Genomic DNA, 72,089 nt, shown 5'->3' with positions numbered 1-72,089 from the left:
GGAGAGATTATATGTTGACTCAGTCTGACAGTGAGTCAGAGTTCTGGAGCCTGGAGCAAGGAGTGAAACTTTACAGTTTGATTAATTAGCAGTTTGTTCCAATTGATTAGTAGGAATAAACACTTCAGATGATAATTTATGAGACAAAAAAATGGCAATTTGGAATATCTTTGTCTGGCATTGCCATCGGTAAACACGAGGAGGCATCTGTGGTGGTTCTTAGGATTAAGCTGTTTTCCACAACACAAAGGGCAGAGAGATATCTTAACTTTTGCTGTTTTCCAGGATTCGAAGGCTCAGGTAAAATTCAACATTGTCACTAATAATAGTTTTCCGTATCGAAGGACACAATTAGACTATATAAAACTTTATTTTCTTTTCCAGTGGTCATCACACAGCCAAGCAAATGTATCCACTTGTTAAATTTAATTACCTTTATCTTAGAGAGTTTCCCCAAATTAAATAGGTCGGAAATTTTATAAAGAATCAAATATTGCTTTCCTGTCTGAAAAGTGTGGACTGAGTATCAGAGACTTATCAGATTCCCTTCAAGCTAAAGTCACCTTCATTCACTTGATAAGACTGTAGAGGGCACAATTGGACTGAAACAAAGCTTGAGTGAAAGAGTGTGAGAACTTTATTACACCTAGCTAATACCCAAATGTGTGCTGTCAGTGATTCATATCTGCCTTTCAGAGCAAAGGTTTTTAAAAAAAATCTTTTTAAAAGAGGGTTTTCTTATTTGTCACTTTACTTTTTTTTTACTTAATCCTAACAACATTTCATGTGGGAAAATGTGTTTGAAGAGATGGAATTATAAATGAGTCCAGCATTATTGTTATAGTCCCTGTATTAAAGTGTTACTGTAAGCTAAGGCAAGGAAGTCAAAGATAGTAGATTAAGAGAAAACTGCTGGGGAAATGAGCAAGCATTATTAAAAACAAGTGACAGGTTTGTATTACTCTACTGGAAGCAGCATATAGTAGTGGAAAGACTAAGGAATTAGTTGGGCTATCCGTAAGCTATTTGAAGCACAGCTTTTCCAAAGCTAAGTAAAGTTTTCTCTAATCCTCAGCTAATTTGTGGTTTCAAAATCCCGTAGTGTTCTTGATGCAGTTACCACCAAAATGAAACATGACCTTCTTCCTAATGGTCTACTCCTCCCCTTCCTTGTATTATATGTGCAAAACAAATGACATATACAAACTCTTTATGTTCTCTTTTCACCCTGCTTTCATTCCACATTGCACCAAGATTTTATTTTCCACATCAGTAATGCTTTATAATTTGCAAATTCAAAGGTTCTTCTTCTGTCTCATTTACCTTAAAATCTCAATTGCTTTTGATTTTTTTGCTCCTCACAGATGACTCATCTTTTTGCTGTAATTGTGTTGACTATGTACTACCTGTTACACTTTTCACATATTTAGCAAATCAGTTTGTTACTTTGAGTGCTTCTTTTTGATTTTTCCCATTCCATTATTTTGGGAATTCACCATACTTCTGTATTTTGTGTGCTGGTTCTCCTCTATCAGACTATTGATTCAATTTTATGTTTCCAGCTAAAACTTGTCATTGGATTGGCTATTACCTCAGTGGGAAATGGCTATGGTATCCATGTAATGTACTCTCACTAAAGCCCCAAATTTGTATTGCTAATTGCCTTCTAAATATTCATAAATGGATGTCTTGCTATTCCTTGAAAGATAGCTATTCAAAATCATTTTTCTCTCCAAACCTAGTCCCGCTTTCTGATTTTCTCATTCTTCTATCTTGCCATAGCCTTTAGATAGAAAAAAAATTGAATGTTTTTTCAACTAACACTCTGTAGGCTCCTTGCTATCCTCCTAGGCCAGGTCTTTGGGCCAAGGTAACTAGTCTCTGGATCCATTAGAAAGTCTAAGGGGGCAGAATTTTCTTTATGCTTTATTCATTAATGTAGCCTAATCACAAAAGATGATAACTAGCTCAATTAATATTCATTAATAAATGAATGAGCCCAAATACCCAAAGTTGTTAGGTTCTCCTATTATTTATTTTACTTTAATTACCAGATGAATATTTTTAATACCACTTTTGTATTACTGCTTTTCTGATCAGAAACTTCATTTAGTCTATTTTGTCTCTTTTTTTCTGACTTTTAAGATTGTCCATTTTTCTACTCTAAGGAGGTCCTAAGAAAGTGAATTAGTGTTGTGGGTAAGAGTGAACGTACTGGAGTTAAACAGCCTGAGTTTGATTATTGTTCTTTCATTTACTAACTGGGACAGATATTTAATTTTTCTGTGCCTTGATTTCTACATCTGTAAAATTGAGATAATGATCATTGGATTGATGTTAGGATGAAATAACAGTGTCTCTTAAGCACTCAAACAGTGCCTGGTATTTAATGAATGCTCAATATGCATTACTACTATTATTATTAACATCTACATTTGAAAAGCGTCTGTACAGTCAGTGACATCCAAATGTTTAATACAACATATCCCATCTTTCAAACAAAATTTTACATGTAATCCCAATAACTTTATGAAATACACAATAAGTGTGGCTTTGATTATTTGTATCCTCCGCTCTTTCATAAACTCATAAGTGTCCTTGACAAAATCCCCAAACTCCAAGAACTACAATTTAAAAACCACTGGTCTCAGTAACTTTTTTTTAAATATTTATTTATTTGGCTGCACTGGGTCTTAGTTGTGTCATGCAAACTACTTAGTTGTGGCATGCGGAATCTTAGTTGCAGCATGTGGACTCTTAGTTGCAGCATGCATGCGGGATCTAGTTCCCTGACCAGGTATTGAACCCGGGCCCCCTGCATTGGGAGCACAGAGTCTTACCCACTGGACCACCAGGGAAGTTCCAGGTCTCAGTAACTTTTGATATAAGTATTTATTGATTGACTAAGTCATTTTGAAAACCATTAGATTGTAGAAAGAGCAGGCATTTTAATAATGCATCTATTATATTCCTGTCTCAAATGAGGTTATTGTAAGACAAGGAAGTTATATTTGAAAATATTATCTAGCACAGACAATTTATATCTATTTTAGTAAATTAATTTAGATCAAAAGAATGAACTTTTTTATAATAAATGAGGGGTAAGTTTGAATTAGAAATCATATTTAAGGAAGCAAAGTATTGTGTTTTTATGGTTGTCATATATAGAATAGATTATTTGCCCTTTGAGCATTTGGGGATGACTTAAAACATTATTTGTTTCTGAACTAAGCCTATAAGATGTAAAAACCATTTTCTAAATGATAATATTGATATTAACAATACTTATCCTTTTACTTTCAACTCTGTAAGCTTAGTAAAACTTCAGACTTTATTGATATCCCCATATCTAAAAGATATTTATCTCTACTGCTTAACTGGAAATTTTTGAGAAAAAATTAATTGATGTTATTAAAAGAAAGGTGTCATCTAAAATTACACTGTCTTATTCTTAGAAAGAATTTCCGGAGTAATCCAATGAACATGTGACTAAGAGTCATGTACCCTTAAAGGGGTTGAGAACACGTTGTTCATGAGATATTTTAGTCCCTTCATTTTACAAATGAGAAAACTATGAGCCTGCTTAGCTAAGCAATTTACCAAAGATAGATGATTGCATATTAAATATTAAGAAGTATTAAAATCTCTGTTCTCAATCCAATACTCTTTCCACCATTTGGAAAATTAATCATACAGTCTCAAACATCAAAATATTTTTTCCTGTATCCAAAAGAGAACAGAATGTCATGTTTTAGAATCCAGATGTCATATCAACTTAAAAAGCAACATAAAAAACAATTTTAAAATAAAACTTTGGATTAAGCAGATGATGACTGCTTGATTGTTAGTGGCTTATAGTGGAATATAAAGTAAATCAATAAGCAGAAATACTGCAGTCATCTGTTTTTCTGAATGTCAATAAACAGAGCTGTTCTAAGAAGGATTGAGAAATAGCAAAAGGCTGGTCTTTCTCCAATCTGTGGTTGTCTTTATTGAACTCATTTTCTTTTCTCTTTGCCCTTTTAGGTGCCTCTTATCTCTGTTCTATCCTTTTCCTACCAAAACTTCTTCTAGGAAACTTATATCAAACTTGTACTGAAATGTAAATGGCTTACAAGATTTAAGGTGCTGCCTCTCCCAGGGAAGTGTGGGGAGTGAGATTTAAGAGGTTCAAAGAAAGGTAAAGTTATAGAATGTATATCTAAATATGAAATTTTAAGCATCAGTGAGGAAGAGAGTAGCAGTTTTAAATTGTAGGAGGACACACTTCCCAGTGATTTTAAAACCATTGTTAATCTCCACAAAGAAACAAAAACCAAACAAACAAATATGCAACAAATATAACAGCCAAACACAAAAACAAAAATAAAAAAAACCCAAATTAATGGGACTTGACTATATTGAAACTGAGATTAATATGTGAAGTATTGATTTCTCTAATAAGTTGATTCCCTCAGTCCATGAACATGCTATATCCCTTTATTTAGGTATCCTTTAATTTTTCTCAGTAGTGTTTCATAATTTTGCATATAGAAATCTCCATATCTCTCATTAGATTTATTTTTATGTGTTTCACTTTTTAGATATTACCATCAAGAGCATCGTTTTCTGAATATCCTATTTGTTGTTGGTCTGTACAAATAAAATTGATTTTTAAAAATACTGACCTTGGATTCAGCAACCTTGTTAAATTATCTTATTCAAATGGCTTACCTGTAGAATTTGTTTCAAATACCATAATGAATAAAAGATCAATTCTCTAAAACAATGTAATAAATCTAAGATTTCAAACAAACAATAATGTTTTTAAAAATTCATACAGCAAAACTTGACAGGAAAAGAAGAATAAATATGTAAATCCACAATCATCGTGGGAGATTTTTTTTTTTTTTTTTTTTTTTTTTTTTTGCGGTACGCGGGCCTCTCACTGTTGTGGCCTCTCCCATTGTGGAGCACAGGCTCCGGACGCGCAGGCTCAGCGGCCATGGCTCACGGGCCCAGCCGCTCCGTGGCATGTGGGATCTACCCGGAACAGGGCACGAACCCACGTCCCCTGCATCGGCAGGCGGACTCTCAACCACTGCGCCACCAGGGAAGCCCTTTGTGAGAGATTTTAACACAACTCTCTCAGTAGCAGGTAGAACAACCAGCCAAAAGTCCATGGAAGATTTTTAACACAAATACCAAACTTGATCAATTTGAAATATATAAAACGCTCTATGCAACAATGATGGAAATCACACTTTTAACAAGCATATATAGACTGTATTACAAAATTAATTATATGGTTGTAGATAAAGCAAGTCTCAACATATTTCAAAGACTGAAATACAATAAAATATGCTTTCTGACCATTGAGATGTTGAATTAGAAATCAGTAACCAAAATTATTTAAAAATAGATCCAAATGTTCAGGAATTAAGCATTTTACACAAATATTCCACAAAGTAGAAATCACAATTAGCATAAGAAAAGCAAAATTTTAGGTATACTCCCATGGTTTACTATATATGTGTGTACTCTAACACCATCACAGTTTCCCCCACAAGCATATGCACTAACAGAGTTTGTACCCTATTTGTCTAGTTTCCTTTAGGGTCTGATAAGGCCAGTTGAAGATGCTTACTAAATGCTAATTGGTGTATCAGCAGAACTCTTGGTTTTAAGCAACATGATATAACTTAGATAACTTTAAGAAAATGAATTTATTATAATGATATAGAGTAGCTCACAGAATGGTTTGGAGAGTCAGAGAACCGTGGGTGTAAACTATCAGCCAGGAGAAATGTCTAAACTTATTTCATGGTCTGATGTGGTGAAGATGAGATTGCCACTACTGCTGGATTACTGGATTACTCTGCAGATTGTAATGCTGAGCTCACAAACACAGAACGTTAGATGCTGCTGGAAAGAGGATATTGCTTCCACTAGGGTTCTTTTGTGTGACCAGAATAGATTCTACAATTGCTGTTTTCCACTCTCTCACTGGCAGCTTTTAATTGCAAATCTGGGGCATATGCATCCAACTGATAGAATTCCGTTTCTGTGCTAATGCCCTAGTTTCAGAGGAGGCTGAGAAAACAAGTACTTGAGATCTTTAGCTTCTATGGTGAAAGGTGGATTTGCCTCATAAAGAGGGAGATTCCTAAAACATAGGGAATGGACAAGGTTCATGCAATGTATCTATGACTTTCAGGCAGACATGGGTCTTGCCAAGACACTTTGGATAGTCTATTTACTGATCTGTAGGTTCTCTGAGCATGATGTCATTAAAATAGAGGATAAATGTGATGCCAGAAGGTCAAGGTCCCTATGAACTAAGCTGTGATATAGAATGAAAAAGTTGAGACAATACAGTGAAATTAATACTGCTGCCTGGTGATTTGCAAGCAAATTGTTCTGATGTTCTCAGCTTTTTAGAGTAAAGGAATAAAATCATTTGCCTAATCAATAGCTGTCGATTACTTAGAAAGCAAAGCAGGTTCCTTAGAACCTTATTGATTTGTTCTAGTGAAGAGACCACATATAGAACAACGGTCTCAATTTGCTGTCTCTAGCTGATCAAATTTATAACAATCTTCTGTTTTACTCCTGAATACTCTGACTTCTACACTAGACATATTGAAATTTTAAAAGGGAATATGATAGAAATCACCAATCCTGCATTTGTAAAATCTTCAGTAGTGAAACTAATCACTGTGATTCTCTTAGGGATTTAATCATGCTTTTGACATATTATTATAATAAATAGAGGAAGCTCTTGGGGCTTTTATTGGGCTCTTCCTAATAAAAATATTATTCCCTGAGACATGCAGCCAAGATGGTGATTCTGCTTGTGGCTGAGTGTACTACTTTAATGATATACTAAGAAACTAATGAAATATTTATGGACATTTGGGGCATCCTACTAGTCCTACTGGGAGGCAGACTTAAGTCAAACTGCCATTTATCATTTCATCTTCATGTCTCCACCCTGACTAGTGGAGAATAGTGGTATTGCAAGTACCAAGAATCAATACAGTGAAGGCTAAAGAGGTTGGGATGGGAAAAATTGACTTCCATTTTCTAGGTAACTCTTCTTGGCTAAGTCATTACATGTCTCCCATCATGGCGAAAAAAATGTTACTATATATTGTAAACTTGACTTCTCCTTAGAAAGATGGCAAGTGAGGGTTGGAGAGTCCTTTCTTTATTGGAATCTACCATTATATCCTCATCCCACTACAAAGAAGTCCAGTTGTTTTTCAGTCAATGCCCCACTCCAAAATGCCAATTAAACTCTCATAATAAAGCAGTCATCAGAATTAAATGTTTAGAGTTATTCTATCTCAACCTGTGGATGCAAGAAGTAAGACTTTTACCACATTCACAGAAAGTTAATGATATTTGGCATTACCTTGAGCTGGGAATTTAAGACTGGAATATTACATTCTTATTACATTGGTGTATCCTGTTGTCTTTATTTTTAATTTATTTTATTAGTTTATGAAAAGAAATTTTATTGTGGTAAGAAAACAATATGCGATCTACTCTCAAATTTTTAAGTGTATAATACAGCCTCTGGCAACTATCATTCTATTCTTTGTTTCTACGAGTTTGACTATTTTAGATATCTCATGTAAGTGGAATCATGCAGTATTTGTTCTTCTGTGACTGGCACATTTCACTTAGCATAACGTCTTCAGGTATATCTATGTTACTGCACATGGCAGATTTTCCTTCTTTTTTAAGGCTGGACAATATTCTATTGTATGTATATATTACATTTTAAACATGTATTCATCCATCAATGGAAATTTAGGTTTTGTCCATATCTTGGCTATCATAAATAATGCTGCAGTGAGCATGGTAGGGCAGAAATATCTTCTAGATCTTGGTTTCAAATCTTTAGACTATCTACACAGAAGTGGCATTGCTGGGTCATGTGATAATTCTATTTTTAAGGTTTTGAAGACCCTCCATATTATTTTCCGTAGCAACTGTACCATTTTACATTCTTACCAACAGTACACTGTAGTTCCAATTTCTCCACATCCTTACCAATACTTTATTTTTTTATTTTTATAATATCCATCCTAACAGGGTCGGGATGATATCTCCTTGTGTGGTTTTTGTTTGTTTGTTTTTTGGTGGATTTTTTGGTCTGCACTGTGTGGCATGTGGGATCTTAGTTCCCTGTCCAGGGATTGAACCTGAATCCTCAGCAGTGAAAGCACAGAGTCTTAACCACTGGACCACCAGGGAATTCCCTCATTGTGGTTTTGATTTACATTTTTCTGATGATTAGTGATGTCGAGCACCTTTTCATATATCTGTTGACCCTTTATATTTCTTCTTTGGAAAAGTGTCTGTTCAAGCCCACTGACCATTTTTAAATTGGGTTATTTGGTTTTTTTGTTTTTTTTTTGCTATTAAGTCATAGGAGTTTCTTATAAATTTTGAATATTAACCCCTTATCTGATACAGGGTTTGCAAATATTTTCTTCTATTCCATAGGCTGCCTTTTCATATTGTTGATTGTTTACTTTGCTGTTCAGAAGGTTTTTAGTTTGATGTAGTTCTACTTGCCTATTTTTGCTTTGTTGCCTGTGCTTTTGGTGTCATATAGATAGGACATCATTGCCAAAATTAGTGTCAAGGATATTTTCTGCTACGTTTTCTTCTAGGAGTTTTACAGTTTCAGATCTTATGTTTAAGTCTTTAATCCATTTAGAGTTGATTTTTGTGTATGATACAAGAGTCCAGTTTCATTCTTTTGCATGTGGATATCCAATTTCACCAACACCATTTGTCAGTTCTGAGAAAGAGCAAAGTTGGAGGCATAAGAGTTTCTGATTTCAAAAAATATATTACAAACCTACAGTACTCAAAACAGCATGGTACTGGCAAAAAGACAGACTAATGGAACAGAATAAAGAGACTAGAAATAAACATATGCATATACAGCCAACTGATCATTGACAAGGGAGCTAAGCATACAATTGGGAAAGGATGCTCTCCCAGTGCCCTTAGAAGTAACCATGACACCCTACAGATTTGGAATACCCAGGGCCTTCGTACTTTTTTAAAAGATAAATTTATTTATTTATTTTTGGCTCCATTGGGTCTTCATTGCTGTGCACGGGCTTTCTCTAGTTGTGGTGAGTGAGGGCTACTCTTCATTGCAGTGTGTGGGCTTCTCATTGCCGTGGCTTCTCTTGTTGTGGAGCACAGGCTCTAGGCTCATAGGCTTCAGTAGTTGTGGCACACAGGCTCAGAAGTTGTGGCTCGTGGGCTTAGTTGCTTCCCAGACCAGGGCTCGAACCCATGTCCCTTGCACTGTCAGGTGGATTCCTAACCACTGCACCACCAGGGAAGTCCCAGGACCTTCATACTTTTGCATGTAAGTTACTACTTGAGTTTCCCTAGTCAGGTCACTAGTAGGCTTTAAGTTCCAGGACATTCTAAGGATAATTTTTTCTCAATTTGTTTCTTATTGCCAATTAGAGATTTACTGTCTCCAGTGCCAACCAAGCTAGATAACTGATGGCAATTTCCCCTATATCCTCAATGAGCTGTTGTCTCTGATCTCTCCTGGTATCAATTTTTATGTTAGAGCAATCGGTGACTTACTCTGGTTTAGTTAAGTAGAAAATAAACTATTAAAAAGATATTGGACAGTTTATGGAATCTCTAAATAAAAGATTCAACAAACAGGATTGGTGTTTGGAAGCTTAAACTTATGTCTAGGAATCATGCTGTAGAATTGGTCCAGGGAACAACCTAGTGCAAGAGTCACTGGGCAGAGACACTTCAGCTAGAACTACAAATATCAATGATAGGGGATGCTAAATACAGTAATATGAATCACTGATACATTTGTTCTGGATACTGAAAACAGTGTGTGCTTTCCACTTCTAGAATATATTCGAAGCAGTCTTTTCTTCTTGTCAGTAGCTTCTAGTCCAGTCTCCAGAATGGACATAACTGATTGTCAGAGCTAAGGTCATATGCTAGCCTATGGCTTTAAAGGATACTCAGAGATTAAGTAGGTGGCATTTTCAGTCTGTATAACGAGAGACAGATTCTTCCTCATAAGATGGGGATTTCCATAACTTATATATGGGTTCACACACTGGACAAAAACGAGGAGTAGAACTCTCCATTAGAGTTTATTCATGAATAAATACCACAGAAGTCATAATTTTCTTTACAATAATATTTTGGAAACAAGAATAAGGAAGTTTTATATATATACACACACACACACACACATCCATATATGTATATATGGGTGTGTGTGTCTTTATAAATTCTGACTTTATATAAAGTAGGCCTTTGTTTTTTACTGTTACTGTTCTGAATGCAGAATGGGGATCCTTTTAGTTACAAAGAGGAAAATGAAAACTTTTTTCTGAACTAAACTACATGAAATGTGAACATGAAGATTAACACCATCTCTGAGGCAGGAACCTCAAAATTATACTCCTTCTCAATCAATGCTATTGTCAGTTCTTAGTTTTATTAATTATTAAAGGAAAATATATATCCAAGACATTCCTGCAAATAAATATTTTAGAATATGTCTGGCTTTTCCTGTACAGTGAAAACATTTTTATAATATGAAATGTAAGAACAGATATTTTTCCAACATAAGTTCTCGTTGCATGTTCTCACATATTATAACCATATATAATTACTGTTAAGTGAAAAGCCTGAATTAGATGAGTTAATTGTTACAGCCAGTGGTAAGAAAATTATTATATTGTTTTTTTAGCACAGTATTTAAATTTGATATTTAAGAAACTTTTGAGGGACTTTTCATCCTGGTAATAAGTGAGTTAACTTAAAACAGAGGAACGTTGTGAAGAGTGGCACCATGGTGTTTTTAGAATCAGAGGGATATGAATTCAAATTATTCAATGATAATTTTTGAGATCCTACCACAGCCAGGTACATGGCTTTTACATTTTCTCTAGGAATTTCATTTTCATCATCTAAACAATAGATATAAAACATTGAACTAATGAAGTTTTTGAGAGCAGAACAAATCTTAAAGGCAAGACACAAAAAGATGAAAACCTTTCCAAGTAAGTTGACTATGTTCCAGAGCAAAACTCAATAATATTTATAGAAATACAAAAATATTCATCACTACTACAAGGCAAAATTAATAAGTATGGCATCCAACCAAAGATTACCAGGCATACAAAGGGACAGGAAAAGATGAACTATAATAAGAATAATCACTTGAAAGTGACCCAAAACTGGCACAGATGTTAGAATGAGAAGATAAGGAAGTCAAAATAGCTTTTATAATTGTACCACACATGTTAAACATAGTTATGTCGAAATATAGAAGATAGATAAAAGAACCAAATTTAACTTCTAGAGATGAAAGCTACAGTTATTGAGATTAAAACAAAGCAAGAAACAAATCATTTGATAGGTTTTGTGTGTTTGAAACTTTGTTGTTTGAAAATTTGTTTCATTTGTTCTACCAGTCAGACCTGGTAGAAGAAACAGTGTTTCTGGGTAAGAGATGATGAAAATACCAGTCCTCCGGTTAGTTCACTGTCACTATCAGAGAGCTTAAAAGAGAACTCAGTGTGGTCGAACAGTAGCCCAGAGAATAAGTTGGAGGGGGTTATTGCTGGAAGTGACAAAAGTAAGACATGGCTTCCACTTTGGTGGAGTTCTTCTGTTGTAAAAGAGGCAAGAATGAGGATGAACCATAAACTCTTCCCATGCTGAAGCCACAGAGTGAACCCATCCCATGTTATTAGAGGCCACTGATATTAGAGGCAGAAGACCAGGATCATAACTGCTAATGGGCAGCTAATTGTGCTTGTAGTCAGAGGAGGGTCTCCCTCTTTTCCCCTTTTTCTTTTTAATTCTAAACTCAGGGTTATAATTAAACAAAACAGGAATTTAGAGAAGAGCATGTGGGAAGCTTTTTGGCTATTTGGAGTTGTTGCTTTGAAAAATATCCCCCCAATAAAAATAATAACATAATAATAGTGGTACATGAAATGTCCATATATTTACTTAAATGAATTCTTTAAAGTTAGATGTAATTTTTGGTCTAGACTGCAAAAGCATTAAATTTCCCTTGTAGCAGTTACTGAAAAAAATTAAACATTTAAATTTTTTTACTTCATCAAGATTGAATTTCTCAATCAAACCACATATGATTAACCTGGTTTTCCAATGTATCTTTTATAACAGACACATAATCTGATAATAAACATGGCATTGTTTTCTAAATTATTTTTAATGACATACATGATAGAACATGAGAGGATCTTGGCCCATTTAGCAACCCCGATACTTTTATTTTAATGGAACATATAGTTTAGGTAGAAAACATAGCCTAGTGGATTTAAAAAGAATTATCTTTGGAAATGAAAAATAATGGAACTGAAAGATTATGTATAAATTAGAGACTATAAAGATTTGATTTATTTGAAGTACAGAGTCCTTAAATTGTGCTTCTGGTTAATAAACTGGCTTTAGACATTGGACAAAGGTCTGTAATTTCTTCTACTACAGTCTGGTATTTCAAGAGCTACCAAGAAAACACTGCTGAATGGCTTTAGGTCTCAGAAGTTAAGACACAAGAGAAGTCAGATATCACCACTATGGTGGTAAATTCCCTCTATGAAAAACAATTTTAAAAAATTCCACTTCTCTCATTAGAATACCGCAGTGCAGAACTTCTGTGGTGGCGCAGTGGTTAAGAATCCGCATGCCAAGGCAGGGGACATGGGTTCGAGCCCTGGTCCAGGAAGATCCCACATGCCCAGAGCAACTAAGCCCGTGTGCCATAACTACTGAGACTGCATGACACAACTACTGAAGCCCACGTGCCTAGAGCCCGTGCTCCGCAGCAAGCGAAGACACCGCAGTGAGAAACCCACACACCGCAATGAAGAGTAACCCCCACTTGCTGCAACTAGAGAAAGCCCACGTGCAGCAATGAAGACCCAACGCAGCCAAAAATAAATAAAAATTAATTAATTAAAGAAGAAAAAAGAATACCACAGTGCAACGTCATCATCTCCTCAAGAAAAAGTGCCATATAATTCTGTTCTCTGTCTTCAGTGTTACGCAGTAAGACAAGATCTGTTTTCTCCAAGTCCCCGCTCCCTTTTTTTGGTCATTTCCCCCTCCTAGAAGAGAGCCTTAGCTTAGATGAGAAAAGAAAGTTTCTATTGTCATAACACCAAATAAAGGCTATCAACATTTGAAAGAGAAATTTTGATTGTAGATGTTTAACTGAAAGATTAAAACATACTTCCATAGGACCTTCAAGGAACCTGACCTCTCCCACAGCCTATCTTGCTGAGAAGATGAAAGGAGCCTACTGACTGCTAATCAAGCCTTGCAGAGTAAGAAGAAAGCTAAAAAAAAACCAAGGTCATGGTGAAGAGGAGAAAAGTTAGGGAGAACCTACAGAGATGCAGCTTTAAGCTGAAACCTGTATAGACTTTAAATGGAAAAGAGGACAACACTATCCATGCTCTCCACTGTTCTCTATGTGTTTTGTATTGTAAAGTAGGCTTTTCTTCTAGTAACAGACCCACTTTCATGCTCTTCCAGATATTCAAGTCGACATAAATGAGGATTTATATACTTGTGGTCTTGTCTGAGATTACTGTACTGTGACATAACATATGGCTGTGCCTCCATCTAAGACTACCATAGAAATTAGCCAAGAAATACTCCACCGTTTATCTCAATTACCAGATTGTTGCTGAGGAAGGGGAGTGCTCACAGCTTTTGTATATTGATGTAATGAATACTCTTTCAGCAGGGGAGTAACTTGAGAAAAGTAGTAATCTTGGCCTGGAAGCACTGGCCGAGTGTCAAGTTTGAGAATGCATGGTTTAACATGAATGCCTAGGTTAATACTTTCTAGTGAGTTTATTGGTTTCCCATAGGAAAAATTCACAAGCTGTTATCAGGCTATGAAGAGAGGGAAGAAGTCTGGGGAAGGTCATTTGTGTATCTGCATCATCCAAAATGGATGATAGAAGGGAAATTAGATTGTTTATGAAGACGGAGGAAAAGTCCCTGAAATGATATGGCAATATTGATGGGGGCAACGCAGTTGATACAGTATTTGGCTCCAGCTACATTTGAAACAGGGCTTGAAACTAGTGAGAAGACAGCCAGTAAGTACGTGAGAAGAAGAATGCATTGTTTAGGAATTCATGATTCTCTGCCATTCTCAAATAATTCATTGAATAATTAATTGAGAGGATGGGTAAGGGAAATTGATTAAATAAGCTTTAGAGGAACTGATATAAATTATTTAGTGGACAGTGTATATTATGATTGATTTAAGAGATTTTCAAGGGTAATTTTGACTTTAGTCCCTTAAACAATATTTTCCACTGATTTTAGCACCTAATCAAATATCAGAGTAATGTTTGACTCCAATTTATGGACAGATTTGAATATACAAAATCTTAAGTAACCTAAGAATGGAAGGCAAGTTTAAAGAGAAGTTATAAGGTATGAATACAAATTTTTCCTCTCAATAAGCAGTGCAAAAGGAGAACTACAGCTGTAGAACCCTAGAGTTTGTAGAGCTTTTCAGTGTGATTGAGCCATCAGAGATCAATGTTTTATGGTACCATAGTAGGAAATCCTATATTATGATATCATAGTACCGAAGTTAGTAATCTTATTCAATTGTGATGGTATTTTAAAAGACTAAGAAAATTAGGATGTGTGTGTGTTTGTACTAAAGGAAGTTGAAGAAGAAACTATTAATCATTAATTTACTATATCCCAAATTCAGAATTCAGAAGTTGGCATGGTATAGATTCAGGAATTTTTTTGTCTGTGTTAGATTTAAGGAAGGAGTGAATATTATTTGATACCCATAGGAAGACTAAACCTAAAGAGAATATAAATACTTTTTTCTAGGGAGTTTTTTTTTCCTTTGAAAAAATGCTTCAGGGCAACACTAGAGTCTAAACTCTTTGGGGACAGTGGCTATTGGTGAGAGTATTTGGAAGTGTAGGTATAGTTAAATAATAAACTTGATTCTTGGAGTTAAGGACTCTGAAAAAGCAAGAAAAGTTACTTCTCTAAGGGCAAGATCACCTTAAGGAAGTTAATTTGAAAATGTCATTTAACAGGTGTGAGTTTTGACACACTTCAGTGAATATGTGCACCATGTTGTTTATTGACAAGGGGAAAAAGAATTACTTATCTCATTAACAAGACCACTTCTTACCAATCTGAAAGAACTAAAGATATTTGGAGAGTTCAGATGGTATTATAATCGATTCATCCAAGATTACTCCTAGAGAGAAATAAGTGGATTGACATTCAGCATCTATTTGATCTATAGTCATTTCCCTTTATTCGAGGTTTCATTTTCTGCTGTTTCAGTTACCCACGGTCAATCGAAGTCCGAAAGTATTAAATAGAAACTCCCAGAAATAAACAATTCATAAATTTCTGAGTAGTGTGATGAAATCTTGTATCATCCATCCACCCACCGGGGTATGGACCATCCCTTTGTCTGGCGTATCTCACCCTTTAGTCACTTAGTAGCCCTCTTCCTTATAGAACTGACTGTCTCAGTATCACAGTGCTTGTGTCCAAGTCACCCTTATCTTACTTAATAATGGCCCCAAAGCAAAAGAGGAGTGATGCTGGCAATTTGGATATGCCAAAGAGAAGCTGTAAAGTACTTTCTTTAGGTGAAATGGTGAAAGTTCTTGGTTTAATAAGGAAAGAAAAAATCATTTGCTGAGGTTGCTAAGATCTATGGTAAGAATGAATCTTCTGTATGTGAAATTGTGAAGAAGGAAAAATAAATTCATGCTAGTTTTGCGGTCCCACCTCAAATTGCAAACGTTATGGCCACAGTGCATGATAAGTGCTTAGTTAAGATGGAAAAGGCATTAAGTTTGTACAATAAGATATTTTGAGAGAGGAAGGGACCACATCCACATAACTTTTATTATAGCATATTGCTATAATTTTTACATTTTATTATTAGTTATTGTTAACCTCTTACTGTGCCTATCTTATAAATTTTATCATAGGTATGTAAGTAGAGGAAAAAAACACAGTATATATAGGACTCGGTGCTATCTGCTGTTTCATGCAACCACTGGGGTCTTGGAATGTATACCCTGAGGATAAGGGGGCTACTGCATTTTCTAGTATACCTTCCTAAGGCAGAGGATAGAAGTTAAGAAAAAAAAAATCCCAAACCCTCTTTCAGCTTGGGATCTTTATATAAAAGAAATTCCACAAACTCAGTGCATTTATGTGAGACTTGGAATTTGAAAATAAGGAAAGGCAGTTATCCTGGTGCTTTAGCTTTTGTGGCCAGCAAGCATCGCTGTGGAGACATAAGTATTCATCTGTAGCATCAGTCCTGTGTACTTAACTCCCTAGGTAGTAAGCACAATAGCTGTTTTTCTTTGTGAGTTTAGATGGAAAATCTATAGACTCTATGTACATTTAATGAAAATTATGAAGCAGTAACAATTGTTACAATCACACGGGTCAAGAAATGGAACATTGGCAACAACCAAGAATCCCCTCCATGCCTTGCATCATCACAAAACCCTCCCATAGCACAAACAATAACCACTTACCTAACTTTTATGTTAACCCATTCATTGTTTTTCTTTGTAGATTTATTACTTATATGCACACTCCTGTAATACTGTTGATAGATATTTGTGTTGTTTTCTATTTATGGCTGTCATGAACAATGCTGAACAAGATACATGTTTATATATGTATCCTAGTACACAGGAGAACACATTTCTCTAGGGAGTGAACTACTGGGTTATAGGGAAGTTTCAGGAATGAGATGCTGAGTCACAGAGAATATATGTCCTTAAACCACAAGATAATGACAAGTGGTCAAATCAACTAACACTTCCAACAGTGGTGGTGACTGATATTTAAATTCCTTGACATTAGTTGTTATCATTTATTTTAATATTTCCTATCTAATCTGTGTGTAGTGGTACCTCATTATGGTGTGAATTTTAGTTTTCATGATTACTAGTGAAAATATAAATATTTTACAATTTTAAATATAGTTATTGGCTTTTGGGATTTGCTGTTTTTTGAAGGGTCTATTGAATTTTTGGCCTACTTTTCTGTTGGGTTATTTGCCTTTTTATTCTTGCTTTTAAGAGTTTACTTCATTTTTTAATTGAAGTATAGTTGATTTACAATATTATATTACATTCAGATGTAGAACATAGTGATTCAATATTTTTATAGATTATACTCTATTTAAAGTTATTATAAAATATTGGCCATATTTCCTGAACTGTAAATATATCTTTGTAGCTGATTTATTTTACACAATTTATACCTCTTTATCCCCTACCCCTATCTTGCTCCTTCCTCCTTCTCTTTCCCCACTGGTAACCACTAGTCTGTTCTCTATAACTGTGAGTCTATTTCAGTTTTGTTATATTCATTCATTTTATTTTTTAGATTCCACATATAAATGATAACATACAGTATTTGTCTTTCTCTGTCTGACTTATTTCACTAATCATAATACCCTCCATGTCCATCCATGTTGTTGCAAATGGCAGGATTTCTTTCTTTTTCATGGCTGAGTAATATTTCTCTGTGTGTGTGTGTGTGTGTGTGTGTGTGTGTGCGTGTGTGTGTATCATACCACATGTTATTTATTCATTTGGCTGTTAGCAGGCACTTAGGTTTCTTCCATATCTTGGCTATTGTAAATAATGTACATAATGCTGCTGTGAACATTGGGTGCATTCATCTTTTTGGATTAGTATTTTCGTTTTCTTTGGATATATACCCAGGAGTGGAATTGCTGGATCTTATGGTAGTTCTAATTTTAGTTTTTGAGAAACCTTCATACTGTTTTCCATAGTGGCTGCACCAATTCATATTCCTACCAGCAGTGTACTAGGGTTCCCTTTTCTCCACATCCTTGCCAACATTTGTTATTTGTAGTCTTTTTGATGATAGCCATTCTGACACGTATGAAGTGATATCTCATGGTGGTTTTGATTTGTATTTCTTTGTTGATTAGTGATGTGCATCTTTTCATGTGCCTATTGGCCACCTGTATGTATTCTTTGGAAACATGTCTATTCAGGTCTTCTGCCCATTTTTAATTGTTTTTTAAAATTGAGTTTTATGAGATGTTCATATATTTTAGATATTAACCCCTTATAGGTCATATCATTTGCAAATATTTTCTGCCATTTAGTAGGATGTCTTTTCATTTCGTCAGTGGTTTCCTTTTCAGTGCAAAAGCTTTTAAGTTTATTTAGGTCCCATTTGTTTATTTTTGCTTTGGTTTCCTTTGTCTTAGGAGACAGATCCAAAATAATATTGCTATTATTTTTGTCAGAGTGTTTTGCCTATGTTTTCTTCAAGGTGTTTTATGGTTTCTGATCTTGTATTTAGGTCTTTAATCCATTTTGAATTTATTTTTGTATATGATGTGAGAAAGTGTTCTAATTTAATTGTTTCACAAGTAGCTGTCCAGTTTTCCCAGCACCACTTATTGAAGAGACCTTTTTCCTATTGAACATTCTTGCCTCCTTTGTCTTAGATTAATTGACCATAAGTGTATATAAGTTTAATTCTGGTCTCTCTATTCTGTTCTATATGTCTGTTTTGGTGTCAGTACCATACTGTTTTGTTTACTGTAGGTCTGTACTATAGTCTAAAGTCAGGGCGTGAGATACCTCCAGCTTTATTCTTTTTAAGTTATTTTCATATTTTGAATAGTAGTCTCTCTATTGGTTTTATATGTTGCAATGATTTTTTCAAACTCTGTGGCATGACCTCTCTTTTAACTATCTTTGTGTTTTATTTTGTTGGAAAATATTTCTTAATTTAATGTGGGTAAATACATCAATCTTTTCCTTTAAAGCTTATACTTTTTTCCATCTTTCTACTTTGTGGCTTAAAGATAGCCTCCTATATTGTCTTTTAAAATATATTTGGTACCGTTTCACATATAGGTCATTAATCCATCTGGAAATAATTTTGTTTACAATATGATACAATTTTAATTATTTTTTCTTTATGGATACCTTAGTGCTCAGCATTTTTTAATTGAAAAGTTCGTTATGTCTTTGTTGAGGTGATGTGATACCTCTGTTATACAGAGGTGCCATATGTATGTGTGTGTGTGTGTGTGTACATATATATGCATATGATTTTGTTTTAATAATATATGTTTTGGTTTGTTTTTCTGTGTCTCTATTAAGTCTTCTTTTGGGTCATTTGTTTGTATCTGTATCAAAACTGCACCCTCTTTGTTACTATAGCTTTATAAGAACACTAAATATTCAGTAGAACAAGTTTTCCCACATTTATATTATTCTTCAAGTGTGTGGTGGGCTTTTGTAATCTGTATAAATTTTTAAAGAAGTTTTTCAGGTCCAAAACAAAATCTTTGGCATTTTCACTTAGATTTTGCTTACTCTATAACTTAATCTTCAGAGACTTAACATCTTTTCACTATTAAGATATCCAACTTATAAACACAAAATATATCTCTATTCATTTCTGATTTCTTCAAGGTCTTTGAAAAACTATTATAATGTTGTCTGTAAAGGCTTTGTATATCTTATTGGATTTATTGCTACTTCAGCTTTTTGGTGCTATCTAAAAGGATTTCTTTCTTTTTACTATCACTTTCTGTTTGATGCTATTATATAAAAACACAATTTATTTTTATTGATTTTTATCTAGAAATCTTAAGAAGCTCTCTTACAAATCCTAGCAATTTCCTGTACATTATTTTGTATTTTCTCTGTACACAACCATATCATATATAAATAGAACAAGTTGTGTGTTTTCTTTTCTAATCCTTAGACATTTTAGTTCTTTTTCTTGACTTTCTCCACTGGCTAAACTCTCAAGTACAATACTGAATAGAGTGGTGACAGGGGGCATCCTTGTCTTCTTCCTGATCTTTAAATCTTTCATCATCTCACCTGTATCTATAATGTTACTCTATGGTAGATTGCTAATTTTCATTTAAGAAAGTTTTTTCTACTTTGATAAGATTAGCTGCAGGTTTTTGTAAAATCATACATGACTGCTGAAATTATAAGAAACTTTTGATTTAATTTTTTTGTATGTTTAATTTTATTAATTTTGTTGTGTAAAATAATTTTGGTTGTCGGTCATGAAATTAGCTTTTTATATTGGACTCAGTTTGCTTATATTATATTTATCATCTGTTTTCCTGGGTAAGGTCACCTCTAATTATGCTTTCTTATACTACCCTTTCCTGTCTTGAAATGAAGAAAATATTCAAAAGTAGTTGAATAGTGTTCCCTCTTTCTATTCTCAAAGAGTTTGTGTACTACTGGAATTCTTCCTTTCTTTAGAACACACTAGTGAAAAATCTTGGATTTCAGCTTTCTTCATGGTGAGAGTAGTGAGTGCTGATTCAATGTCTGTAATGTATAAATGTATGTATAAATTTCTATTTCTGTTTGAATCTATTTTGATGTTATATATTTCTAGGGGACTGTGACTTTTATAAAATTTAAAATTTATTTGAAAACACTTTGTTCATTTTTTCCTTTGTAAAGTCTGTAACATGTATGTGATATATGACCCTTTTACCTTTCTGATATTGGTTTCTTGCGCTTTCTATCTTTTTTTATTCTTTTTTGGTCTTGAGAAGCCTCTCAAGTAGATAGCCATTTTTATTAGTATTTTCAAGGAGCCAAGTGTTAGCTTTTGAATTTGTGTTGTTTATTTTCTATGTCATTAATTTCTGCTCTTGCATTTATTATTTACTTCTTCCACTTTCTTTGGGTATGTCTCTTGAAGATAGCACATAGTTACATGTCATTTTATACAATCTGACACTTATTTTCTTTTCATTTGGAGCAGCCAATCCATTTGCATTAAATGTAGTTACTAATTTGGTTTAAATCTTCCTTTTTTTCCTACTTGTCTAAATTCTTTCATATTTTTCTTTTTCTTCTGGAATCATGAAATATTTATAACAGTCTACTTTTACTCTATTAAGTTTGAAACTGTAAGCTCTATTTTATTATTTAATGACAATTTCTGTCAGAATTTACTAAATATTTAGAGCTGAAAAAAAAAAAAACCTTGCTGGGAACCTGTAAATCAATACTTGTAATCTGTGTCACACACACACACACACAGACACACACATATTTGAAAGGAAACTTATTAGAAATTAATTAGCTAAGTTTGCAACATAAGAATTAAATAGATTGTGCCATAGAAGAAGAGATAATTAATAAAACAAGTAGGACAAACAGAAAACAAACTTTAGAGGGTATCAATAATCTCCAACTTGTAGGAGGACTCACACTTCACACTATTTAAAAAAATAGTGGTAGGACAGTAAAATGGCATCACTCAATTGAAAACCATCTAAGCAGTTCCTCCAACAGTTAAACATGAAATTACCATATGACCCAGCAATTCTACTCCTAGATGTATACCCAAGAGAAATGAAAACCTATGTTCACACCAATTGAAGAAGAATGTTTATAGCAACATTTTTCATAGTAGCAAACAAGTGGAAACAGCCAAAATGTCCATCAGCTGATAAATGGATGAACAGAATTGGTATGTCCATACAATGAAATATTACTTGGTTATAAAAAGGAATGAAATACTGATGCATGCTATCACCTAGATGAACCTTCAAAATATTATGCTAAGTAAAAAAGTCAGTCACAAAAGACCTTATATTGTATGATTCTCTTTCTATGAAATGTCCAGAATAGTGAAATCTACAGAGACAGAAGATAGATTAGTGGTTGCTTAGAGCTTGTGGCAAGTAGGGTGGGAATATAGGGAGGTGATGCCTAAAGAATATTAGATTTGTTTTTTGAAGTGATAAAAATGTTCAAAATTGACTGTAATGATGGTTGCACTTATATGAGAATATACTCAAAATCACTGAAATATATAAATAGGTGAATTCTATGGTATGTGAATTATATGTCAGTAAAAAATGGGATCTAAATAGACAATAGAGAGGATCAGTAAACTTCAATTTTGTTTCTTTGAAAATATAAAGAATGGTATTTTTTTATGTTCATAGAAGAGGAAGGCACAAACAAAACTATGAAAGAAAAGGGGTTTTATTTACATATATTTGGAGTTTTACTAATTATAGGAATAAAGTAAAGAGTATTATGCCATTAATATGAAAATTTATAAAAAATTGAATTAAAAAATAAAATTAACACAATTGTCTTAAGAGGAAATAGAGAAACATGGTATACTAACAACTTTTACATGAATAGGATAGTCTGGTCAAATGTCTACAAATCAGCAAACAAAAACACCAGGACCAGACATTTTAAAAGTGACTTTGCAAATCCTTCAGGGCTCAAATTAACCTTTATCTTATATAAAATTTTTCAGAGAGTGAAACAAGAGGGTATACTCACTTTTTCAATATACAATAGCCAAACCAAAACAAATAAATAAATAAAATATACAACACATCCATTTATAGAAATCAATAAAACTATTCCAAATAAAATATTAACACAAGATTAATTTATATGTACGGAAGCAAAAGCCAGTGGAAAATATATGTGAAAACAAAAAAAGAGGTGGAAAATGTCTGCATACAAAATACAAGAAAATCTAATCTCTAAACTTGCTGGATGACTGACGTACAAAAACCAATACGAATTTAAAATATTAGCAACAACCAGTAAGAAAATGTACTACTATTAGTAAATACTATTCCATTAATACTTTTACTATTAAGTAAAAATATCATTCACAATAAAACAATACATATCAGGTATTTGAGAATAAATATAATGTGAGTCAAATATTCATAGAGAAAATGAAGCTTTCTTAAAGGATGTAAAAAATTAAATGGAACACTTTGTAACATTCTTTGAAAACATGAATCAATATCTTATAATTGACCATGGCAATAACTTGGTATTGCATTACTATTACAATGAAAATTGCAATAGATATTTTCATAAGCCATGACAAGCTAAATCTAAAGTTTATATGGGAGAGAAGTGTATTAAGCAGAGTTCTCCAGAGAAACAGATGCAGAGCCAATAGGAGATGTGTATGTGAAAAAATCTGCAGGGCAGGGCAACAGGCTGGAGACCCAGGGAAGAGCTGATATTGCGGTGTGAGTCCAAAGGCAGTCTGCTGGCAGAATTCCCTCTTTTTGAGGGGCCGTCAGTCTTTTTTCTATTAAGACTTTCAACTGATTGGGTTAAAAGTTAATCTCATCTAAAAAAATTCTTCACACAAATATCATGAATAATGTTTGACCAAATGTCTGGTTACCGTGTCTTAGCCAAGGTGACCATTAGGTATAAGTAGGGAGTTGAAAGTAGCCAAAAATTTTTGAAGAAGATATGAAAACATTAAGAAACATGAAGAAAGGGCAACCTATGGTACCTGATATAAACACTTAAAGTCATATTAATTAAAACAGTGTGGTACTGGCACAGCAAAGGTATAGACAAACAAAATTGAACAGAATATAGGGCCCAGGAACATAGATAGATTAAAAAAAAGACTAATGTGGTAACATTACAGATTTGTGGAGAAAGGATGAACCTTTTAATAAATGGTGTTGAGATTATTGGAAATTCATATGGACAAAGGGTTAGACCCCTAACTTAAAGAAATGAGAAAATAAATTCCAGTTCAAATCAAAAATTAAATATGAAAGAAAAAACATTAATACTTTAAAAGCAAAATATGGATATAGCTTTATGAAATCAGGTTAGGGAAAGGTTTCTTAAAGACAGCATTTAAAGAATCACATATGAAGAAAGGCTGAACAGATTATATGACATTAATATTGAAACATTTCCACAGCAGTATAGACAAATGGACAAATAAAAACACAAAAGAATAAATCTGGGTGGCCACGAAAATTATAATAGAAAGGTCAGCCTCTCTATCATTAAGGAAGTTCTTATTTATCTACATTAGAAGCTAGGTGCATTGGAATCTTAATGTAGTGCCTTTTATAATAATGTGGATGTTGCCTAAATTCCCTTCTTAAAGGTAATTGGTAAATAAATTATGGTTTGTTTTCAAAAGTAATATTATACAATAGGTAAATTGAATGAAATGTTTTTGTGTGTATTAACATGGGTGGATCATAATAACATAATGTGGATTTAAAAAATAAATTGCAGTTACAAAAAGAGTATGTAGGTTTACAAATATATGAACTGAAGGGATGGGTGTGTGTGTCTTTGTGTATGTATGTGAGAGAGCGAGAGACAGTGTGTGCATGAGTTTTTGTGTGTGTTAAATAAGAATATATATGTAGTCAGATATGGCAACATGAACATAGAAGATTTACATACCTTTTGGTTAGAGATCTCTCTAATGATTGGGGATGATCTGAAGCGAAATGCAGGAATCAGATCTTTGGAAACACGGTCAGGCTCCACGTGAAGTTTTGAAAAATTTACCACTTTAAATAAACATTTTCTTCTCTGAGTCTGTTAAGATTTATTGCAAGTTCGATCTAATGAGCTGTATAGTAGAATGAACTTTTCAAAGTATGCTTGGTGAGGGATAGGTTTCAGATCATTGATTGTTCCCTTAAAGACTAAGGCTATTTGGTGAGGATTTTGTCGATATATAAATCTGTTTTCTTGAAGAGCTAATTATTTGTAGTTATGGCAGTATAATTTACTGAAGCTTTAATTTGTGTTTATTTTCCCCAATAACTCTATTACCACCACTTCAAGATGGTAGTTAACATTTGCTTCAGGGGAGATTTGTGTTAGGGTGAAAAGCTGGTGTTTCCTGGAATTGACAGATTTTCCTTTGTTCTTTGAAAAGCACAAATACTTTGAAAGAATAATGTTAGGTGAGAGAGAGAGAGAGAGAGAGGAAACAGAGGAGAGCCATTGAGACTCCAAAGGAAGAGGGATAGATGTCCCTGAGGCTAGAGAGAGGGACATATCTTCATGTAGCAGAAAACTTAAACATTCACTATGACAATGTGAAAATAGGGCATGTCTCCAGAGATACAGAAAGATCTCAGAAACAGTGGCTATGCACTTCATGCAAGTAATATGGGTTCAGGCACCAAGTTTCCTGTTATTCCAGTTTATCAGTGAAACAGTAGAGTCAGCAGATTTAAAGCCACCATGAAAGTTCAACAAGATATATCTTTTGTTTAAGGCCCAAATACAGAGCCTCTACCACACTTTCTAGGGTTATTTTAAGCCTCTAGAATGTTCATGTGACCTAATGAAAGAAATGGATTCTTGAATGGTGACAAACTGGTAGAGTTTCTTCTTTGCCTGATGGGATGAGGGCTTACATTATTATTAAATTTGAAATAAAAGAAGTAAATAAATGAGCCTCTTCTTGACCAAACACTTGAAATTCACTTTAATGAGAATACCAATATGGTGTTGTAGAATAACAAAATCTCATGCAAGAAGGGAGCCTAGAGATCACTCCATCCAGCCTACCATTTTGTAAATAAGGAATCTGAAATTGATCAAATGTGGACAACTTGCCTGAACTTAATATTCTGGTAATTAATCAAGCTGCGATTCAAACTCAGGTCTTTTGATTCCAGGTCTAGTTTATTTTTCCCATTATATTAGGCTTTGTTTAAATAAATATAATTTTAAAAGTACATGATACCTTTACTCACTGTGGGACAGTATTCCAACATGAAGGTTTTATTTCTATTTGCCTTTCCTTGAACCTAGGACAGTTGAGGATGACAAACACACACACACACACACACAGACACACACACACCACTCAGTAAATCTTCATTGCTTGGACTATCAATCCATTGTTATTTTAGCATTTCCTTCAGAGATATGATGCATCCTAAGAAGGTATATTTTCAAATAGCATATTTCAGATGAATTATCTAAATGTGTGGGGGTTAGTTCCTGAAAATCTATTTCTCAGTTAATTGCTAGTTAATGTTTTTCTATTTTTACCACCTTAATCTGCTATCCTTTACCTGGACTCTTATAAAGGGCCTTCTAAAGTTTCTTCTTGAATCCTTGTTTACTTGTCTATAGGAAACTCCCCATAGATAATCTTTGTGTGTGTGTGTGTGTGTGTGTGTGTGTGGTATGCAGGCCTCTCACTGCTGTGGCCTCTCCTGTTGCGGAGCACAGGCTCTGGATGCACAGGATCAGTGTCAATGGCTCACGGGCCCGGCCGCTCCGCGGCATGTGAGATCTTCCCGGACCGGGGGACGAACCCGTGTCCCCTGCATCGGCAGGCGGACTCTCAACCACTGCACCACCAGGGAAGCACCCCCCAATAGATAATCTTACAAAAATAAATTAGATCATTTTTCTCCCATGTTTAAGCCTCCAAACCCAACTCTGCATTGCACTATCCTATTGTAATTGAATAAAATCAATATTTCTCACCATTGACTAAAAAGCTTACATGATATGGCATCTCCCAAATACTCCTTTGTTTGGTCTGCTATGACAAAAATACCATAGACTGTCTTTTTCTGTCTTATATCACTTATATATGGAATCTAAAAAAGCCAAAGTCATAAAAGCAAAGAGTAGAATGGTGGTCCAGGGGCTGGGAGTGGGGAAATTGGAAAAATGTTGGTCAAATGATATAAACTTGCAACTGGTAGTGATAGATAAATAAGCCCTGGAGATTTAATGCACAACATAGTGATTACACTCAGCAATACTTTACTATAAACTTCAAAGTTGCTAAGAGACTAGATCATAATTATTCTCACCACAAAAAAAGAAATGATAATTGCGTGACATGATAGAGGTGTTAGCTAATGCTACTGGTGGTAATCATACTGCAATATACAAATGTATCAAACCAACAAGTGTACACCTTGCACTTACATAATGTTATATTTCAACTATATCTCAATAAAAAATACTATAGGCTGGGTGGCTTAAACACAAATATTTGTTTCTTATAATTCTGAAGTAGTATTTCCCCCGAATACTACTTCACTATTGAGTTGTAAGATCATCTTACATATCCAGTCTATGTTATGTATATATCTATATCTATATCTATATCTCATGAATATTTTCTCTAATCTGTGGCTTGCCCTTTCATTTTCTAATGGTGTCTTTAAAAGTGCAGAAATTTAAAATTTTAATGTAGTTATAATTTTTTTTATAATTATCAAAATGCTATTTTTAAAATTCTGAGGTAACGTGTTTTTAATTATAAATTGAAAAGCAGATAGTATGGGTATGTGATTTTGTATCTCACGCAGAATTTGGCAGTCTGGTAGCTTGTGAATATTTTCTGTTTGTACTATTATTGCATGTATGAATTTATTTACGATAAATATACTTACGTGATACATAGAGAATATTTAAATTGTCAGGATTTGCTATTTCCCCATAACCTTTCTCCTCTCAATACTCTGAAGACTTGAAATGTTTACTTTCTTAATTGGTACAAGGCCTTTGTTGAGGTGGGGGGTGGATGGGAGAGAGATACAAAGAATGTAAAGAATACAAATAATAGCCCAGGCTATTCTCTATGAGGAAGAATGAAAGAGGGCAGAGGGGTAAGAAGGATAGGGAACAATAAAGGAAGGGTGAGGACAGGAGAGAAGAGGTAAAAGGAAAGAGCAGTCACTATCAGGAAGGGGATTTAGGAAAGGGAGTGTGTAAAAAATCGTTCGGAATCCTAGCTGTGTGCTGCCTCCATCTTTAAAACAAATCAACATGATCTTCAGTGCTTTCTGCAGGTTGGTTTCTGTTTGTGTGCATTATCATACCTAGGCTGTGATATATTTGACATCCTAAATTTTCATGGAGTTTATTTCCCACTCTGACATCTATGTATCTTACTGACACAACTTGAGTACTTCCTACTTTTTCTCATGTCCAATCACCATAAACTCATCAATACAAGGGACTATCATAATGCTTTTGTGATATCCAGATGACTAATCTCCCTATGGACTATAATATTATAGACATCGGGAGACTTGGCATAGCACTCAGGTAAGACAGAGTTTGAGTGTACTTCTGTGTCTGTCAGATAGAAGTAAACTGCTCCATTATCTTTGCTGTTTGATGTGGAGACAACTATTAGCCAGATCAATAGCTGTATATCAGGAGTTAGAGATGTTTTGATTTGTTCCAGGAAAAAAAGGCCCATAAAATCCAGCAGCTTTGATTAGAATTAGTACCTCATTATCTTATGATAATCAACAATCATTGTCCATGACTTATTTGCCTTTTTTACAGGCCAAACAGATTATTTAAATGGGGCAGGTGATGGAGATTACCATCTGCATGGTTATTTTAGTCTCTGCCAATTCCCCAGATATGTGCTATTGCTATTTTTTGGTATTGTTTTCATGTAGGGACAGTTCCAGGAGCTTCCACTTGGCCCTTCCTATGTATTTTTTTCCAGTTGTGGCAAAATATGCATGACATAAAAGTTACCATCTTAACCATGTGTAGGTGTACCATTTAGGGGCATCAAGTACATTCACGTTGTTGTGCAACCATCATTATCATTCATCTCCCGGACTTTGTTCATCTTCCCAAACTGAAACTCTGTACCCATTAAACAACACCTCTCCATTCATCACTGCACCCAGACCCTGGCAATCACCATTCTATTATCTGTCTATATAAATTTGACTACTCTAGTACCTCATATGACTGGAATCACAGTATTTGTGTTTTCGGTTCTGGCTTATTTCATTTAGCATAATGTCTTGAAAGTTCATCTGTATCGTAGTGTGTTTCCGAATTTTTTATCTTTTATGGGTCATTAATATTCCATTGTATGTATATACTACATTTTGTTTATCCATTCCTCTGTTGATGGACATTTAGGTTGTTTCCATCGTTTGGCTATTGTGAATAGTGCTGCTAAGAACATGAAATTACAAACATCTGTTCAAGTCCCTGCTTTTAATTCCTTTGGATATATACTCTGAAGTAGAATAGCTAGATCGTATGGTAATTCTGTTTAATTTTTTGAGGAACTGCAATGGAGAAGGGTTCAGATTTCTACACATCCATGCCAATACTTGTTATTTATTATTGTTTTTAATAATAACTATCCTAATGGATGTCAGGCAGTAGCCGTTCTTAATAGCACTTACGTTGTTTGAGAGTTCTGTCATTTTCCAAGTATGTGTACTCCAAATGTACATTCAGATATGGGGAAATATAGAGTAGGTCACTGCACAGGATTTCTAGTGAGGTGAACTTGTGTCAAAGTTTCAATTATCACATGGCTTCCTTAAGCCCTATTATGACCTGAAGACCACAGTGATGTTTTGGAACCTCAGGTGTGTAAATTTATCTTAATAATCTCTGAAAAATTCTGAGTTTTCCACTTTTCTTTCTAAACATTCCCCCTGGAAAATTGTAAACCCCTTTGAGGTAGACCTGGAGAAAAAAAATCACACTCTATACTTCTGACAGTGTTGCAGCAAAGTTTCTGAAGCTGTTGTAGCCACCTGATCTCTGGTTTAGGTCTGGGCGAGGCTGTAATTTTCATTCCTGGAAAATCAATGCAGGTTTCTGCTCATTGTGCTTGAATTTTATTTTCATTTATACACTTCAAGCCTGCTCATCAATGTAATTCCCAGTGTAAATGTGATTAATCTGTTACTGCTGGAAGTCACTTTGGGTCAAAATAGTGCCACTCTGCCCTGCTGACCTTTATGATAATTGCACTCACCTTGTTTCTCATATTAAATGCTACCACTTAACCTCTGCTACTCTGTAACCCCATATTCCTGTTAAAAGCACAGGGGCCATTTCATTGGTGCTATCCCGCATTGTCATCTTTAGCCCAGAGAAGACAGATGCCACAGAGGTTTTCAAGGATGCTTGTATTTCTCTCATCAAAGAATGTCTTAATGTCTTGAAGAAGAATGTTATCGATGACCTCTGTGGGGGCATAACTGTGGGATAGTTGAGTGGGTTTTACATAATTAATCCACTCCAACATTCTCATTTTAAGTACATGGATTCCTTTGTCTACATTCTGTCAGATAAATTATGGCACCTTGCCCTCTTTGAATGTTGCTGACTATTGAATCTATGTTTCAGTCAGCCAAACAAGCCAACGATTAGAGCCAATTCCATCAGCTAGAGCTAATACTTTGAATCTCAGGTAAGTTCTTTATAATAAATTCAACCCCTTCCAACTTTATATTCCATCTTTCTCAGTCTAGCACTTATAAAACATATGCCAGGGTTTCCCTGGTGGCGCAGTGGTTGAGAGTCCACCTGCCGATACAGAGGACACGGGTTGGTGCCCTGGTCCAGGAGGATCCCACATGCCGCAGAGCGGCTGGGCCCGTGAGCCATGGCCATTGAGCCTGCATGTCCGGAGCCTGTGCTCCGCAACGGGAGAGGCCACAACAGTGAGAGCCCCACGTACTGCAAAACAACAAACAAAAAAACCCAAAAAACCATATGCCACACACACATTCTACAGGTTTCTGCTGATACACATTAGCAGGATATAGCATTTCTTTTGATGTATATGCTAACTCCTACCAGGGTGGACATTATACTTGCCTCCTGGGGCCTGGTGGAATCTGACTGTAGTTATTAGGATGCAGTAAGTGCTGATGTGGGTGGGTCTTGAGAAAAGTAGAAATTTCCCTGAAAACTAACCTATTTAGATGAGGTCTTTAGAGATATGTTAAGTAAGGGAAGGTTAGTTTCCTCAAATGGGGAGGAAGAAGGGTGGCTTCCTTTGGCGAGGAAACCACAGGAAGATTTGGGTTAAAAATTTTCATATTAATCTGAGTCTGCCTACCTGCACTTATCCTAAATACTCAATATATCCTTATCTTAATACCCAACTCTTCCTGATCAATGTCCTGATATTAATCTGTGAGACTTAGCACAGATGTACCTTGAACTTGCATTTTAATTCTGCAACTCACACTTTTAGATTTGAAACTTGATCCTCAGCCATGTCTGCTGTGTGGCTATAAGACATGAGAAAATTTTAAGGCCCTCAGTGTGGCTCTCTGTGTCTTCCCATGCCTCGATCTGACAGTTTAAACACCTAACACCTTTTAACATTAAGTGTAAACATTTTCATTTTGTAAGCTCTCTGGTGCTATAAGAAGCAGCTAATGGTCCCCGTGGTGCTTGCAGTTATTACTGCTGTAATAGACAAAATCAGCTGCCGCTTGAGATGTAAAAGTATTGTCTTCAACTGGCAATATGTTCAAAGCAAATATTGCTGGTAATTTATTTATGGCTTCCACTACTCGGAAGAAGCACTTGTCTTTGCATTGGCAATGGAGTCACTACTACATTCAAGCTCAAAACCTTATTCCAGAGTCCCATCTTGAGCATCTTTTTCCCGGGATTACTCATGCAGGACAGGAAATCTGCTTCAGGAAGTTTAGAAAGTAGATTTTAATAAAAGGAGCTTGTTTCAAAAGTTATAAAATCTGGAGTCAAATGAAATAGGAAGGCAACCTAGAGTTTGGAAAGACTGAATCCCCTAAGCAGAACTCTAATGAATGTAGAGACTGCTGGTGGGTGCTGGGGACATGGAGGGAGAAACCCTTGAGCAGGAATTGGACGCATGAGGGAGACGAAGCCTCAGTTGTATGTACAACTCAAAGAAAGAGGGCATTCTGGGTTCTCCCCTATCCCCTTCTTCCAAACTCTCACCAGTCCTTCCTTTACTCAAAATTAATTGGAAGCTAGTTGCCAGTGAATCCTGGGAAACCGATTTTTCAGGAGTCAGTCCTCTAAAATAAAAATCAGAGGTGGAAAAAGAGAAATAGTCTTTAAAAATTATTCACACAAATATGCCATCCCTTTACAATAACTTCTCACATTCCAGTTCACTTGTTCACATACCCCACCACTATGATAGTACTTTGACGCAAGTCTGTTTACTCCCTTGCTTTCTCCTGATACTGCCTTTGTATCTCTCCTTACTCTCTTACATTCCAATGTCCATTATCTAATAGTGTGTTTGTCCCTAGCCCTGTTCCAGTGTCTTTTAATTATGCTGGATCAACCCAAACCATTGCTTTCTCTTTTCTTGATCTCCAGCTTTCAAAGTCTTCCCAAGTAAAGTGTATAATAGTTTAGATGGTTTCCTTTATAAATTCATGATCACTAACCTAAAAGGTCCTTTAATATTGCCCTTTAATTCTGCTACATTAATCTGGACCCATCATTTCCCACTCTTTACAGTTTGTTCTCTCTTTCTGCACTATTCTTTGTTTTTTTTAAAAAAAAATCTTTATTGGAGTATAATTGCTTTACAATGTTGTGTTAGTTTCTGCTGTATAACAAAGTGATTCAGCTATTGCACTATTCTTAAATGGCATGTCCCCACCATTTGCTATAATATCAGGAGATAATCTCTTTTAATTCACAGAAAAGAAAAGAAAAAACATTAGGAGAACTTTCCTGTTAATTAACATAATAGAGTTACTACATCTGCTGCCATCTTTATCTCCTTTGGTAATTTAACAGAACAGAAGCTCTATTCCTACTAAACCCAATTCCCTTACTCCTGATTTGGATTGCATCACCTTGCACACTCTAAGGATCCTTATTTTGTTCAATACCTTCTCTAATCTGGATCTTTTCCACTATCTTTTTTAAACATTCTAAAATCTTCCAAATTGGGAAAAATAATAAAGAGGAATAAAGCAAAAAAGAAAAGCAAAACCAAACTCACCTTTCTCCACCTGACTTCTATTACTATTTACCACACTATCTCTTCTTCAAAGGCACAGTTTTTAAAATAATTCTTGAAAATGTTTTTCTATATCTTGGCAATTGTGAATAATGCTTCAATGAACATGAGAGTGCAATCTTTTTGAGATCCTGATTTCAGTTCTCTTATACATATATATACACACACACACACACATATATCTACATATATATATCTACATATATCCATTCAGAAGTGGGATTGCTAAATCATATGATAGTTCTATTTTTAATTTTTCGAGAAGCCTCCATACTGTTTTCCATAGTGACTATATACCATTTTGTATTCCCACCAACAGTGTACAAGAGATCCAATTTCTCCATATTCTCCCCAGTACTTGTTACCTCTGTATTTTTGAAAGTAAGCATGCTAAAAGGGGTGAGGTGATATCTCTTTGTGATTTTGATTTGCATTGCCCTGATGATTAGCGATGCTGAGTACCTTTCATATACATTTTGGCCATTCATATGTGTTCTTTGGAAAATGTATATTCAAGTTCTTTGCCCATTTCTTAATCGAGTTATTTGGTTTATTTGCTACTTAGTTGTGGGAATTCCTTATAAATTTTGCATATTTACCCCTTACCAGATATATGATTTTCAAATATTTTCTCCCATTCCATTGGTTACCTTTCCATTCTGTTGGTTGTTTCCTTTGTTGTGCAGGAGCTTTTTATTTTGATGTAGTTCTACTTGTCTATTTTTGCTTCTGTGGTCTGTGCTTTTGGTGTCATAGCCAATAAATCATTGCCAAGATCAATGTCAAGAAGTTTTTCCCAATATGTCCATCGACAGATGAATGGTTCAAAACATGTAGTATATATTTACAATGGAATATTTTCAACTTTAAAAGAAGAAGGAGGTTCTACCATTGTGGCAACAGGGATGAACCTGGAGGACAATATGCTAAGTAAATAAGCCAGTCACAGAAGGACACATATTGCATAATTCCATTTATATGAGGTATCTAAAATAATCAGACTTCATGGAAGCAGAGAATAGAATGTTGGTTGCCAGGGGCTGGGGAAAGGGAGAAATGGGGAGCTGTTGTTCAACAGGTATGAATTTTCAGTTATACAAGATGAGTAAATTCAAGAAACCTGCTGTACAAATAGTGTCTGTAGTTAACAATAGTGTTAAGCACTTAAAATTAGTTAAGAGGGTCAATTTCATGTTAAGTGTTCTTAGCACACACAGAAAAAATGGGACACAAGGAAGCTTTTGGAGGGGACAGATATTTCTATTACCTTGATTGTGTTAATTGTCTCATGGGTTTATGCATATGTCCAAACTCATCAAATAGTATACATTAAACATGTGCCATTTGTTGTGCATCAGTTGTACCTCCATAAAGCTGTTTAAAAATGTTTATCTATATTTGATATCTTCACTTTATTACTTCCTTCTCATGCTTCAACCCACTCCCAATAGAATCCATCTTTTATTACTCCAATAAAAAGGTACTTCATAAGTTATTTCCAAATCCATGGATGCGATGTGAAAATTTTATCTCCTACTTACTTGACCTGTAAGTAGGATTTGCTTCTGTCTTTGAGACTTGATTTTCCTTGACCCAAAAACTCTTCTGGTTTTCCTTTAAGCTCTGTGGCAGTTCATTCTCTATCTTCTTTGCAGGTACGTATCCTTCTCCTCAGACATGAAATGTTGAAATTCTTCAAAATTCAGTTCTAGGCCATTATGTCCTCTCACTCTAGAACTCATAATATGATTTCACAGAAACACACAGCTTCAGTTACCAACTCCATAAAGTTTGGACATTTGTGTATCTGAGACCTCTAATCTGAATTCTGTAAATCCAGTTGCTTATTTAACATCTAAATCTGTTCATTTAAAATATACATAAAGCTAAATACTCATGGTCTCCCTAAACTGCCGAATCTCTCCTCCTTCATTTTCATTTGTCTTAGTGTGTAGTGACATCATTCACCCAGTTGTATAAACCAGGCACCTAACAATAATCCTTGAGTTCAACCTCTTGCATCAGCCACTATATCCTATCCATTATCAATCTTATCCATTTTATCTCCTAGATACTTCCTTAATCTATCTAATGTCCTCTATCTACTCATCGTTGTAGGTGGTAAATTAATGCATGAATATAAATTTCCCTGATTGCTTTGCTTGGTACCTATAGTTTTTATGGCAGAAAAATTTATATAAAAAAAAATCCGGGGTTCCCTGGTGGCGCAGTGGTTGAGAATCTGCCTGCCAATGCAGGGGACACGGGTTCGAGCCCTGGTCTGGGAAGATCCCACATGCTGCGGAGCAACTAGGTCCGTGAGCCACAATTACTGAGCCTGCGCATCTGGAGCCTGTGCTCCGCAACAACAGCGGCCGCAACAGTGAGAGGCCTGCGCACCGTGATGAAGAGTGGGCCCCACCTGCCGCAACTAGAGAAAGCCCTCGCATGGAAAAGAAGACCCAACACAGCCATAAATAAATAAATTAATAAATTAAAAAATATCTATATATTAAAAAAATCCGTTCATCTTCCCTATATCTTCCCTTCTGTTCCTCCATCCTCCTGTCCCCATTTCAAGCAAGTATCCAGGACTCCCTAGAAACCTCTTCCTCAGGAAATATGCCATTTCTAAGCATCAAGGTGTGAAGGAGGAGATTACAAGGCAGTTGGAGGATTAAAAGCCATTGAGTACAACAAGCACTGCCTGACACTACCTTTTTACTGGATAGAGCCTTGGAGCTGCACCAACTCATGAGAGGGATGTAGTTGAGAGAGATATAGGGAAGGCATGTAATAGGCATGAGGTATCTATCTCATCGAATATTTCAACATCCCAAACATTATACAGGAACATTTATAAATGGGACATAAAGGTACAGGTGTCCCGGTCTCAGAAGACCAGAAGGACCTCCACAACACTTTCATGTTACAGGGTTTTTATACCACTTTGGCTGTATAAGGTACCTCTAATAATGGCTGAGTCTAAATTCTCTACCTGCTCAGTTATTTAAAGAATTAAATTCATTTAAATCAAGTAAAGAAACAGTAGGTTTATAGCAGCTCATAACTGCTTGCTTTTTAAATGTTTTTTATTTATTTATTATTTTTGGCTCTGTGTTGGGTCTTCGTTGCTGCACGCAAGCTTTCTCTAGTTGCGGAGAGTGGGGGCTACTCTTTGTTGCAGTGTGTGGGCTTCTAATCACGGTGGCTTCTTGTTGCGGAGCATGGGCTCTAGGTGCATGGGCTTCAGTAGTTGTGGCGCATGGGCTCTAGAGCGCAGGCTCAATAGTTGTGGCACACGGACTCTAGAGCGCAGGCTCAGTAGTTGCAGAACATGGGCTTAGTTGCTCCGCAGCATGTGGGATCTTCGGGAACCAGGGCTGGAACCCGTGTCCCCTGCATCGGCAGGTGGATTCTTAACCACTGCGCCACCAGGGAAGCCCCTTAAATGCTTACTTTATGTAGAAATGCTGTCACCAATATATGGCAAGAACTTTGCTTGTATAATTTACACTAACTGGTATAATACACCTTCTACAAGAAAACTGAACAAGAATGAACTAGGGAGCAAAACATTTTTATCCTTTGAGCCATTCTGTTTTTAAGGGTTCTTGTAAGCTCCGATGTTTTATCTCTGAGAGAAAGAAAAAAAAATTTAATTGGAAATTTAGAGATTTTTAAAAAAAACTTAAAATGAAAGATCTTGGTAGTAATTGAGTGTATAGTATTGTGTCATATGCCTTATCATTCAATTTATAGAACTAATTGCCCATGTGTTCCTATAATAGGGGAGGAAAAATAACCGGTTTTAGTCCCAGTATAGATATTGCATGATAAAAGCAGAATGATGACCATCTCCATTTCCAAAGGGAGAACAGGAATTCAAAACATGCTATGCCATAAAACGTTTAATTCAGCATTTTAAAATATTTTGAGCATTTTGAACTCAATGTTTTGTAACTTCTAAAAAAGTATAATGTATATACATAATTTCCACACATTTAAAATTAGTTGTTAAATTGTTGAGACCTGACTTCTTTCTCAAAATTAAGGTATGCTAGTCGAACCTGAGAATAGCCTCCAGAGGGCGACCAAGTTTCATCCCTGCAAACAAATGCATCAAAATTTAACATTGCTTCCAACAAAAGCAAGGACTTTCTAAAGTTAAAATTTGAAAAGCCAGTGATCATAGTTAATCCTTGAAAAAATATCATGACCCAAAGTCTGAATAGCTCTGCAAATATTGGTTGTTTAAGAAGGAGACCACCTCTAATTTGATGGTTTAGTAGAGCAAGGGCCTTTGAATCTAGACAAATCTCACAAAGCTACTAGATCAGCAAAACTTGTCATCAGTTCACGCATGCCCTAATTTTCCTGCTCACTGAAGTCTACCTATTCTAAGCACCTTGTATTAGCAGGGTTTGGCTCTTGCATTTCCACAGACGCAAGGCCTTAAATTCAAGGGTCAGCTCTACAATTGGTTGATATATTACTTTGTAAACAGAGTTTCATCTACGGAATGGGATAAATATCTTCCTTATGTCTCATTGTTTTGTGAGTATTAAATTAGATAAATATATGAAAACACTTGACACAATGACTGGTAGGTAAACTTACTTTCTGTCCATTTCTTTTCCCTCCCTTTTTTTCTCCTTAAATTGAGAAAGATAGGGTCTTATTATGTCATTCACTTCAATGTTTTAGTGCTATATCACTCTTCCATTACTTTTCCCCAAAGTATATTTTTAAAAATCTCACAGAAATAAAGTAGTGATTAAGTTTAAATAATTGATATTTCTCAATCCCTAGACAGAAGTATATCTAATAAAAGTAGGTTTGTTAATCCTTGACTGATAATGACTAGAAAATAAAGAAGTATTTCTAATTGGGCAATCCATCCAATTGGCTCTCACCGTGTACCAATGGATTATTTTTTTCTACTTATTTCATCTTTATTAAAGCTACAACACAGAGAACATTAGTTGAGTTAACTTTGTAACTGCCCTTTCTCATTATTCCTGACCTGTATCTAACTAGCAGACAGTTACTTTTGATTCTTCTGAGAAAGTTTCTAAAGCATTGCTTTTCTTTATAAAATAACCTTCCTGAAGGTAATGCTAATTTTAACTACTGATCAAGATGGCCTTAATGTGTCCCTCAGTTTGGCTAAACTTCAGACAGGTTTTTTCTTTACCATAGGCCCCTAACCTCCCTTTTCTGAAAACATTTACTTTAAGAAACTTGAAATTGTAAATTCTTTCTCTGCCCCTTTGAGATGTAAATTTTCTCCTAGTCACTTGATAATTTTCCAACCCAGAAATGTCTTTCTCAAGGACCTGGGAGTCAGCTCTTTGAAATATAACCTTCAAGAAAGGTATTGCCCCTACTTCCCAGTCTCTGTGGGAGTATAGGTGCCTAACTTTGATAAGAGCCAAAGCAAACAGAGATGGTCTAATTATATTGACCAACCTCTTCTCCAGCATCCTCTACTATTTTTCCTACAGCTCATCCTGGCATCTAAAAACTTCCATGCCTTTTGTTTCAGCAGAATGGAGTTCAGTCTCTCTCCTCTATTACAGAATCATCTTGAGTAAAGTACTCCTTGCCTGTGTAATCATCTGGTGCAATTTTTCTTTGATATCACTCCATCACATACTTCAAACTGCCTACCACTTTCAGATTAATCTTATAAAACTTTGTATATGTGCTGCTGAAGTGAGCACAATCTTTATAGAACTTTGAATCACTCCCTATTTCCGGTGGCATGAAGCCCACCATTCAAACTTCTCCACAGTCTTATACCTTCCAAACTCATTAGTGTTATCTTCCAATTCCTGAATTCTCTCCTCCAATAATATTAGTACATTTTCTTCCTAAACGTGGCTAACATTTCCCCATTTTGAGATTTCATGTCTCTTCTAATTTTTTTTAATATTTGGAAATTTTATTATACTGTATTTGCCCATAACAAATAAAATAGAAATTGTTTCAAGTCTTTGCAAATAAATTTAATACAGGGTATTAAGAACAGCAGTGATGAAACTTCTGAGAAGTAAAGAAGGGCCACCTAGATAATGGAGTGATTAGTAGGAACAGGAATTTACTTTTACCCCTATGCTGGAAAGGCAGAGTTAAGCAGAGGGTTGTAAAGGAGTCCAGGGCCAGGTTAAATGATCATCAATGTCAGACCATACCAGTTCTGTCTCATTGGAGTTGGAGCCGTGGAAGTTACAAAGTTGCTGCTGGAGAATCTTCACAAAGTAGGGGAAGAAAGGGAGAAATCTCGTAGCTTATCCCTAAACTCCCATATACCATCAGTTGCTTCTTTTTCGCTGCGCCTGATCAGAAGTAGGCTGCCTGTATGAGTCTGCTATCATGTGATACAAAACAGATTCAAGAAGGAACAATGACTAAATTCAAGAAAAAGCAGCCCAAAACTAGTATTTTTGCTTGAATGTTGTGCAACAGTCTGTTTTCTGTATTTTTCTAACTTCATTGAGATGTAATTGACATATAGCATTGTGTAAGTTTAAGGTGTACAATCTGTTGGTATGTTACATGTTGTGAAGTGATTACCACAGCGGAGCTAGTTAACACAACTCCGTTACCTCGCATAAATAACATTTTTTTTCGGTGAGAACATTTAAGATCTACTCTCTTAGCAACTTTAAAGTATATAATACAGTTCTGTTAACCTCAGTCACCATGCTGTAGATTAGATTCCCAGAAATTCATGTGCTAACTGGATATTTTACCCTTTGGTCAACATCTCCCCATTTCCCCCAACCCCAACCCCTGGCAACAACCATTCTATTCTCTGTTTCTCTGGGTTTGGCTGTTTTAGAGTCTACAATTTAGTTATATCATACAGTATTTATTTTTCTCTCTCTGACTTATTTCACTCATCATAATTCCCCAAGGATCCATAAATGTTGATGCAAGTGGCAGGATTTTCTTTTTCATGGCTGAATAATATTCCATCTATGTATGTACCACATCTTCTATATCCATTTATCCATGCATGGACACTTTGGTTGTTTCCATTTCTCGGCAATTGTGAATAATGCTGCAATGAATGTGCGAGTGCAGATATCTCTTTGAAATAGTGATTTCATTTTCTTTGGATATATATACACCCAAAGCAGGATTGCTAATGTATGGTAGTTTTCTTTTTAATTTTTTTGAGGAGACTCCATATTGTTTACCATAGTGGCTGTACCAATTTACATTCCCACCAACAGTGCACAAGGGTTTCCTTTTCTGCATCCCTGTCAACATTTGTTACCTCTTAGTCTCTTTGAGGTGATATCTCATTGTAGTTTTGATTTACATTTCCCTGGTGATTAGTGATGTAGAGCATCTTTTCATGAACCTGTTGGTGATTTGGATGCCTTCATTGGAAAAATTTTTATTCAGTTCTTCTGCCCAAGTTTTAATTGAATTGTTTGAGAATCTATATCTATCTATATATAGATATATATATATATATATATATATATAGCCATTGTATGAGTTCCTCATATATTTTGGATATTAACACCTTATCACATACATGATGTGCAAATATTTTCTCCCATTCTGTAGCTCACCCTTTCGTTTTGTTGATTGTTTATTGTTCTGTGTAGAAGCTTTTTAGGTTGATGTAGTTATATAACAAGTTGTATATCACAAGTTATATAACAAGTTGTATTTCTCTTGGTGATTTTAAGATTCCCTTGTTATCTTTAACGTTGACATTTTAATTTTCATATTTCTTGGTAGGGATCTCTTTAGGTTGATCTGCTTTGGAGCTCTCTGGGCTTCCTGTATCTGGATGTCTGTTTCTTTCCCCAGGTTAGGAAAAGTTTTCAGATATTATTTCTACAAATGTTTTCTGCCCCCTTTTCTCTTCTCCTTCTGGAGTTCCTATAAGGTGAATGTTATTCCATTTGATGTGCCATAAATCCCTTAAGCTATATTCATTATTTTCATTCTTTTTTCTTCCTTATTCTCTGATTGGATGAGTTCCTCTGACCTGTCTTTGAGTTCACCTATTCTTTCTTGTGCTTCATCTACTGTATTTCTAAGTTCAATTATTGCATTCTCCAGTTCTGTGACTTCTATTTGGAACTTTCTTATATCTTCTGATTCTTCGTTGAAGTTCTCACTGTTTTCATCCATTTTCCTTCTGAGTTCAGTGAGCATTTTTATGACCATAACTTTGAACTCTTTATCAAGTAAATTACTTATGTTCATTTCATTAAGATTTTTCCCTGAGGTTTTATTTTGTTCTTTTTTTGGAGTATAGTCCTCTCTTTCTTCATTTTGCTTGACTCTCTGTGTTGGTTTCTATGCATTAAGTGAAATAGCCACATCTCCCAGTCTTGAAGAGCTGTGTGACAGATGAACCTTGTCATTTAACCCTGTCTACTCTTGGTTGCCTCTCAAATCTTTGTGATTGTCTAAGCAGTTTATTTTTAATAGACCTGGCACACCATCCCAGCAGTTGAGGGTGTGCCAAGACAAATGACCAACCCAAAGTGGAGGATCTCAGGCAGTACCTAGATTCAGGTTGATAGGAAGCCAGAAAATTTGGTAACAGCTTTTAAAGAATGCAAATATATTTAGCCTTGTGAGATTGCAAGTGTAAGCCCTGCTGCGCCCCAGAAGCAAGCAATCTGAAGGTGTTCCCCGGGGAGCAGTCACAAGAAAACAGTGCTTCAGATAAGTGTACAAGCTCCATTCTGGGAGATACCAGTGAACTGTAGTAAGGCAGAGTGAGGGTGGAGAGATGGCACCCCCAGCCTACCTTCCCCAAGAGCATATCCGTAGCCTCTAGATGTGTGCTGAACCTGAAGTCTGCTCTTAAGTCTTGTCCCTAGTAGAAAATAGGCTTTTTTCATGTAAAGGCTGGGGCTGTGTCTCAGTCTGATGTGTAGTGGGACATCCTGGGGGTGGTATCCTGCCAAGAACTGTCTCTCCAATTGTTACAGTCCCATGGGACCCAGAAAAGAAATCCCTCCTGGCCTCCAGAGCCAGGTGATCAAGGAGCATCCCCTGAGTGGAGGCCACAAAAATGGGATCTCCTGTCTTGGAGATTCTGGCTCTCTGGAGCACATCAGAAGGAAAGTGTGAAGATGATGCTTACTGGCTGAGTGAGGCGGTGGGAAGAGTGCAAAGATGACACCATTTGAATAAAGGGAAAGAGGGAAAAGAAAAAAAGAAAAAGAAGAAGAAAAATTTATATATATAGCAAGATAGAGGAAGAGCAGGGAAGAAGGAGCCAGCTGGCTGGAGCACAAAGTTGTCACCTGCAGGAAAGGAAAAAGGGGAAAAAAGATGGCACCTTTCAGTTTTATCAAGGCAGAGAGAGAGCAGGAAGATGACACCCGCCAGCCTCTGTCCCTGGGGAGTATTCCAGCAGGCCCCTGTTCCTCAGATTAATGCTGTAAAATTGGGAAGTGAGTCTCTTTCACAAAAAGTCAGAGTGCTTTTCAAACAAACAGAATATTATTTATGTATATGTAAGTTTATTTATTTATTACAATAATCTAGGAGGTAAGACTTTACAAATAAACAAATGTGCGGAAATATGAACTAACTTGCTTGTGAATAACAGACCTGGAGCATGCCTCAGAGAAAGTGTGTAAAATGTCTCAAAACTAGAGAAAGCATAGAAACAAACTAACCACTGACACGGCACTAATAGAAAAGCTATCAAAAGTCTAGATCTGGGCTTCCCTGGTGGCGCAGTGGTTGAGAGTCTGCCTGCCGATGCAGGGGACATGGGTTCGTACCCCGGTCTGGGAAGATCCCACATGCCACTGAGCGGCTGGGCCTGTGAGCAATGGCCGCTGAGCCTGCACGTCTGGAGCCTGCGCTCCACAGTGGGAGAGGCCACAACAGTGAGAGGTCCACGTACCGAAAAAAAAAAAACAAAACAGTCTAAATCTGAGCAGAACCAGGAAGAAAGGAAATGATAAGAGGGATGAGACCTTGCTAAATAAATACATTTTTATTTCCATAATTAGAGGTAAGAATAAGGAAGAGATGAAACTAATTCCTAGTGTCAAGCCTATGTAAGTGGAAAGGGTGTGATTTCAATTAACAAGAATTTGTTGTTTAGATTCAAAACAAGTATTTGTGTCAAAGAACCAATTCCAGTAGCTTCCATGAGACATGCATATTTATATTCATTTTTCTGCATCAATGCTTTCAAGGTTTTAACCCATCCTTCTGGTGGGAAAGAAAAAGACATAAATATATGAAATATCTTATCAAGCTTTAATTATGTTTACTTCTTGATTTAAAATTACTCTTTATTAAGTTAAAACGAAGATATTCTAGACTAACCCCAAAGCAGAATTGAAATGGCACACGAAAATGATCAAACATGATTCAAGCATCTCATTTAACTGAGATTTTACTACGTTTGTGTAATGATGTCTAAAATTGTGTTTTCATTAAACATAGCAGAGTAGAGCGAAACAGGGAGAGTCATCCTATAGACCTTGTTTGAATCTAAACATATTATCTATTACTGTAACTTTGAGAAAATCACTTAATTTGCATCAGCCTCAATGCCTTTATGTCTGAGAATAGTAATACCTATCTTGCATGGGGCTTGAGATCAAATAAGTTAAAACACAAGCAGAGTGTCTAGCAATTACAGTTGCTCAGTAAATAGCTCTTAATATTACCAATGGTCTGTGATGTGGGAAAACTATTACATAATAAAAAGATCCTTAATCGGGTATCTTTAAAATCAGGCTGAATGCAAAGAACTTCAGATTTTATGTCCTCCCTTTTTTTATTTTTACCCAGAGAATAATGCAATTCAGAAAACAGAGGGAGAGATTAATTTCCACATAAACTGAAAAGTCATCATTATAAGATTTTTTTCATCATGTGCTATAGTACATTAAATACAACCATAAAATCTTTGTTACCTCTCTATTGAAAGGTAGAATGTGGTGTCCCACTTCTTGAATATGGGCTGATACAGTGGCTTATTCAATCAACAGAATGCAAGAGAAAAGGTGTTCTTGCACTTGTGAGGTTAAGTCATAGGAAGACTTACAGATTCCAGCCAAGTCTCTTGAGATGTTTACTTTGGGTGAAGCCACTCACTATGTAAGAGTTCAACTACTTTGAGATATCCAGGTTGCTAAGACTCCAAAACTACACCGAGAAATTTCATGGAGAAAGACAGAGACAGAGAGAAAACCAGCCCCAGATTTTTCAGCCTGTGCAGCCCAACTCAACCCCCAGATTTGTGAATGAAGATGCCATCTTGGTTGGACATTTCAGCACCAAAAGTTGTGACTCAAAGGAAACTTAGCCAGAACCAAGGCCCCAGACATATGACACCAGTCAAGTTGTCTAATCTATCTCCAATCATTCAAGCCACCACAGCTGAGGCCCAGTCATGATGGAGCAGAGATGAGCCATCCCCAGTATTCTTTATCTTTATTCTTAGCTCACAAAGTCCTGACTATAACAGCATGGTTTCTATTGTATCTACCACTGCGTTTTGGACTGGTTTGTTATACTGCAATAGGTATCTGGAATATATGTCTTGATCATTTCTTACAGTTCTAAAGCCACGGAACTCCTTTTACCCATATTCAGGGAGAATGCTATTTCTTGCCTATTTTCAGTCTCCCTTTGAGTCATAGAATCTGTTCAGAAGCTTCCTTGGACAGAGTCAGTAAAAGAAAACTCTTGATTACAAAACTCCATTATTACAACCAAGATCAAAGAACAGCCAAATCTGCTCACACACACACCATTTTTTCACCACATCATCAACAATGGATTGGGCAAATTTTTAAGTGCTTGACTCTGTTTGAAAGTAAGCAGCTTTCCATCTTCAACCTCTTCCCCTCCAACTCAACTTAGAGTGATGCTCTAGTCAACCTCCGGACTTCTTGATGCACCTCCCATCTCTGAAATGAGAAGTGAAGAAAAAACATCTTCAGAAGACTTCTGATATCAAGACAAGGGATAGAACAAAGGCCAAAGCAGCAATATTGCCATCCAGAGGAAAAACTACTGAACCTACACTGCAATACTCAGAAGGAAAGTCAAGACATGAGAGAACTAAGTGTAAAGCATAGCTATATTGGTGGCTTCTATTTAAATAATCAAGGTCAGTAAGTAGGTCTCTGGGATGATGATCCCTATACCCTGTTACTTGCACCAGAATTGGGACATAACCAGGAACAAATAGTTCAGGAAGCTAGAGTCATTGACACTGAGAGCCAACTACAGGGAACACCAAACATCCGGGGCTATTAGTTCATGTGCTTCTGTACCTAAATTTGGAAAGACTGTAAGACTTTCTGAATCTTCAGGTAACTTGCATACTATTCTAATCATAAGCAATCATGCTCCCTCTTAAGCTAAACAATACAACTTCAGAATCAGGTGTTACTTCTTATTGGTACCACTGTCCACTAAGCAAAGACAGAAATACAGAAGTAATCCTGACCCCTGCCTTTCCCTCATATATTCCCCCTCCCCACTTTTCCCTCATTCCCACATATTACTAGGTTTAATCAGTTCTGCTGCCTAGAGATCTGTTAAAGTCCTTCATTTTAATCATATTCCTTTGCCCTGATTCAGATCCTTGTCATCACTAGCCTAGGCTGCCCTCTATCTATTTCTGACCCTCCCATCTGAACTGTTGCCCTTCATATTCATCCTCAACACTACTATCAATATTATTTCTAAATTGCAAATTTGACCATCAACTGTCTAAAGACTTCAACATCTTTCCATTGCACTAATGATAAAGTCCAACTTCTAAACATGTCATAAAGGTCTCCATTTTTTGGCCTTGCTCTGCCAATTTAACTAATGTCTTTTTTTAGTAATTAAAATCTACTATCCTTGTTGTTTTACGAGTGTTAGCAGTTGCTGTTCTCACTTTTGAAAATATTTCCCCCTTTCATTCACTTAGGAAACTCCTATTCATCCTTTAAAACCCAAATGCAGTGAAACCGATTTTCTCTCTCACTCAAATCACTTTCTCCTCAAAACTGTAATTTTACCTCTGTGTAGCTCAATTGTTTGTTATACTCTAATGACAACAGATTCTTAAATATACTCATCTTTGTATCTTAATATCCGATAATATGACTGACATTTAACAAACGCTAAACATACTTGACACTTGAATTGATTGAATTGAATTAAACTGAATCAATCACTCTCAAGAACACTAACGATTGTGAGGGTTTCCTGCATCAAGAGTACAAATCACGCTGAATTTTCATAATACTGCTAGTTTTGATTGAGGCACAGCAAACAAGTTAACAACAGATTTCCCCTGTGAAAAGAATAACTTCAGTAAAAGATAACAAATACACTCAGAAGTCCATAAAGGAGGCAGGGTAGTCTAGGGGATTCTGTTCTCATCCAAAGTCTTGCTGAGATTTGATTCAGAGGGGAAAGATTGATTTTTCTAGCTTAAGTTAAACGAGGCATGGAACAAATGTCAAAAGCAGGACATAGACTTAGATTCTTCACCGTCACACCAGTAAAGTTACCATCCTTCCATCTCCTTGAGAACAAACAAGAAAGCCTGCTGTGGACGGTGAACAAAACAACAACTGTGAATTTACACAGCTCCTTAAACTTCTAAGCTGTGTACTGAGAGTGAATTAGAGGTCTCCTCCAGATAGCATTGCAAATGAGCATTATTTTATTTTCACCAAGCCTTTCAGGTGATACATGCGACAAAATCAGCAAAGTCAGTACTCACTGTGGCAGACAAAGTAACTATTATGTATCTGTCCTAAAAGTTCCTGTGATGTTCTGGCTAGTTTTGCTTAAGTACTATTTATAATATTTATGAGAAAGGAGGACAAAAATGAACCTGATGCTTTTGTGGAGAAGGAATTCCCTGGCTGAGCAGAAAAGCCTGCCAAAGTTTTGGTGTTTCTTGTTTGTTTGAAACAAGACTGAAGGACCATATAATGCAAGATGAAGCCATTAACAGTTAAAAGGGAGAGGACACACTAAAGAGACTCAGCCAGGGCCCTGGTAAATTATCAAACATTGTGGGCTTTCTTAGTGAGAGTCTAGGATTTGAGAAATTCATGAGGAGAAAAGGCGGAGGTCCCTGGGCACCTGAAAATGAGAATTGCTGCATTGAACTAGGCTGACTTTGGCATGGCATTTTGAAGAAGGCAGTCATATGGAATGTAACGAATAAATAGAGCATATCAGAGCCTGAAAACCTGAGAATAGGCTCCTGTGGGTGAAACGAGGTGAAGCACGGTGCTTGGTACACTATAAACCCTCAGTAACATTGGCTGGTTTTGAATGAAATGAAACCTAACCTGAATCCAGTCCCTACTCGGTAACAGCGGGGAAGATAATGGGTGCCTAGGCAACGTCTAGCAAGTTCTGGGCTAGGGGCGGCTCCCAACTGTTGCGTCACCAGGGGCCACAGAACTGAGTTGGGAAGGGAGAAGGGAGGAATCTGTGCAGAGGGTCATCCGACTGAGTCGGAACCGGACACTCTGGCAGGAAGTAGAAAGCGAAGAAAACGAAACGACCATTGGTGAATTTCAACACCACGTCGTGAATTTCAGATAATTTTCCACTTGTTTATTAAGGTGGAAAACTCGGATTCCAACGATGAAGGAGATGGAGTTTCGGCCCAACACATAAGTCAAACGGACCGATTGGTTCGGGAAGAAGATTTCTCCAGGTTCGTAAATAATCTGAGTGAAGAAGATTACGAACTCATGAGAGACAACAATCTTCTAGGCGTTCCAGGTGAAAGTACGGTAGAAGAGTTGCTGAGAAGACTTCAGCTAATTAAAGGAAACTTACCACAAGACTCAGATGAAAATACAGGTATATTTTGCTTTTGGAGGGAATCGGATGGGATGAATAAGGAACTTCATAATAGGAAATAGTAACTTCATAATAGTAAATAGTAAATTATACAGAAGTGACTTACATTAATTTGGTAAGTAACTTCTCATAAAAAGAACTGGCATATACTTGATTTTTGGTGAGAATGTCAAGGTATGTTTGTTTGTTTTCCTGATTCACATTTGGGTTGTTTTAATTGGGAAACAGTGCAAAGTAGCCTATTTGTATTTTTCTTGGTTTTCTACCTCAACTGAAAGTCCCTCCTACTTCCTGAATTATTTTTTCTACATAGACATGTAAAAAAAGCAAACAGAAATATTCTCCACTGGGGACAATGGTGCTCTCTTCAACACCTGGGGACATTTGACAATGGCTAGAGATATTTTTGGTTGTCACAGGGGAGGCATGGGTGTTACTAGCATCTAGTGGGCAGAGGCCAGGGATGCTGCCAAAGATCCCACAATGCACAGGATAGCTCCCCAAAACAAAGAATTGTCCAGCACCAAAATGTCAATAGTGCTAAGGCTGAGAAACTCTGCTCGGACCTCAGGTCTGGTGCCCTCCCTTCCAGTGTGAAGTAGAGGATTTTGCTGTCTAATGAAGAGGATACTATAATACTTTGGCTCTTGAATATGGTCTTATATGTACCATGCTAGGTTCAGTCTATTCATTTGATCTGACCTTCAATTTAATGTCAATTAAAAATCTTGGTAACATTAAGAAGTATTCAAAATGCAAACACTTTTAAACCTATAAAACTTGTTTATGTTTGGGCAATAACCTTATATTTTAAAACAGCTTATCTATTATCAAAAGCACATAAGTGAAGAGCCTAGAATTAGTCATGTTGGAGACTAATGAAAATTAGACAATAATGTAAACTGAACTAAACTACTAGCATTGTACCTTAACTGGTGTTTACCTTGTTTAATTGCATTAGTGTTTTGACAGTGGACTGAAAAAAAAGTCTCTTGACATTCCTCCCACAGTGGTACACAGGGCTGTGTATATGATGAAATACTGAAACATAGACTTCCTCCGGATTCCCTTTTTAAAAAATTCTCTAAGTTTATCTAGGATTAGCTCACTCTTTTTGGATGGAATCGAAACTTTTCTACCTTTACTTATAAATCTACACAGTGCAGTTTATAAAATATTAACTCTATAAATGTGAAATCAGTTGAAAACATCTGAGTATTTAAGTTCTCATTTTTTGTTTGTTTTTGAAACAAAGTTTAAGAGTGCTATTTTATGATGGTTCTAATTTTGGTGGTTTTTTTATGCACCCTCCCCATTTTTTTTGTTAACAGACAGAGGAGACTCTTCAGATGACGTGTCTAGTGGTGACTCTCTAATAGACTAGCTTAACTGTTCTGGACAAACTGAAAATATGACAAGTGGACAAAGAGAAAAACAATCCTGGAGAGAAGAGCCAAATTAATCCTAAAAGTGATCAGTTCATATTCAGTTTAGAAATAAATGCTAACCTTGATAATGGGAGTCCAAATCCAGAGAATGAATATGTAGTGTCTGCAAGACTTCCCAGAAGAGAAAACATGGAAGACAGCCAAAGGCAAGTGGAAAGTCAACAATCTGAATCAATATTTACAAGACCACCTATGTCTGAACAAGATACAACTGAAACATTAATGGAATTCCCACCTACCACAAGTCAGAGAAGAGCAAGAAGTAGGAGCCCAGAGTATCGGAGAACCAGAGCAAGAATTGAAAGTTGGTCGCCTCCACGTTCACTTAGGGAAATTGTACAAAGACTTAATCATAGTATACCCTCTCAGAATTTTGAGCAGCCTCTGCTAAGTGAGAATGCGAGATTTTCTAGAACTGAGCACCAAGAAATATTGACACAGCAAATGACTGGATTTGAGTTGCAAAATAGCGGTCTTGTTGAAACTTCTAGAACAAGGAAAGCCGTTCATGGAGAAAATTCTCCAGATACAACCAGCAGTGGTGAATCTTGGGGAATGAGGGAAATATATCCAACCATACCCTTCAATCTTGAAGTAGGACAAGTTCATTCTGGAGCATATTCTCAGAGAGACAGCAGAGCTAGTAGAATTCAGTTAACATCTGAGACACCAAACAACACTGTCACTTCTGAAAGTGAACGAGGACTGAGGCATATGTATTCACATTCTGAGCAGGCAGGTGTGAGAGCTTATGTCAATACCATTAGAAATCCTATTTGCAGAATGTTAAATACTAGCTTAAATGATACAACATCTGTTCCAATTCAGAGCATGTTAAGGCAGACAATGACAGAATTTAGTAACTCAAATAACCTTATGGACAGTGACAGTAATTTAGAGCATAGTGTCTCACCTCCAAGTCAAAATATGGAATGGCTAGAATCACCTAACGGTAGTAGTAGTGGTACATTTGGTTCTGATTCAAATGCTAGCTATGATACCCATTCAAGTTCCACACTGAGTTGGCATTCAAGCTCCTATTGTACGTCTAGTTCCAGTTCTAGTCCTATTTCTGGTTCCAGCTCAAGTGATGAAAATTCAGGAATTAGATCACGGATGTTTGAAGGCATTGAAGAAACAAACTTATCATTAGAGACCAGCCAAGGGGGTATACAAATTAGCCTAATAATATATGATGAAAGTGACTCTGGGTCCTCCCATAATCTGCAAACTACAGGACTCACCAAAGCACAGATTGACAGCTTGGCTGTAAGATCTTTTGGTGAAAATGATGCACTAAAAGCCTGTAGCATTTGCCTTACAGAGTACACAGAAAACAGCAAGCTTCGCATACTACCTTGCTCCCATGAATATCACATTCACTGCATTGATCGCTGGCTGTCTGAGAACTCTACATGTCCGATTTGTCGTAGGCAAGTAGTAGATTCCAATGAGAGTGAAAATCCTGATTGAGATCTGAATTCTCAGCTATATAAAGTGTTACAGGGCTTCCCTGGTGGTGCAGGGCTTGAGAGTCGGCCTGCCGACGCAGGGGACTGACAATAAAAATTAATTTCACACCACAGCAGTTCACTGAATTTCAATAGAAACTTAGCATGTGCACTGGGTTGGGATGTTCCTGATTCCATGGGAGAAATGTCTTAATATGATATAACGAATCTAGATAGATCCTAGTAGTATTATCTCATCATGTAAATCCCAGACATCTCTTAGCCCTGTTCAATCCTGGTTGTGCATGCAAAGAAACAGAAACCCAACCAAATATCAATAATTAAGAAGCCATTTAAGACTACATTAGAGTCATTCACATAAAGAAGTCATGTTACATTCCTAGAATGCCATAAAAAGCTTTGAAACCCTTCTCTTCCTATCTCTCTCCACAGCAGTTTATCCCACCTCCCTAACACTACCTTAACGTTTCTCCTATTCCCCACTACCAATGTATCAGTCAGTTCTAGCTAAAAACTGATGGCACACTTTAAAAGAGTGATGGAATAGCATTTAATGAAGAGACTAAAGTGTGTAAAGAATGAAGGGAAACCAAGAGATGATGAAGTACCCTGAGGCTAGCAGCTGTGAGAAACCAGTATCATAACCACTAGGTTTGAAGGGGCATAGAGAGATAGCAGTTCCTGCAACCCAGAATGTCTTCGAGTTATAGGAGAAGCCCACCCAGCAAGAGATGTAACCTTAGAAAATGGCATCCACTGCCAACCTAAAGTTTGGAAGGGGGCAGATCATGGAAATAAATACCCTTGCCTTCTTTCCTCCTGACTTCTAATCACTTATCAGTAGTTCATATTAACCAAACCCAACCTGAAGACACAGACTGGTCCATGAAGCTGATAAAGATCAGCCTCCTGGAATCACGAAGCAGGGTTAAGAAGGATGGCGAGTAGATCCGGTAAGCAAATCAGAGACCATCTACCACAACCAGCATTCCCAACTCTCTTCAAACCCAGCCTGTGTATGCTTTCTTGCCTCTTCCGCTTCCGCTTGTTCTCTATTCCACTCTATGACTCAGCTCTTTAACAACCCTCTCTATTTTCCTTTCATTTACTCATATCTTGTATTTTTAAAAGTGATAAGATGACAAAGCCTTAGAACTTAATTACCTTTCTCTTAAACATGTCACACTTTGATTTGCTGTGATTGTAAACAACTAAGGATAAAGGGCAGTTATAGGTATGTCTTTAATTTTTGCTTCTTCAATATATTCAAGCTTCAATTTCTTTCTATATATGTTTAGTTCATATAATTAATTTTTAAAACAGATTCTGATTTCTTATAAAGTGTTTTATGGTTTATATATGACTCTGAATCCTTGGGTGAATGACCCAAAGTAGCCAATTGCTGCTTGGAGCCTCACAAGCTGCAATATGAAAGCCTTAAAGGTAAAACTTGGCTTCAAGAAACATGTCTACATAGTTCAATTCTAATTGTCCCCAGTAAAACCATCACCCAAAACCCCGAGTATTTGAAATCAAAATTTAGGTCATGCTTCCTCCCAACCTAAACATAGTGAAGGACTTTTCTCCTAATTCAGCCTGAAGACTATTTTTCGGGGGTTGTATTGGCCAGTCCAGAAAATTTTGCTTAAATTTTTCAATCCTGGTATAGGTGAGAGTACATTGTATTATAACCTAAAGCAATAATCAGAAATTTTGTGCAATGTGCAACCTATACAAATGTAGGCAGTGTTAAGTATACACCTTCTCTAAAAAGTTAAAGTCAGCAACATCACTGACCTTTCTTTTCTCTGTGAATTGCTGGCAGCCACAGTATTTGCACATAACTAAAAGGTATAAATGGGGAGTGGTGGTGATGTTTTTGAAAACATCTTTGAGGTAGCATATTTTTCACACAGAGGATATCTGCATGGCCAGAAATGAAGGCTTGGATCAAACCTCTGAAATTTACATTAACTTCTGAAAGTTGTTTGAATAGTCTGATTTTTAGGAAGTATTTTTGATGTCAGATATACTTCATTTAAAGTGAGTAGAATAATTATAACAGTACTTGGCTATCATACTATCCTAACAGATTAAAACCTTCCAAAGGATGATAATTGCTTAATTAATGCTTCAGTACATTCACATGCACCTTCTGTGGTCGACAGAATTCTAAGATGATGCCCAATGATCTTTGTAGGAGCCCCTCCCCTTGAGTATGAGACCTGTGAATGTGATGGAATATCATTCCCATTATTAGATTATGATATATAGCACAGTTGATTGGGAGATTATCCAGAGTGAGCCTGACCTAATCAGGTGAGCACTTAAAAGGCACAGAGAGGACTTCTAATCCAGATAAGATGGTTTATACTCCCCTCTCCCTGCTCCCCCTTTATACGCACAACTATATATCCTGGAAATAATATGAGACAACCAAAGGAGATCTCTGAAAGGTCTAGAGAAGGTGAATTGCCTAGGGACCCTCAGAATGGATGAACAGCCTCATGGCAGGGCACCTTATGACCCTCTACCAACAAAAAAATGTGATCCAGGCCCAGCATTTCCTAACTCCCAACTTAGTAACAGGAAGTGGCTCAAAGAGGCTCTTCCTCCATCACATCAAATGGGAATCCCCCAAACACCAGGCGAGCCTTGCAGAACCTTCAAGGACGAACAATTGGAAGCCCTGATGACACTAAGTGAACAGGGAAAGTGCTTTCCTTCCCCACTGGGCCTAAGATCCCCCTTCACCACCCAGACACATCAGTGGCTAAGGGTCCCAGCAAAAGTGCTCCTACCACAAAAAGCTCCCACCTGGACAATGCTCTCCTCAGATGGGCCTGAGACTCCTCTCCCCTCCCCAGAAACATCAGGCAACTTGCTGGTACTGGCAACGGAGATACCTCCACAGAAAGCTCTCAACCTGGTAAGCACTCTCCACTCCTTACAGTCCAGGGAGACCCTGTCACAAGTGCCTGGCCCAGGAAGGACTCTTCATCACGTGTTCCAGAGATTCCCTTCCCTCACCAGAAGCACCAAGTGCCGTATCCTGGGGAAGCTACTTCAGACCCCATAAGCAGCATGAGAAGGGACCAGAGGTAACCCCACCTGCACAAGAGAAACAGACAATAAGAGTACCACAAAGGGTCAGAAAATTAGGTTATCATGGAACCACCATCCATAAAAGTACAGGAAATGTGTGCCAAACCTATAAAGAGTGAATGCCTGCTAAAAATTAAAAAAAACAAAACACTTTAAATAGGGACCAAAGTATCCTAACATAATAGCCAAAATGTCCAAAAGACAATAAAATATCACTACTTATACCAAGAACCAGATACATGACAGCTTGAATAAGATGTGACAGATGATGCCAACAGAGATGAATTAGATGTTAGAATTATCTGACAAGGGTTTAAAAATGCTGATTTCAGACCTTTAAGACCTTGAACACAGAACCGAGTCACTCCATGCCAGTATCCCAACCTGTAGAACTGTGAGCTAATAAAGGGATGCTGTTTTAAGCCATTACATTTGTACTAATTTCTTATGCAGCAACAGACAACTAATACAACTTCTCATCTAGGATCCATCCTGTACCTAGAAAATGATTATAATGAGTCCTAGACAAGTAAATGGCTTAATGTCTTGGTTCTAGGCCCACTATAACATTATATTCTACCATTTTTCCCAAAAATGGAATCCCTAATTCCTGCTACTGAAGCTGCTAGAAGACAGTATCCTTCCTGTTTGAACAACCACTAATATCTTATCGCTCTAACTTTACTTCACATCACCCTATCTCTTTCTACCAGTGTATGCTGCTTATATCATAAACCCAATTTAACACTCTGACTTTGAAACTATAGAGCCACTTATTTTTCTCTCAAAGCGATTGCTGAGTATTATATTGCTCTTCCAAATCATATTCCTCTATGTCTGCCCTGACAAATCAGAAATGGAGAAGATTTGTACCTGAATCTTCTGAGCTCAACCTGATACGTCTTTTACATTACAGTATATCAGTTTAAATACACAGCATCACTGTGGTTGTGAGCATAAATATTTCCATCTTAAGAATTTTCTCTGTATTTTCTTGGTAGTTTTTAAAACATTTGTTTATTTTGGCCTAATTCCAAAAAAAACCCTTGTCTGAATAACAAATTCTTTTTGAAAGTAGTTATAGCCTGTGGATAAGTTTTTGATAGCAATATAAAGTCTATCTTTTTTGGCTAACCATGAAAATAAGTTGTGCTCTCAATATTCCATGAAGAATTAAGTAGAAAGATTCTTTTGTAAATGCAAACAAGCCTGAGCATCGAACAACATGAACATCAAAACACTGCATGTACTGGAAAGTTCACAAAGAAATGTGACGTTTCTGTTAAGTAATATTACTTGTTATCCATATGCAATACTTTGAGATCTTCAGTATCTTCTTTACTACGATTAACCAAACATTTCGTGTCTTTTCATTATTTGAGAGGTGAATGTTTACTCCCTTCAATGAGAAGTTTCCTGGTATGAGAATTTCTAATGGAAATCTGAACTGCATTTCTTTTCTGTGACTTCTTTTAAGATTTGAAAATTCGTTACCATCTTAACTCAGTCTTTTTCACTATGAAATAAGAGGCTCTCCTTTGTGTGATATTCAAAACTCTCCATTGTTAATCATCAAGCCAGCATCTTTAACATCACTGCAAAAATGTGGAGATTTGGAAAAGCATGTTGGGGAAAATCCTTTTTCTCTCATCCACCATTCGTAGAGGACAGACACTAATTATAAGCCAACTCTGGGCTCTGGGTTCTCCATTCTCACATCACTAGTCACAACACAGTTATCTACCACCCCTGGCCTTGTCATCTTCTATTCTGGAAGTGTATTTTTTTTTCTTTAGTAGCACTTGTGACTATCTAAAACATTTTTTATTTATCTTGTGCTTGTTTTCTTCCCCATTCCTATCCCAAAATAGAAGCTCCAAAAGACCTTTCTTTTTTTTTAAATTACTACTACATTTCTAAAAACTAGAAGAGTTACTGGCATACACACACACACACACACACACACTGCTTCAGAATTTTTGGCCACTGTGAGCATCCCAGACTTATTTTTCACCCTTTATTCTCCAAAGAACACCTATTTTAATACTGTTACCTACCATCCTGGATTTGATGTATTTCAACCTAGATCTCTCTCACTTACTTAACATATTTGTATAGGGTTTCTTGCCTATTAAGTTATAATATCTGCCAACCCTTTTCTAAATCACTATTTCAGGCATTCAACGCTGACCAAGAATGTGCCATGCCCAATGCTGGGTGCTAGGGTTATAGTTACGAAGTACAGCACTTATCATGAAGAAATGTATTACATTTTAAAGAAGGCAGATGAATAAACATACAGTAACACTCTAGTTCAGGGATGCCCTGACACAGATTCAGATACAGGATAAAATGGAATGATCTAGGAGGAGAAATCTACACTAATAATTCAAACCTCCTTAAAGTTGGGTTATATCTGAGTTGTATCTTACAGGACTAGTAGCAATTAGCCAATGAAATGAAGTCATTAATTTTATTCTAAGCAAAATAAACACTGCATGCAACAGTAAAGATGCATTGAAAATTTAGGGCTCAGTAAACAGTAAGTATGAATCATCATGCTCTGGGGTAGAAGAGGAAGAGATATAAGTACATTAGCAAGAAATGGAGAGATGAGGCCAAAGAGGCAACAAGTGGTATTGTGTATCAGGCTGAAGAGTTGAACTAGATCTTCTAAGCAATGCACAGTCAACACGATTTTTCTAATAGGAATAAAATTTTTCAATTTTTAGAATGTTCATACTAGCAGGGATATGAACAGATTGTCAAAATTTAGATTGTCCCACTTACGGAGTTATGGCATTAACTGGAAGAGAAAAGTATAAAGTCCTGATATAATGGTGAGACAGTTGAGATATGGATGCATATAGATTCAAGTAGTATTAAAGAAGCACAATAAAATTTGGTGGCAGCTTGGATAATTTAAAGATGACCTTAAGTTTCTGGTTTAGGTGACTGAGTAGATGGTGAGAAGTTCCACTGATATAAGAAATGCAATATAACTTGTTTGTCATAGTAGAGGAATAGATGACAATTCAGCTGGAATCTCTGAGATTTGAGATGTCAGAGTGATATTTTAGTGGCAATGTTCATCTCGCTATCACGGAATATCAAGTATGCTTCTAAAATCAGGATAAAGATGCCAGACTGAAGTCAAAGAAGTATGAGGTATTGCCTGTGAAAGTATGTTCCATGGTAGTAGTGGAGGGAGATGGATGGAATCCTTTGGAACAGGAGCAATTATAAAGAAGACAGACATAATGAAGCTAGCAAAGATAATCAAGACAGAAAAATGAGAGGTGTAAAGATAATCATAAACACAGAGCTCATGGTCTTCATTCGTAAATATGAAGAGAAAACAAAATATCTCTAGATGTTAAGAAGAATGTAAACTCCTAGGAAAGCAAGGGTTTTGTAATTTTCACTACAATAGTCATAGCACCCAAAAAATACTGCCTTGCCCAAAGTCGATGTTCCATAAATATTTGTTGAGATATTGGAGATAGGCATGACATAAGAGAGAATAAGATAAATATTAAAAATAGCAAAATAAGTCCTGGGAGAAATAGAAATAATTCATGGACTTGGAAAGAACCTGAAAGGCTTAGTTTTACCATGAACAGATGGAGACCTGCCACTATTCTAAACACATACAAATGTTGAAAGAATAAGTCTTTGGCAGGAACTGTAACAAACACACTGACCATTATAGATCACCTGGAAACAGTCTTTACATATCTTTTTTAAAAGGCTCCTTTTTAAAAGAAAGAATTGATAAGAGGGTGGTTACATGATTTTCTGTCAGGCTTTTTGTTTGGAGAAAAAGGTGTAGGTGAGGTAACTCTGCCCCTCATAGAAATTCAATCTATGTCTCCCTCTTGCCATCCTGAGTTACTCAGGAGTTCTGCTGGGCACATATATATCTCAGAAGCTGAAGCCCCCTCCTTGCATATTTTAGTAGTGGGCTTCCCTTTCTTTCAGATTTCACCATTATTATGATAGGTTCTTGAAAGGCAAAGATAATGGCTATGTATGCTTACATTCAAAAACATCTTGAAGCAGAGCCGATTTTCATTTGTATTTTGAAATCCAATATAAAGGAATTTAAAAATTCAGCAAGAGGGAAAGGGTTTCAGAGTATTTGGACTTGAAAGAGTATATACCCATAACTTCATTTTTGCAAGAAAATTAACTTCTTGAAATCTTATGCAATTGCTGCCAAGGTCATTGTATTAATTTTAAGTTGTAATTTTAGAGAACACTTACAAATTAGTTTAAAGTCTAGAAAGGAATTTATTGACTCACAGTACAAGAAAGTTTGAAAGTGCTGATACTTTCAGACACAGGTAAGTGTGGGGGCCCAAAGGATATAAATAGAAAATGTTTCTCTGACTTGGATATTCTTCCCTCTGCAGTTTGTTTTGTTTGTTTTGTTTTGTATTATTTTGGGGAAACCTTTCTCCAAGGGCTGGCAAGAAAAATGACCAAACGCAACTCTATTTTTGTATATTACCAATTTACTGAACCCAGGCAAAGAGACAGCCTTTATACAAAAGACTGACTCAGCTTGGGATTTCTGTTAAAACCTCAAGTTCAGGGAATTCTAACTGGCCAGGTCTTGGTCACATGCCCAGCACGAGAATATGGAGGTGGGATCTCCAAGCCAAACCAGATGGAAGTGTGGACAAATTCACCAAAAGTAGCAATGAAGGTCTTCTAAGGGTTCTCTTTTGTTTTTCACACTCTTCTGGAATCAATTCTGGTGGTATATATTTTACTAGGAAATAATCAATTTCATCCAGTTTTTAGATTTTTACAGCATATTTATGTTCCGTGCATCATCCTAAATTTAATATATTTCCCTTTGTGTTATTTTTCTTTCTGTTCCTATACTGTATACCTTGGCTTTCTCCCTTTTTCCTTGATCAGAATATCAAATGACATTCGATAAACTCTATATTAAGGTTTGGTTGGACAAGTAGAACCACTAGAAGGACTTTATTATAGAGATTAAACCTTACATGATAGTGGGGCTTTGTTAAGCAGTCTATGTAAATCCACTGCCCCTGCCTCTTGGTGCCAGTCCTGAAGACAGTAGGGCTGGTGGTCAGGAATGAGAGATGATCTAAAGTTAGGAGGTCAAGCATAAGCTGGAACCTTCAAAGATAAGCTATACTCCAACTAGAAAAATGAACTGAACACCATATTAAAAGGATTATACATCATGGCCAAGTGGGACTTATGTGTAAAATGGTTCAACACACAAAAATCAATCAATGTGATACACCACATTAACAGAATGAAGGACAGAAATACCACATGATCATCTCAATTGATGCAGAAAAAGGCAGAAAAAGTATGTTCATTGGAGTTCAAAACTCCATAGAAAGTTTAAATAACATATTTGATAAAACTGAATTTGAATTTTATAAGTTGAAAATAAGCCAGAAAAAATTATGAGGTTAAATGAAAATGTGAATGATAAAGGAATAAAGGATAAAACGGAAGACCCACATTCATCTAATAATATTTTTATAAGGTGAGATTAGAGTGAATTTAACAAGTATTTGAAGAAATAGTACTTCTCAGAGATTAAGTTAGAAATAAACCCTCAGATAAAAGAAGTGCATGGAGTCACCAGTAAAAGAAATGAAAACAAATATATGATTATATCCTGTATCGTATACCTCACCTCAGCCTGATCCTTCCTTTGTTCCACATTAAAAGAATGTGCAACACTGGCAGACTACTTATATATACAATCTGACAGTGTCTCACTGTGTTCATGATTCCAACAAATCTATCCTCCACCTCTCTCCTTACTCCAGCAGGTGAGAATATTCCTAAAGCAACCCTTTCAGTTCTCCCACAGGCTAAACCCGTGGATGAATTCTTTCTCCTTTCTTCACATTCCCTCCACATAATTTTGAGATCCAGTTTACAGAACTTCCAGAGGTCAAATCCCAGCTTGATCATGCATTCTCATATTGAATCGCCATCCTTCCCTGCTTCACTGCTTTTGCCCTGCAATCCGGTTCACTTGCATTGTACTCTCTAATTAAATAATAGCACATAAACTCTTGGCCTGAGGCTCTGCTTTCTGGGGAACCAAGGCTAAAAAACAGCTGGTAAACCACATCACATAATGGCAAAGAGGAAAGTCTACAAAGCAACTTGGAAGAAAGAAAGAATATCAAATAAAAAGAGCAATGAGACTAGTAGCAATCTTCTCATCAGTAACAATAGATGCCAGAAGATAAATGAAAGCACTATCCTTAAAGTACTAATGGAAAAATCACTCTTAGCCTAGAATAGAACATTTAACTAACCATATTAAAAAATGAAAGAGATGACATTTTGAGACAAAGACAGAAATTTCTACCTATAGATCTTCAATACTAAAACTTCCAAGGAATAGGTTTCTTACTGAAGGGAATTAAACTCACCATGAAGAAGTGGGATTAAAGAACAAACTGAGCAAAGAAAGTGATATACAGGTAGATAAATCCAAGAAGTTTAACTGTTAAGCACTGTGTAATTGTGTGACTAATTTGGGGGCCAAGTCAAATATAAAGTGCAATTCAATGGAATATTACTCAGCCATAAAAAGAAACGAAATTGAGTTATTTGTAGTGAGGTGGATGGACCTAGAGTCTGTCATACAGAGTGAAGTAAGTCAGAAAGAGAAAAACAAATACCGTATGCTAACACATATATATGGAATCTAAGAAAAAAAGAAAGGTCATGAAGAACCTAGTGGTAAGACGGGAATAAAGACACAGACCTACTAGAGCATGGACTTGAGGATATGGGGAGGGGGAAGGGTAAGCTGTGACAAAGTGAGAGAGTGGCATGGACATATATACACTACCAAACGTAACATAGATAGCTAGTGGGAAGTAGCCAAATAGCACAGGGAGATCAGCTAGGTGGTTTGTGACCACCTAGAGGGGTGGGATAGGGAGGGTGGGAGGGAGGGAGATGCAAGAGGGAAGAGATATGGGAACATATATATATGTATAACTGATTCACTTTGTTATAAAGCAGAAATTAACACACCATTGTAAAGCAATTATACTCCAATATAAATATTTAAAAAAAGAAATTAGAAACTAAAAATAATAATAATAATAAATAAGTACAATTAAAATAGAGATGATAATTACATGGAGATGATATAAAATACAATCAGAACCAATGCTTTGAAACTCATCAATTTTGTTTTCTGTAAGGGTTAGAGCTATTAAATATAAGACTGTGATCACTCAAGTAGGAATGTTCGACCTTTAATTACTAAAAATCTAGAATTAGAATAGATAAACTCCAAATCTGTTGAGGGGAAAAACATAACATTGAATGAAAAATGCAAGTTACAAAATGAAATATATTATTTATGCAAGTTCAAAATATAAAAGAGTAGAATAGGATTTCTAACTATAAACAAATCCTTGATTTACAAAAATATGGATGCTAGAGTATAGTCAAACTTTAGACAGTGTGTAACTAAGCAGCAAGGAAAATGCCATGGACTTTGAGAGCTCTCATGTGTATCACTAATATTTTATTCTAAAACAAGGTACCAATCAAATAGGGAAAAATCACATCTTGACTCTGAGTTTTGGATATACTAGTGATTCTGTGCTGTTTTATTAAGTTTGAATAGTTGTAAACAGTAAAAGTTAAAAAGAAACTGTAATGGATCAATGTCCTTTACTAAGTCCTGAGTCTTAGATCATGCTTTCTCCTCCTCCTTGGGCCAGTCCTTCTCTCTTCCTCCTTTTCCTTTTATCTCTAGTACATAACCTTTTATATGGAACATAGTAAGTACACATTAAACATGTGTTGACATGAATAATTCACATGAATGAGCTTTGCAAACTAAAGCCATTATCATAAACACAAACTCCTCACAAAATAGCACAATTGTCTTCCAAGAAGTGAACCACTATAATAAACTCTGTTATGTGCTACAGAGTACCTCAACATTAGTAAATGTGAAAATATGTACCATAATTAGAAAGCTATCTTAAAGAGCATTAAAAACAAAAGAAACAATTAACCAGCATCAGTATATTAGGTAAAAATTGCTTTGTTAGATGTCTTTCCAGAAAAGTGCTAGACTACAGAAAATTGTAGACTGAGGAATTTTCTAAATATGATTCTGACGTGAATCCTGTAGACCTATTTTTGCAAATAAAAGTTTCTGTAGAGAAAGTGACATCATATAACACTGGTGGAACCAAAGCTTTTATGACTAAAGTGCACAATTACTGGTGCACAATTATATATAACTTTGGTGGGAGACTATTAAATATCTAGCATGCGAAGGTAATCTATTAATCTAAGAGTATAATTTTTAAGAGAGGTGAGAGTAGAAGGCCAATTTTTATGATAGCATAAATGCTATCAGGATTGCACTTGCATTACTATTATAAAGTAGGACACTCGCTGGTACAGAAAAATAGGTTTCTCAAGTGTGGAAGGTGAAAGAAAGAATAATGGAAATTTTAGCTTTTTGAACATAAAAATGTGAAATATATGCTTTAGCAATGAAAATGAAACTACAAAATAATCGTTTTTATTAAAAATATTTTCTTTCCAGTTACTAGGTCTTGCTAGAATACTTTTAACCAGATCATTTAATTCCCATTTCAATCCATTCTATATACCCGATTTGGTTATGATTTCTAAAAGTAATATGTATTCCCCCCCACACCGCAATATTGCACACAATATGAAAAGAGAATATTAAGCTTACCGTGAGATTGAGTAAAACCTATCATTATGCAGTGTCCTCATAATGAGATTGCATAGTATAAAAAAAACAAACAGAATTGAAATAATGTATGAACATTCATATGTTATAGTTAGTTCTACTTGGGTGACACATTATACAATAATTCCGTGAAATGAATTGGAGAGAAATATCTCAAGACTTGAAAAAAAATCCAAATTCACAGACATTAATCTACTCTAGCATTAATTTTACTACTGTTCTTTAAAAATACTGTGAGCCTTTCTTGAAAATCTATTCTAAGTCAAACTCTCTGTCATAGTCAACTATGATTTTTGTACATTTATTCTATGGACTCAAGGAGAGAACTGAATGCTGATATCAGAATGTCCCTTGAGTCCACAGATAGATTCATTGACAATCATCTATGTACATAACAAAAAAAATGAGCTGATACTCACTACACACAACACTTTTGGTATTCATACTTAGAGTGTTTCCTTCAAATTGATGTTCCATAGATTTTTGGTATACAATTATTTATGGAAAAAAAGATGGAATATTAAAATCTATAACATCACATAAATACACATACAGTTGATAATGTCTATAAGCAGTTAAACCAAATTTTTAATTCATATTTTATTTTTTGCATTTTTGTGAGAAAAGTATCAAACTCAAAGAAATGTTGAAAGACCAGTATAATGAATAAATATACCAACTATTAATGTACCACAATGCCAGTTTTCTCTCTCTCTCTCACTCTCCAAACACAGACACACACACACACACACACACTCACACACACCTATGTCTCTTTTATCAAACAATCTGATATTAGCCTGAGGATATTATACTTCACCTCTAAATACTTCATTATGCCTGTAATGAGGATACAAACCCATATCACCACTACCACACTTATGAAAATTAACATTAATTCAATTCTATCATCCATTATACAAAAGTGGAGGAAAATTTGGGACCCCAAAATATGCCTCTTTGGCATAAGAATTATTTTAGACTGGTTATTTTTAAAAAAAGAGCAGACTCAGGAGAAATTCAGAAAACCAAGTAGAAGTTACCCTTTTGTAAAGGACATTTACAAGGGGAAATCTCCATTTGTAAGGGTGTCTCCCCCTCTATATCAGAACAGGAATGATGACTCTAAATCTCTAGAAACTCTTATCAGTAGAGAGGAAAATGACTTAAATCTGCATAACAAACATATCTTTATTTACTGTGCTTTGCCCGGTAACCTCCCATAACTTCCCCCCCCCACTAAACATCTTCTTTGTCTTTAGCTGGAGATGGTATCTCAGGTGGTGGCTTGGGCCATTTTGGGGAGATACTCAGTTTTCCTGGGTACATCCCATGTATATAGGAGGTATACCTGTTATTAAAATTCTGTTTGGAGACTTCTCTGGTGGCACAGTGGTTAAGAATCCACCTGCCAATGCAGGGCACATGGGTTCGAGCCCTGGTCCGGGAAGATGCCACATGCTGCGGGGCAACAAAGCCCATGCACCACAACTACTGAACCTGCGCTCTAGAGCCTGTGAGCCACAACTACTGAAGACCGCATGCCTAGAGCCCGTGCTCTGCCACAAGAGAAGCCACCGCAATGAGAACCCGTGCACTGCAACGAAGAGTATCCCCAACTCACCACAACTAGAGAAAGCCCACATGCAGCAACAAAGACCCAATGTGGCCAAAAATAAATAAAATAAAATAAATAAATTTATTTTAAAAATTCTCTTTTTATTCCTGTTACTCTGTATTTTATTATAGGAGGATTAAAGGGGAACACATTTTTCTACCCCAAAAGATGTCGCTTTGACATAAGGATTATTTTGAGCGAAAGATAATCAAAATACATCAGATTCAGGAAAAGCCCTTTAGCTCCCCCTCAACAGCTTAAATTTACATTGGAAAGGGAGCCTGTACCAGGAAAAAAGCTATTACCAGAGAGAACTTTTTACCTAAGAGACTTAATTGCGTAACAGGGCAAACTTTGTTTTCTAAACATCTCTTCCTTCCTGTGAGTGGCCTTCTTTCCCTTTGTACCCCCAGACCCCTACCCCTTTCCTTAGCTCAGAATGTTATATAAGCTTCAATTCACTGGCTGCCTTTTGGGGCTCTTATTTATATGGGACTCCCATACATATAAAATTAAATTTGTTTTTCTCCTGTTAATGTCTTAGGTCAATTTGATTATTAGACCAGCCAAAGAACCTAGAAGGGTAGTAGGAAAATGTTTCCACTCGAGTTGGCAACCATGAAGCGACCATCACTGGCTGGACACTGCTCACTCTGGCTGCTGCAGCTGAGAGAACCTGGGACCTCTGACAAAAGCCAAAAGAAGAAATCTCATGTCAGTCTCCCAGATCTCTGCCTGCAGGGTCTGATGGAAGTGAAGGTGGTGAGAGTCCTTTGCTTTTTCTAAATTTAGATTAGCAGGAGAAAATATTTGGGTGAATTCGTTCCTTAGGAACACCTACTCTGGTAAAAATTTGATATGAGTACTCTTGTTTTCTATTGATACTTTTCCTACTGTTTCTTTTCTTTGTTTATGTCTTTTGTGTCATTTGCCATAAGGATGAAAACCACAGTGTATAACAGAGGCAAAAGTCCTATAAGCTTGTCATTTGAGCCTGCCTCACAGACTGGTGAGTTCACAGTTCTCACCAGACAGGCACTGTGAGTTAATGTGCACATGAGGTAAAGGCTATGACGAATGGAATTTCAGAAGCAAGCCACAAAATTGGTAGGCACAGTCGAGCACTTAAAAGCTGTTAGAGCACTTGCAACCTAACTCCAAGACCCCCAGGTTAGGATAAGTTGGCCATGAATGGGTTAAATTGACTAGGTCACCACCAACCTCAAGAAAATTTCCATGTCATGAGGTACATGGTAAAATACCACAATCCCCAATCCAGTGGCACATGCCTCTTAGCTATCAGTTTGGCTCCAAGAGACCCAAGGCTTATCTGAAGCCATTCATGTGTACATGAAAAAAAAAAAAAGAGGTGCAGGAAATTTTCCTTTTGTGTTGTTCTATGCTTAAGAGCTTAGCTTTATGACCAGTGAGAATATCACGTCTAGTCTCCACCACCTGGAAAGTACCTATACTTATGCGCATTTCCAGTTGAAAAGACTTGGATTCCAACTGCGGTAGCCAGTTGATCAGAATCACAGGTAAAAATCTGGGCTTGCAACTGGCATCTCTTTGTCTGACTATGCCAGCTCTCAGGGGAGTCTGCCACAAGGGGCCTTTGTCATCTCAACCTTCATTGTCTCATTCTAGATATTGTTAGGGCTGCATGTTTGCAGTCTCCTTTGGGACATTTCTTGCATCCATGGTTAAGCCATAAAAAGTCTTATTGGTTTGATTTGATATTGAGATTAAGATAAGATCCTACCTGTCAATTGCCAGACAATGGGAGCTTCAAATTGGCTATATTTAAGTGTAATGGCTATTGTTAGGGACTCCCTTAATAAGACGAGAGAACAGAAATTAGACTCAGAACAAAAATAACATCTACACCTGACATAAATTCCCCTTTTTCATCCTCTTATACATTCCTTTACCCCCAACTCCCTGTCCCTGACCCTCCAGATCTTTTGGCTCTCTGGGCCTCTGGTCTAAACCCTACCTCTCATAATCCAAATCCATCACCTCAGTGAACTCCCTTAGGTCCCCAGATTCCTCCAACTTCCCCCAAAATCCATTAAACATCAAGTTGCCTGTTTTGACTTCCCTTTCTTTACAAGATTTACAGAGAGCACTCTGGCCTAACCTCTAGGCCTGGGGTATACAGATTAGGCATTAAAATACTAAAAGCAAGGAACTGAATTCAGAACAAGTACCAGAGACAGATGGTAGGGATCATTTTTCCATCCCTTATGACACATGCCACTTTCCAGGACTCTGTAAACAGGCTCTGCCAGCTTTAGGCCTTCCTATGCAATGCCTCTGTGGTTGTTTCCAGGACCCACATCACAAAAAGTTCATGTCCCCCAAACAGCAGCAGATCTTCTAAGTTATAAAGCCTTTTACCTCAACTTTCAGAACATCTTACCAAATTTAGAGAGGAATGGAAAGCTTAGTGGCCATTCACAACCACACTCACAGCAACCTAGATTGGCTGTTAAGGGATGTTCTTCCCACCCTTGATTATACTACAGCTATCAGACAAGCCAGGCAGTCACCTGAGGAACACCTCCCCGCTGCAGAGGAAACAGATGGCCAGAAGTTCTCCCAGGCCCTCCTACAAATGATCGGGAAATGGGTCACCTGGAGGCCAATGTTTAGGGGCTAGTAGAAGCAATAGTACAGGTTTCTCCCTAAGGTGAATTGGTCTGAGGTTGAATTTGGTACTCAGAAATGTCTTTCTTAAATGCTTTAGACAGACTTTTTGAAGGCATACTGCATTAAACCCTCAAGCTCTAGAAATCTTTTAATTTTCATCTTAGTTGGAAATCTCCCTGATATAAAGAAGCAAGTTTAGTTGGATGGGCACATCAGTCCCTTGATAGGCTGTTAACCAGGTCTTTGGGGAATTGGAAACAACAATCTTTGTCTTACAAACCTCTAAAAAACCAGAAATGTGGCTCTAGAAGCAAATCAAATTCCACCTATTTTACCAATCTCCAAACCTCCCCTATTCATCTCAAAATGCTTGTAGATATTGTTAAAAACCAGGACATTGGAGATAGAACTGTCTTGCACTTAAGAAAAAGAAAAATTTAAATAGTAATTACCCTGGACCTCTGAAAACAGGCAAATATGCCTGAAAAACTCCATCTTGGAGAAAACTTGGATACTTTCTCTGTGATGTAGATTTTCTACCTCCATCTCCTCTATTGACTCAACAGCAATTCCCTAAAATGCAAATCTTAGGGAGATGTTCCTCATCCGAAAAACGGGGAGGGATGGTAATTAGAAATTGGGCAAATAAAAAAATCTTAAATGTCCTCTCCACAAATATTAATAAAAAGCTTTAGCCATCTGAGCAGGTGAACATCACTTATTCCAACTGCCAAAACAAAATTTGGATCCACCTGTTCATTTATAAACTCGTGAGCTTTATATTACTGTACCTTAATCATAGCTAAAATTTTAAAACTATAGTTATAAGGCCTGTTTGCATCTGTCTGTATGTTTATGTGTGTCTATATATGTACGTGTGTCTATATATGTACATTGTATATGTGTGGTATTTTTCTACCTTAGGATGGTATTGCCAAAATTAATTTGTAAAAGAGCTCTATTTAGTTGGGTTGAAGGTCAAGTACTTGAAAAAATTGGGTCTTCTAAAACTCTCAGAAATATAGAAACTAACCCAAGTGTTAATCTGGGATAATCTTCAGTAAATAAAACCTAGTTTAAGTTTGTTATTTTAATTAAAATGTGTGTTGGTTTAATTAAAATAATGAATGTAAACAAATTTTATTCTACCTGAGTTTACTAGAACTGCTCCTATAGAACACCTACTGATCACTGGCAGAAGACTTCAGACCTCCCGAAAGGCAAGAAACTCCCCACGTACCTGGGTAGGGCAAAAGAAAAAACAGAGACAAAAGAATAGGGACGGGACCTGCACCAGTGGGAGGGAGCCACAAAGGAGGAAAGGGTTCAACACACTAGGAAGCCCCTTCGAGGGCAGAGACTCCGGCAGGCGGAGGGGGAAAGCTTCGGAGCCACGGAGGAGAGCGCAGCAACAGGGGTGCAGAGGGCAAAGCGGAGAGATTCCCGCACAGAGGACCGGTGCCGACCAGCACTCACCAGCCCGAGAGGCTTGTCTGCTCACCCGCTGGGGCAGGCGGGGGCTGGGAGCTGAGGCTCGGGCTTCAGTCGGATCCCAGGGAGATGACAGGGGTTGGCGGTCTGAACACAGCCTGAAGGGGTTAGTGCACCACGGCTAGCCGGGAGGGAGTCTGGGAAAAAGTCTGGACCTGCGGAAGAGGCAAGAGACTTTTTCTTCCCTCTTTGTTTCCTGGTGCGTGAGGAGAGGGGATTAAGAGCGCTCCTTAAAGGAGCTTCAGAGACGGGCGCGAGCCGCGGCTAAGAGCGCGGACCACAGAGACGGGCATGAGACACTAAGGCTGCGGCTGCAGCCACCAAGAAGCCTGTTTGAAAGCACAGCTCACTATCCACACCTCCCCTCCCGGGAGCCTGTGCAGCCTGCCACTGCCAGGGTCCCGTGATCCAGGAACAACTTCCCCGGGAGAACACACGGCACGCCTCAGGCTGGTGCAACGTCACGCCGGCCTCTGCCATTGCAGGCTCGCCCTGCACTCCGTAGCGCTCCCTCCCACCAGCCTGAATGAGCCAGAGTCCCCGAAGCATCTGCTCCTTTAACCCCGTCCTGTCTGAGCGAGGAACAGATGTCCTCAGGTGACCTACACGCAGAGCCGGGGCCAAATCCAAAGCTGAACCCCGGGAACTGTGCGAACAAAGAAGACAAAGGGAAATCTCTCCCAGCAGCCTCAGGAGAAGTGGATTAAATCTCCACAATCAACTTGATGTACCCTGCAACTGTGGAATACCTGAATAGACAACAAATCACCCCAAAATTGAGGCGGTTGACTTTGGGAGCAAGATATATTATTTTTTCCCCTTTTCCTCTTTTTCTGAGTGTGTATGTATGCTTCTGTGTGAGATTTTGTCTGTTAAGCTTTGCTTTCACCATTTGTCCTAGGGTTCTGTCCATCCATTTTTGTTCTTTACTTTAAAAGGAAAATTGATTCCTTGATAATTATTTTTTATTGTAATAACTTTATTTCATTTTATATTACTTTATTTTATTTTATTTTATCCTCTTCCTTCCTTCCTTCCTTCCTTCCTTCCTCTCTCTTTCTTTCTTTCTTTTTTCATTCACTTTTTCTCCCTTTTATTCTGAGCCGTGTGGATGAAAGGCTCTTGGTGCTCCAGCCAGGCGAAAGTGCTGTGCCTCTAAGGTAGGAGAGCCAAATTCAGGACACTGTTCCACAAGAGACCTCCCAGCTCCATGTAATATCAAATGGCGAAAATCTCCCAGAGATCTCCATCTCAACACCAAGACCCAGCTCCATTCAACGACCAGCAAGCTACAGTGCTGGACACCCAATGCCGGGGTCAACAATATGATGACAGTTGACAACTAATCTTTTGGTGGTGAGCACACTATAGTTTATATAAATGTCAAAATATAATATTATACACATGAACCTTATGTGTTATAAACCCATGAAAATATAAATAAATAAACATTTAATAAATAAATTTACTTTCATTAACTTATGAAACAGCAACATACTTTGCCCAATTTACTTAGCTTCAGAATTTTCATTTGTACAGTTTGAACCAGAAGAAGTACCTTTATTGGTTTATTTTTTTCTAAAATTCTAAGACTAAATTGTTATTACAATGTCTTCAAAATATTATTAATAGAATGCTTTCATAATTATCTCACATAAATATTTAGGTAAATAGCTATGTAATAGCTGAATTTTCTCAAACTGTTAAAATAATATTTCTAAAGGTATATTTCAGGTTAAGAAGGATTAAGCTGCAGAGATATAACGTTTAATGATATTTCTCAAGTGATAAGAACTTACTATCAGAAGCATGTAATATATTAGTACCCTCATTATGAAGTTCAGCTTCTCCAGCAGAAAATGCTCAGGGCATATGTGAGTGATGTTAATTTATTTTCTATGCCTATATTCCTATAGCATTTCTTATCATGATGTCATTGTGTAACTGCATTTAAAGTGGGCTCTTAGGGACTTCCCTGGTGGCGCAGTGGTTAAGAATCCATCTGTCAATGCGGGGGACACAGGTTCAAGCCCAGGTCCGGGAGGATCCCACATGCCGTGGAGCAACTAAGCCCATGCACCACAACTACTGAGCCCGTGTGCCACAACTAGTGATGCCCACGTGCCTAGAGCCCGTGCTCTGCAACAAGAGAAGGCACCGCAATGAGAAGCCCGTGCACCGCAACGAAGAGTAGCCCCCACTCCCCGCAGGTAGAGAAAGTCCGCGTGCAGCAACGAAGACCCAACACAGCCAAAAATAAATAAATTTAAAAAAAGATGATTCTTTAATCAATCAATCAATCAATCAATAAAGTGTGCTCTTAAGCATTTGCCAATTAAAGAAACTCAACCTAAAGACCCAAAGACCCCATCTGAGTTTGCTAAGTGATGCAGTGTTAATAAAACTGTGGCTCATTGGAATCTAGTGTGTTACAGGATTTTTTGCACACTTAGCCCTTCAACTGATTTGGTTTGGATTCTAGTCAAATTACTTGGTACCTTGGTTAAGTGGGCTTGTGAAAAATACCTGATGTATACAACCACTTCCTATGGAGCTAATAGCTATGTGTTTGCTAAGTATTTTGTGAGAAGAAAAGATCAGAGAGCAAAGAAAACTGGATTTCCTTCAAAGCACTGAACTGTAACATGTATGTAAAGACTGGTTAATTACTGGGCAGAAACAGGCCTGCAAGTAAAAGCCAACTATATGCAGCTCCCTTCTTTTGCTGAAAATCTGTCCTAGTTTCATGTTAAATTATATATTAAAAGAATACTACATTGTTCTATAATGATGTTTTTATAATATAGAGGGTATGTTTCTGACCAAAGACTCTACATCCACGATATATGATAAAAGCAGAGGTATAATGATAAAATATCATACTCAACTCATTTAAGTAGTAAAGTATATTCTAAACCTCATAATGGACAAATATAGTCACTGTGAGGTGGTTCTATAAGTCTCTAATATATTTTAAAAAGGTATATATCATGTTCAAACGAATTTCTACTATATCTTAAATTATGACTATATAAAATGAACACATTAACTTTAATGACCACTTATTTACACTAATATAAGTCTGTTCCCCAACAAGAAAGATGTACATATGTATATGGGTGTTTGTATGAGTTAGGTAACTGGCATCTTTAAAAAAAACTGTTCAAGAAAGTTTGAAGTAATGAATTTTCATGTAACATGAGGAGGTAATCAAAATCATTCTCGCATATTTCTTTAATTCTAAGGTACCTTATGTTGTATATGTCCTTAAGTTAGGGAAAATTTTTTTGGAAATAAAAAGCAAGTACACCAAATGCGCACATTAGAAGGAAAATTCTGGTTTTATAAATTTTATAATGAAAAAAGAAAATGGAATACATATTTTTATTTACCTTAGAATTAAATTTGAATTTAAGCTTAATTTCTACAGTAACCTTTAGAAATTTTTATTATGCAGTCTTTCTTGATGATAATTTGTAATTTGCTATGATTGATTTAGAATTTCCAAATTTCCATCCATGTTTGGAATTCAAAATTTTGGCTAAAACCATCAATTATTTGAAATCCTCTCTCAATCTAGACTGTGCCTGAGGCCAGTACCTGAGCTGATCTTCTAGAGAGCTTCATGGAGATTATAATAAGGGGAGCCCTTGTTAAGTAATTTATAATTGATTAACATCATCATGAATTGCTCCCAACTTTATTCATGATTCTGAACACTTGAGATAATTGAAATACCAAAAGAATGAGTATAAAGCTATTAGGACAAGTGGATACTTGAACCTACTCAGAGTCTCTTTGAGGCAGAGGCTCATTTTGTGCATAAGTGTAAAGAAATATATTTTTGGAAAAATAATTCTAGTTCCAGTTAGAAGATGGTGAACTCAGAGATTTCATTTATCACTGCTCAAAGTGTTTAGAGCCATTGAAAACATTTCCCCCTAGACATTGACATGATGGACTTATTTAAATCA

The 72,089-nt window shown here is 36.6% G+C and overlaps 1 protein-coding gene across 1 annotated transcript; it reads left to right on the top strand.

Moving 5' to 3' along the window:
• Positions 1-38,873: 38,873 nt before the first annotated feature.
• LOC309807046 (E3 ubiquitin-protein ligase RLIM-like) lies at positions 38,874-50,474 on the top strand (the record flags this gene model as incomplete). The annotated part of the gene is made up of 2 exons (XM_082626233.1): positions 38,874-38,988; positions 49,048-50,474. The coding sequence occupies 2 exons, from the start codon at positions 38,874-38,876 to the stop codon at positions 50,472-50,474; spliced, it is 1,542 nt and encodes a 513-aa protein (XP_082482359.1).
• Positions 50,475-72,089: the final 21,615 nt, after the last annotated feature.

This window comes from Mesoplodon mirus, assembly GCF_964341445.2.
Source record: "Mesoplodon mirus genome assembly, chromosome: 1".
In the NCBI taxonomy this organism is placed as follows: Eukaryota; Metazoa; Chordata; class Mammalia; order Artiodactyla; family Ziphiidae; genus Mesoplodon; species Mesoplodon mirus.
Note: the sequence above shows the minus strand (reverse complement) of the source record. Positions and strands in the feature narration are given on the sequence as shown.